Below are 72,089 nucleotides of genomic sequence, written 5' to 3'. Positions count from 1 at the left end.
TGTAATTCAACTTTCACGTGTATAGTTCAACCAAATCAAAATTTATGTATCAAATTATACCTTGAATCAAAGGTGACTTATAAATTTTAGATTTATCCTTAAGACTGTCCTATTTAGATTAATTTACTTGATTCACACTTGACAGAATATAATATTATGATATATTTTATTAAATTGTTATTTCTCTTAACTAAACTAAAGAAGAAAAATTAAAGTTTTGTTTAGATTCTCAAGATATTTATTATTATCATTTTTCAATTTTATTTTCAAAAATAGTTTCCATTTTTATTTTTAAAATTTAAAAACATGTTTTACTGCTTGGTAAATAGAAATGTTTTTTAATAATGAAAACATGTTTGGTAATTTTTTTTAAAAGTAAAATAAAAATATATATTCATATAGATTGGGACTAAGGTATCAAATTTAATATTAGAAGAACTGTTGAAAAATATTTTGTGTTTATATGGACTTGAACGAGAGTCAATTCGTCTAAAGTTAAAAACATTTCTTTTCACCATTTTCACTTTTACAAAATATTTTTAATAAAAGTAATTTTTTTATTATTTTCCAAAAATCATTTTAGAAATTTCGTGAAACAAGTTTTCATCAATGTTTTCCATTTTCCAAAAAAAAAACGGAAACGAAAATGGTATTTGTTCAGTGAAATCAAATGCAGCCTAAAACATTCACAACAACAACAACAAAATAATAATATAGAAATATTTTTTTTTCTAAATTAATAAATGATAAAATAATGTGGAAAGGAAACTTAAATAGAATAGTATTAATTAAAAATTATATCAAAATATTGAAGAATTTAATTAATTAGTATTTTTTGGGTACTTTTTACGTCCATCTTACAGTTGATATTCAAAGTTAGTGGCTACCCCTTATTAATATTATTATTTGATATAAAACCTAAAACCACTGAAAATCCTTCCCCAATCCTTAAATAAAAAGATAAATGAACCCATGTATTGACCTGATGGCTATGGTGTTCACCACCTCATATGTGGTTTGAATTTGAGTCGCGCTAGTCGCATTGCTGTTAGGACTTTGCCCTCCTCTTACAATTTACTAAAAGAAAAAAGATAAATATACTTTAACGTGCTCGTTTCAATTTCAATTTTCAAATTTAATATAAAGATATGGAAATGTTAACTTTAGCCTTTCATTTATAAAATTTAAAATAAATTTTAGTGGTCCATAAATTCAAATATATATATATATATAAATATATTTCTTTTCTGGACATTTTTAGTTGGTGCAGTAAGCTTTTACCTTATATCCAAACAGAAGTCATTCCTTTCCTGCTTCATCAGCAAAGGCAAAAACACCTTTCTATAACAAAGAAAAAAAATATAGACCCAATGAGTCACATTCTTTCTATCAATCCAAAGGTCCCTCAAAAACATTCAAAATCTTTTTTTTTAATATTCTTTTTATTTTTATTTATAGCAATTTAATATTACCTTTTGAATTTAAAAATATAAGTATAATTATTAATGCTATTAAATTTTTTTTTTGCTAAATACATATTCATTATAGTGTCGTTTTATTTTGTTTTTATTTTGTTACTTGACTATCAGGTGAGTATATTTTTTTATTATTTCAAAATGCCACACTAGCAAGTTTAATGTGAGAATTTTAACAATGTTAATAGTTAGACTAGAGAGGCTAAAACTTACATTTTGGTCACTCAATTTCAAAAAGTTACAAAATGGTTACTGAACTATTCAAAAGTTTTTTTATTCAAATCATTAACTATTAAAATCACCCCTATATACCATTCTCTGTTCGCACCACTTACGCCAATTGAAAGCTCTCCTTCATTTTCTTTTCTACATTTCAGGTTTTTTTTTCATGAAATAGCTTTGTACGTCATGTATCTACAAACCAAAACCCAAACATCTTTCTTCTCCAATTTCCGACATTGACAGTCAGATTGACTTAAATCTAAGGTATGTTCTTCTGCTTATCAACGGGTAATGATCCACCATAACGATCGTCGAATTTTTCCTTGGAGCTCGCTAGCCGAACTTTTTAAAATAGTTCAGTGACTTAAATGAAAATTTCTAATAGTTTAATGTCCATTTTGTAACTTTTTAAAGTTAAATAACTAAAACATAAACTTACTAATAGTTTAGTCCTCAAGTGTAATTTACCCAATTATAAATATATGAAATTGTCAAGACCACCGACTATAAGAATATAAAGAATTTTTCTTAAGAAAATGTCAAAAGAAAAAATTATATAAAATTGAGAATAATATTAAAATTAGCAATACCAACCCTTTTATTTCAAGTCTCTTTTAGTCTCAATCTCGAGAAAACATGAGTGATATGCCATTTTCAACTGTTCAAAAATTTCTTTTCCGTGAATCGACCAGAAATAATTCCATTCATTAGATAGGAATCCTAGAGATTGTCCATCATTGTTTGACGTTATAAGTATCCCTTTAGATAGATATTTATTTTCTCTACGTGCGTTTAACTGTTTTTTTATCTTATATTACAGTATCGTTATAGTATCTAACCGTAAATAAACGCGCCGTCTATCCAAAAGGACCCTAGATCAACTTATTAGCATCTATGTAATTATGAATCTCATCCCTCTTAATTAAAGTACAAAGATCGGGTTTTGATAAATTAAAGTAGAGAAATTATTAAGGGTGTAATCGAGTTGAGCAGAGCTCGATCAAATGTTTGTTTTTAAGCTTGAGCTACTCAAATTCGAGTTTGATTGAGCTCATTTGTCAATTTTTGTACTCAAGCTTAGCTTTGAGCTTGAGCTCGGGTCGATAATTAAGTTTAGGGTTAATAATATATAATAATGGCAATATAAAAAAGATGAGAAACTCGATAAAGTTTGCGAGCCTTTTAAGTCAAGTATTACTAAGCTTGAATTCGAATTTTTTTTTAGTCGAACTTAAATGACTCGTGAGCATCAATATCTCATTTACACCATTAATTCCAACAAAATTAACAACTAACTCGACTTTAACTAACTAATCCGAATTAATCTGAAAGAAAACTTATTCATTTACATAGAATAAAACTCAACCTCATATCTCGATCCCAAAATTGCAACCATTGAGTAAAAATCACATTCATCTCGATTTTTATAAAGTAGAGGATGACATTTATACATATTAAACATTCCATAAACAATTAATATAAAGTTTGCATGCCAGATTGTCTTTTAGCTTCTTCTTTTTTTTTTAGCCTTTACGTTTTAGCCCCACCAAAGCATAAATTTTAACCCCCTTTGTCGTCCCCAATAGCCTTTGATAGCTTTTTAGCTTTGGTTTGGCTAATGGCCGGCCTTATAGTCCCCTTCTGTTTCACTCTAAAATCAATAAAACACCAACACCATATTTACTTCCCCTGCACACTGACCCTCTGAATTTTCCATTGTTGTTTCACCATTATTACTCCTTTTTCAGTCTCTCTGTCCAATTTCAAATTTTACCCTTTCGGATTTTACTATATAAATCCTTTTCTTCTATAACCTTTTTCATCTCATAGCAATGGAGAGTTACGAAGAAAAACGGGAAGTTGAGGATGAAGAACAAGAAGAGGCTTTGTCACTCTGTGATTTGCCTGTGAATTTGATTGAAGAAAAGGAATTGAAAAATGAAGAAAATGGTGAACCATCACAAGAAGAAGATTTCAACTTCGGTTCATGGCCTGGCCATGGTGGTTCGTTTAGGTCCGAGCCAGAAATGTGTGTAGCTGATGAAGTGTTCTTCCAAGGCCAAATCTTACCTTTGCGTCACTCAGTGAGTTCCGACACCGGGTTCCGTCGTCATGACAGCCACAACATGTCCCGGTCCTTGTCGAGGTCAGAATCCATGGACCATGGTTCATTAAGTAGGTTCACAAGTGTTAGTAGCAGTAGCACTAGAAGCAGTAGCCATTACTCAACGAGTAGTACTAACTCGAAATCCGGTATGAAAATCCGAAACAACTTCAACACACACCCGAGCCCAAAACCTCAAATCCGATCAACCCGAACCGCCGTCAACAGTCGAATCCAACGATCATCGTCGATGTGGGATTTTTTCAAGATAGGTTTGGTTCGAGCACCGGAACTCGGGTTACAAGACTTGAAAATGAAACCTCGAAATAAAAATTCCGTCAGTAGAAACAGCAGTTGTAATAGCAGTAACAGCAGTTCAAGCACCAAGCTCGTTAACAATGGCAGCTCCACCGCCGAAGTTTCGAAGAACCAGCAAGAATCAAACAAAGGGTTAGTAGAAAAACGAATGGGGTTGTTCAGTGGGTGTACATGTTCAGTTAATGCAGTTGAAACAGTTCCATTGAACAACAACAACAACATCAAGAACAGTGACAAAGACAAAACAACATCGCATGCTGCTGCCGCCATTGAAGATAAAAAGAAGAAAAAACAAGCTTTGTCTCGTCATCGAACATTTGAATGGATAAAGGAACTTTCACATGCAACAAGTTATGTTGACGAAGCTTAAAGAAAAGAAACACCCTCGCATGCTTTTTTTCTTCTTTAGATTTATGAATTTGAAATAGTTTAAAGGATGAGGCTCTTGTACCTAGAAGAAAAAGAAAAAGAAAAAACCTTTCCATCACTGTTTCTAAAAGGGATTTGAAGTTGTTTAATTATTGATTTTCTTTTTTTGTTTGTTTGTTTTTCCAGTTCATGTTTGTGATATTATATGAATATTAATGATTGGATAAATAGTAGCCGCCGTGATGGGTGGAAATTAATCAAGTAATGTGGCGGTGGTAGTGGACCAGTGGTGGTGGAGGTGATTATAATGATTAAAGTGTTTTTACTTTAAAAAGGACAATCAAAACGGGAAATTCATTGACTGTCACTATAAAAGCTCACGAGAGGAGACATGAAACACAGGGAAAGCCATGGAAAGTAAAAGAAAAATGTTTCATGCAGTCAAAAATAAAAATTTTCATTTTACTAAAGGGTTAAAAAAAGTACGATTGAATTTAGATTATACAAAATACATTCAATTTAGTCAAAAATTATAAAATATAAAATAACAAGTGATGGGCATATTCAAATATTAGAAATAATATTATTTAAAAATATTTAAAAATTTAATTTTATAAATCATAAAATTTTGTAAAATAAAATTTGGATAATAACTCTTTCAATTTTCGTTCCCATTTTGTTCTTTTTGATGATTTTATGATAACAGAAGGGAAGAATAATAAATGGTTTTGTCTGTTTCTTGTACTGTCTTAATAATTCTACCTTGTATTGTGTCTGATTTTGCCCATTTTGTTGGAAGTTCTTTTATATTTTTTAATATAATTTTATTTGTAAATCTAGTGAATTAAAAATATTATTTTATTTTTAAAATAAATTATTTTCATATTTGAGATTAACATAATCTTTTTATAAAAAAATGCTTTCCATCAATTGGACATATCCCACGCATGTGAAAGTCTACTCCACCATTTTAGTGTTTTCTTTGGTTAAATTATAGTTTTGGTCCTCTTTTATGATCAAATTTAATGTTTAGGCTTTTATACTTAAATTTAACATAATTTGATCTTTCTGCTTTTATAATGTTATTAGTCAGTTTGCCTAGTTAGCAATTAACTATTTCGGTAAAAATATGGACATAGATTTTTCTTAAAATCATCTATTTCAACTCATCATGTTGACATGGATTTTTTTATGTTGGAAGATGTGTTTTTAAGAAAAAAAAATGCATGTCGATAGCTATTAACCATGTATGTCACAAAAGTTGTGGATTTAGTCCCTATATTTTGATTTGGTCATTTTTAGTCTTTATACTTTTCAAAATTTAAAATTCAATCATTACCAAATGATAACTATTAAATTCATTCAGTTAGGTTTTGCTATTTTCAAAATTTAATTCCACATATATTATTATATGTGAAATGTCATGTTAGCTTGTTATTTCTACATATTACTCAATACAAAATTTGTTAATGGATTAATGACTATCATTTGCGTCAAGACTGAAATTTCAAATTTTGAAAAGTGTAAGGACTTAGAATGATCCAATTGGTGAATATGAACTAAATCTACAATTGCACGTATAGTACAACATTTAACTGCTACTATTTGGGTCAAGACTAAAATTTCAAAATTCGAAAAGTACAGTGACTAAAATTAATCAAATTAAAGTACAATGACTAAATCCATAACTTCCGCAAAGTACAGGGACTAATAGTAGAATTTAGTCATTGAAATGTCAAAAAAAAGTATAGGGACTAATTGGTTAAACCACAAGTGGAGTGGCAAAAAACTTATGTTGGTCCCAGATTCTATCCCTGGATAGCCCCTTATTTAAACAAAAGAAAAACATAAGGACTAAATACAAAATTTAAGCATGAAAGAGGGATGAAAACCAAAATTTGACCTTTTTTGAGAGGAAAAAAAGCCCCTCTCATTTCTATGGCCAGTCTTTGCGTATGTCAGAATACGTTTGACAGATTCAATCAACTGAAGCATAAAACCATGTCTTAAGTTCACTTCCTCGTACAAAAAGCTCAAATAGTTGTCTAAGTTCACAAGACTTTTTTTTTTTACTACTTTCTTACATTTTCTGAACAAGGAAGGGCTGAAACTTCGGTGGGTTTTCAGCTTGGAATAATATAACATTTATTCTTTTAATTTAATATTCTTTTCACTTTAATCCCTGGATTTTTTGTGATATTAGTTTAAGACCTTTTGTTTTGGTCTATAAATTCAAATTCTCTTAATGTATGATAATGTTATATTTTTAATTTTAGCTCAATTTCCAAAACTCAAAAGGATTTAACTAAGAGATCAGTATCGGGCTAACATGTTATCGCTTGAATTTTTTTAAAATATTATAATTTTTTATAAAATTCTTTAAATTTTCGGATGTTGGTATGGCAAAATGCACATCATTCCAATTTAATGGATTCCAAATTCAGTGTTCAAAATGAGAAAAGTTATCAACTTAAATGACTAAATGTTGTTTTACCCCTTTTAGTTTTATTCCTCCATTCTTTCATCCGTAGTGGGGTGATAGTTTTTTTGAATTTTTTGAACTATCCATCATAATTCAATTTGGTTCGGTTCTCAATTTTTTTTTCATATTAATTTTCAGTTTTGAATTTTTAGACTTATTTTTATAAAACAAATTTTGTTTTATGACTTTTGAATATTACTTGACAATATTTTAAAGTATTTTTCACAAACATATCTAAAAACCAATAATTTTTAAGAACTTTTAAATTATTTTTACTGTTTTAAATATAAAATCTTTAATTTTATATCATAAAAGATTAAAATTAATTATAAATTAAATAAATAGAAAAATAAATTTAATTTTAAGTAACCATACTTAAACATCTCAATTCGAATTAATTTTTGATTTTTGATTTTATTTCTCTTACTAGCATTAATAGTGGCCTAAACAGCGACAACGTCTCGACGATTCATGGTGATTGCTGAGCCAAAGAATGCTTATCCACAATGATATTCATGTTTCGGGGGGTCGTTGGGGCCCTTGCTAATGCTAAGGTGCATGAAGAAAAACACAACACACTGGCTCTCAACTCAAGTGGGCAAGTATATTTTAGACATTAGTTTTTGTCTTTTCCCATCGAACACTTTGGACAATTTGCCCAAATAGGCCTATTTGGAAACTGATTAATAGAGTAGGAGTAAATAGTTAATTTGAAAAAAGAAAAGGGGTAAATTATAATAAAAGTAACTAAACTCTCCTTTTAAAGTTTAGCTAGTGAATTCTAAGCAATGATTCGACAATCAATACGGTAGATTAGTATCCATCGACGAGTAGAAGAACATGCCTTAGATTCAAGTCGATCTGATGGTCAGTGTCGGAGATAGGAGAAGAATACTATTTGGATTTTGGTTTGCAGATTTGTGACATTCAAAGCTATTTCATGGAGAAAAAATTGAATTGTAGAAGAGAAGAAGAAGGAAAACTTTCGATTGGTGCGGACAGTGCAAATAGAGAAGGCTATACAACAGAAATTTTAACAGTCTGATGACTTAAATGAAAATTTTCAAATAATTTAATGATCATTTTGTAACTTTTTTAATTTCATTTAACATGCTTATAAATTTTCAATAAATATATTTATTATATAATTTTTTTATTTTAGATTTTAAATATATCATAATATTAATGTAATTTAGTTTTTTTATCCTATCTAATGGTTTATGGAATAAAAGAAGGTGACATGTCACTGTCCACAGCCGATCATTTTGAAGTTTGTTTTCAACAAATTCGAGTCTAATCATGGTTTTCATATCCTAATCAAGTGGTGGTTATAAGGGACGAACTTGAATCAAATCATAAACTCATGTGATTTATCTTGTCAAACGTCTGATGAATTTGGTATGACTTTTTATGGAATGGATTTATTTTCTTTTGAAAAGAAATTATATATTCTACATGTAATAACAGCGGCGGAGTCAAAAAAAATTTTTTTGGGTCGGAATTAATATAAAATGTAATTTTATTATTTTAATAGCCTATATGTTTATGCTTTTTAAAGAGTTAAATCGAATTTTTATTATTTTTTAAGGGTTAAAATGTAATTTTATCATTATTAATTTAAAATTTTAAAAATTATAAAGGGTCTAAATTGAAAATTTACCCCTCTTAATCCCTCCGCCACTGTGTAATAATGATAAAAGTGAAATTAATTCCGAAGTACATGATTGTTAACAGGGGCGGTGCAAGCCTATAAAATGAGAAAATTGCAGTTTTTGCTCTTTAAAGTGTATAAAATCATAAATTAATACATGATGAAAATTACATTTTAACTTTCAAAAATGATAAATTTTTATTTAATCTTTTAAAAGTTTATAAAAATATTAACTGCAGTAATAAAATTGCAATTTAACTCTTAAATACCAAAAAGATTTTTGGGTTGGCCCTAATTGTTAATAAGAACAATGAAATTCTTGGAAAATAAATAAAAATGAGGCCTTCAAAATCAATCTATTTTTTTTATAATTATATGGTTTTTATTATATAAAATATGCTAATTATCTTATTTATAATTTTACAAAAGAATAGCACATAAAATTAATAAATATTAAATTTAAGACCCATTTTTTTAGGTTAAATTGGATTTGGGCAAACATAAAATATTTTAATATTATATATAGACTAGACTTGAACCCGATTAGACCTGACCCATGAACCCGTCTAAATTATAAGTAAAAAGACCTCTCCCATTCCTCTTAGTTTCAAAATTGAACAAATTGGTCCCTCTAAAAGATCAGAGCAATTTAATCCTTGTCAAGTTTGAAAGTGAGAAACTAAGTACAATTAATTACGACGTTAATGTTTTCCACCAATTGTACATGATTTTGATTGGTATAATAATAAATTTAGCCTTCAAAGTTTATACATTTTGTCAAATTTGGTCCTAATTTAACAAATTTATTCAATAAAATTAGTGTAAATGTAGAGGCTGAATTTGTTGATTTTTTTTTTAGAATTAAGTCCAGAATGACAAAATATGTAAAACTATAAAGGCTAAATTTATTATTATATCAATCAATATTATGTACAATTGATGAAAAACATTAACTCTGTGATTAGTTGTATTTAGTTGCTCACTTTCGAAATCAATAGGGTTAAATTGCTCTAAATTTTTTGAGAGGGGCTAAACTGTTTAATTTCAAAACTGAAAGGGATTGGGGAGATATTTTACCTAAATTACTGAGGAGAAGTTTTTGCACTTGGTGGAACGCTCAAAAGCCATATTAGGCCCAGCTTCAGTTGGTTCTGGTGTCATGTTGGGGCCATTACTAATGATGTTTTTACATGTGGCTCATCAATGGCAATACGCCACCGGAGTGTGTCTTCAATCAGATTAATAATGAGGTCGCGGAGGGGGGGGGGGGTTAAAATTTTTTTTAGAAGAGTCGAAATTAAATTTAATATTTTTTTATAATAGTAAAAATGTAAGTTTTTTATTGTAAACTTAAATTTCAATAATTTTTTAAAAGATTAAATATCAAATTTGTTATTTGGGTAAACTATCAAAATAGTCACTTTTGTTTACCGCAGGTTACATTTTAGTTACTTATGTTTGAAATGTTACATTTTAGTCACTTACGTTTTCGTGTTATAACATTTTAGTCACTAAGCTATTAATTTCCGTTAACGATGTAACGATGGTGATGTGGCACATTAAATCATCATTTCAAACAAAAATTTTAGGTTAAATTATAAAATTGGTCCCTATATTTTTCATTTTGAACAATTTAGTTCTTTTCTTTTATGTTCTTTTAACTTTCTTTTTTTCCTTAATTTTCCATTCTTTTCTACTTCTCCTCTATTTTCCTCCCTTCTCCATTTCTTTTAATGTAGTTTTTTTATATTTTCTATTTGTTAAAACTAGCCCCTATACTTTTATTTTTTTGAACAATTTAATTTTTTTTATTTTTGTTTCTTTATTTGTTACGAAAATTATCTTTGATTACATACTCGTGTGTAAATCCAAAGACCGTTTTGATTATTGCAAGATGAATAAAATTGATCTTATTGAATTAATCAATACCGATTCTTCTTCAATATATAATAGAACACCAAGCTAAATTCTACCAAAGACATTAATTTGTTTACCAAATTGGTTCCAAAACTAGAAATCAAGTTAACTCTAATGGGATCGAAGGGTTAACTAGTATCATGAGAATCATCATTGAAATATCATGTCCAAGCAATTCTATAAAATCACCATAATAATCCATTTTTGGATCCTTTGTGTAGCATCAACAATAAGTGTAGGATATCAAAACCCCAATTCACAATTGTTTACAATAAGCAAAAAAGATTAAAAAATCTTTATTCTAGGTTTTCATTGAAGATCAATACAAAATTGTCACCTTAAGTTGAAAATATATTAAAACTAATCAAAAGGAAGATTAAGCAGAACGTACAAGAAATACCCAATACCAAAATAAAAGTATAGAGACTAGTTTTAACAAACGGAAAATATAGAAAAACTATGTTAAAAGAAATAGAGAAGGAGGAAAACAGAGGAGAAATAGAAGAGAATGGAAAAAAAAAAAAAAAAAGAAAAGTTAAAATTTTTGTATTGATCTTCAATGAAAACCTGAATAAAGATTTTTAATCCTTTTTTGCTTATTATAGACAATTGTGAATAAAAATAAAAGGAAAAAATTAAATTGTTCAAAAAAAAGAAAAGTATAGGGACTAGTTTTAACAAATGGAAAATATAAAAAACTATGTTAAAAAATGAAAAGGGAGGAAAATAGAGGAGAAACAAAAGAGAATGGAAAATAAGGAAGAAAAAAGAAAGTTAAAAACATAAAAGAAAAAATTAAATTGCTCAAAATAAAAAATATAGGGATCAATTGTATAATTTAACCTAAAATTTTCATTAAAATGATGATTTAACATGCCACGTCACTCACTGTTATCGTTAACGGCAACTAACGACTCGATGACTAAAATGTTACAATACTATAACGTAAGTGACTAAAATGTAACATTTTAAACATAAGTGACTAAAATGTAACTTTGAGGTAAACAAAAGTGACTATTTTAGTAGTTTTCCCTTGTTATTTTAGGAGATTATAATGTAATTTTTTTGAATGAATGATGAAATTTATTAATTCAAAAAAGCGGTTAAATTGTTACAAAAGAATAAAATCACTGTATAGTAACTACATTTTAAGTTATACAAACAAATTAATTAATGATACCTCAAGAAGCACAGAGTGAAACATCTTCTTTCTAAATGAGCTTGCACAACTTCTTTAATCTGCACCAAGACAACATCTTTAGTTAAGAAAGATGCACCAAAATACCTCTTGTTCCTCTGTCTCCATATCACATACAAATATGCATTCTAAGCAAGCTTTAGTATGGCAAAAAGCAAGGATTTTCCTTTTTAAGTTTCAATATTGTTCAATCTTTAGGTATGCCAACTTTAGTAGGTGATATTTACAATATAAATATAAGAATTATAAGATAAATAGTTTGAGAAGGACTCACATTGTATGTATCTATTAGTTAACTCTAGGATGATTTGGTATTTGTTCTTTTAGGTGTCGAAGATTCATCAAATATATTTAAGTTAAAATATACTTTAAGTCTTTGTATTCTTATATATTTAAAATTTATATGTAACTCTTATTTTTTAGTTCATATTTTTCAAGACTTAATTTTTCAGTTTATCAAACATATCCTAAATAAATAAAAAATACTTGGGTAGGGAAAAAGGGCCTTTTTACTACTTCTATACCATTTCTTCATGGAAGTAAAATCCATGAGAAATTGAAGGATAAATTTTTTTATTTCAAGAGAAATATGAATATTAGGGTTTTTGGAAATGTTAATTTTTTTTTGGTGAATTACAATAACAGCACAAAGTCCGAACAATCAACACTATTAGCATGACTTGAACCCAAGTCACACCTAGGGCGATGAACACCCTTAACCATAAAACCATTAGATGGGATTCGAAATGTTTAAAATAATTTTTGAAAGAAGGAAGTGTTTAATTTTGGTTTGTGAAATTGGGGTTATTTCAATTTCTTTCATGTTAACAATTTTTTTTTTGTTTTAATTTACTTTTGGGGCTAAGATTTTTATTTATTTATTTTAATCAATATTCATTTTAGTTTCATTAAAATAAATAAATACCACATCATCACATTTAATATAATAAGTAATTATGCAAGTATTTATTTGACAACTAAATGCTTTTTCTTATGTGTGTTCATGACACGCGTTTGAATCAAATAAGCTTTTATTTGAGTATATAGATTCAAAAATATTAATCTTTCTTGGACCATTTTGAAATGTTGAATTCTTATGTGAGTAATTTTTAAAAGATTAGACATTTATTTGAATATTTAGTTTTTTTTAAATAATAAAATTTAGTTTTGGATTCTTTTTACGTGTATATTGATTAAAACCATATTCATTTAATAGTATAAAAACTAATTTTAACCATTCGCACAAAATTTAACCCCTTCACACCTTATTTAAGTGATTTGGACTAGATTTGCCCGTGGAACAGGTTAGGTTCAGGTGGGGCCCTAATAAAAAGTTTATATCCGATTGATAGGCCCGAGTCTGACCTAAATTTTTGCCTAAGTCCAACCTAAATTATAGATGCTAAACCCGTGCCTAGTCCGACCCGAGCCGTATTAAGTTTTAAAAAAAATTATTTTATTATATAAAATAAATTAAAAAATATAATATATCAAATACACTAAAAACATTAAAACAAGTGTTTCCCAACAAATTGAAAATACATTAAAAACATTGAAACAAATGTTTACCAACAAATTTTAAAAAGACATGTATCCGAGCCAGGCTAGGCTCGGGTTAAAAAAGTTTACCCGAGGCCCGATCCATTTAAAAAATGAGCTTTGTTTTTTGTCCAAACCCATATTTCAGACTTATATTTTTATCCAAACCCTCACATTTTCCAAATCACCCGACCATACAAAACTAGTTTAGACGTCCAATTCCTTTGAAAAGGCCACTAATGGCAGCTTGTGAGCTTATTTTGAAAAGTCCTATAAGACTACTTGCAAGGGTCCCGTCATCCAAATAGTTCCATGCAGTTAAGTCGTTTAAGTACTTTACAATTTGATAATGATTCCAATTTATCCTTCTTTCATAGGGAATTTGCAAAGCAATGGGTGAGAGCTGCAATTGACGAGGATCTTAAGAAAAAAGTGAAACCAGATAACGATGAGAAAATGATTGGAAATAGGATAGCAATAGGTTTATTTGGTCGGTTTGATTGATTGATTTTTTTCAAATTGATTTAATTGACTTTAATATGAGAAAATCGATCAAACCAAACTAATATTGATTCGGTCGGGCTTTTAGCTAATTAAATCAAAATTTTTGGGTTGAGTTTATATGGTAATATATTTATTATATTATAAAAATAAATATATTTTAAATAATTAAAAGTAATATAAAATAACTTGATTTTTTTCGGTTGGTTCAGTTTCGGGATTCAAAAATCTAGAATTGACTAACAAAACCAATGAAACTGAGGTCGAAATAGACTAATCCGTCTCACCCGACTAAACCGAAACCAAAATAACCGATTGTATCGATTTTTTTCAATTAAAACTGAGTATTGTTCCCCTAATTAGAAAAGGATTAAAGACTCCATTTCATAATGATTATATTAGATTCAATAAAAGTACAATGGAAGCTTCTTATTAAGAGTCGAATTGCATTTTACTTCCTTTACTAAAAAAAGGGTAAACTAGTCATTGTATATTAGATCAAAGAGCAAACTGATCTTTCTGCTAAAAATGGTCCTTGTACATCAACACGAGGTACTATGGCATGCCACGTATCACTGTTTGGTTAGTCCATCAGCCACGCTAGTTTTCAATAATACAAATTGATGAAATTTGTAACATATTTGATCAATTTGCTTTTTGATCTACCATATAGGGGCTAATTTACCTATTTTTTTTATTAGAATGGCAAACTACAATTTAACTTTTAGTACAGAAATCTCCATAGTACTTTTACATATTAGATTCAAGAATTTCGTTCATTATCAACTACGATAACGCTCACAATACGTCGATAACGTCTCTCTGGACGCCGATAAAACAAATTGCATATAGGATAAGGGGGTACTCTCTTTTGTCTTGTGAATGAAGGTCACACAACATATGAGCTGAGATGTCTAGATACATCTGGTCTCGTCAGATGTTATTCTTAGAAGGATCAATTGAGGTTTTGTGTACATGAATTTGGGACTTTCAGATGTGCCAAATGGAAGCTGATGGTAACTGCCCAACTTGGGTTTTTCTTGGTCTTTTTTAATAGTTCCCTCTTTTAAGGGGAATTTACCTATGAATATGCATGTACACTTTTTTGTTTTGTTGTATACCATATAATGAACGAGTAGGACCGGTACTTGTTTGTAAATAATTTGTTCTCTTTATGCCACCAATCATCCTTTTGATGGCAAAATACCTATTAGTTTAATTCGAGTTTGAATTTCACTTTATACAAAAGTTAAGACTCAATTGATTTACTTTTATCTTACTTAGAACCCTACGAATTTACATGTCATGAAGTATATCACACGAATCAAGTTCTGTTTTTTATCGAGGTTTCGTCTTCTCCTTCTAATGAACTCACAAAATATCGAATCAACCTTAACTAAACACAGACCCGAGTGGATTTTAGATGTAGTTGACTTATGGGAAGGCTAAGAACCGACAATTAAATAATTGATAATCGATGCACACCATATGGAAAGACATTTAAGAGTCTCAAGAAGCAAACTTCCTTTCGTGTCCATAAAATAATAAAAATCCACGACAATTATAGAGAGTCGTTGGCTTAAGAACTGTTGGAGTATCTATAAGGAATTAATATGTTTTTTTAAATTAAATTTATTATAAATTCTTATTATATATGTTTTTTATATAATGTCTAGTACTATTTATAATCTCTCTCTAACCCTTAAATTAGAGGATAATGTACTTCAGCGCACTCGAACCTATAATCTCCTATACCGATAATAATACCAATACCAATTGAGCTATAACTCAATCGACAATAATTCATGCACTTTAACTAATAAAAAAAAGTGAGAAAAAAAAAAGGGCATAAAAATGGTTTTTTTCATACGGAAAAGTGTTTTAAATTTGGGGACCAGATTCAGACAAGTTGATGATGTGTCGATAAAACAGTGAAGCTTTCAAAGTTTATTAAGAGATGGACGTTCCTCCAACCTGATATTCTATAGGATAAGGGTCAAAGAGATAAATATGCCAATGCCCATTGGACCCCTTTACCATGTAGCTATTAATAATTGTTTTGGGGGAGTAATTGCATAGGACGTCCTCAACTTTTGAGTTAATTTTTAAATTAATTTCTAAACTATAAAATATTTTAATGGAATTCTCAAAATAAAGTATCGTCACACGTTAAATACTAGCTTGATTTTATGTGGTTCATTTTTTAAACATGTTAACTTCAAGTTAATGTTTAACATTTAAGTTGAGTTTTTCTTTTTCTTTTGGTTTTTTTTTTCAATTATTTTTACAATGGTTTCATGGTGGCATAGATACGCCAGGTCCAATCGAGTGAAAGTTTATTTTTTATTCTAAAAGTCATGACGTTTATAGTTGAATTTCTTTTAAGATAAATTCATTGCTAGATTTATTAGGAACTATTATTGAAAGACATTGTCGTGATAGAGTACCATGATGATGATTGCATAATTGAACTCCGAGATGAAAAGGAGGACAAACCATTTAATACTTCTTATTTGCATTGCTGATGTGGTGGGTTTCTTTAAGGCTATTGATAGTGGTTAATTGGAGTTTGTCAACCGAGCAACCTAATGGCGACAAAGTTAGGATGCAGTTATTGGTTGTTGATCAATGTGATGTATTTATGGTTAATTTTTAAAACTTCAAGCGATGACACAGATGTCTTTGTGAAATAGTTTGTAGTGTTTTAATCAATCTCTACTATGTGCTACCGTTATGTATTAACTTTTGCATCTTTTAGATCTAACTGAAACGATATTTTAATGCGAGGATTCAATTGAAATTTTTAAAATTTCAAAGATGAATTTAAAATTTGATCAATGATTCAGGATTATTCCATGCATTGAGACCCCTTTTTTCTTTCTTTTGTTGTGGGATGGAATAGGGGGTTGACAGCTCCTAGCCATGGGGGCATATTCGATGGGACGTGCGTGCCTTTGCATGAATGAGGACAAAGAAATTATGGGTTTTTTGGTTAGTTGTTAGGTGTATTTAGAGAGGGAGGAATGAAATTTTTTTTAGCGAATATCGAAATTAATTACAAATTTTGAGAGATTAAAATATATTTATTATTTATTAAGTTATGATTTTATCACTTTTAAATATATTAAATAAATTTTATTTTATTTTTAAAGAATTTATTATTTTTAAAAGATAAATTTAATATTTTTTTTTATCTTTGGGACCAAGTCCCTGCCTCCCTCCTTAAATTTGCCTCTACATTTGAACAGACAAGGATATAATGTTGAGTTTCATGCTAAAAAGAAAAAGGCAATAAGAAAAAAAAGGAAAAAACAATCACCAAATTTAAACTAAAATTGTTCATATTATTTTTCAATGGATGTTTGAAATTGTTCAACCATGAAATACATGATTTATGCTTAATTTTCATTTCAACTTTACTCTTATAATAATATTATAGTTTCATAAGGTTTTGGTCTGATAGCAAAGTTGAGAACTTAAAACTTTAAAATTTAAGGTGGGTTTGGATGGACGGTGCGTTTACTTGCGGTTAGTGTAAAAACAACAGTAGCGGTGAGATTAGATACTGTAGCGATACTGTAGCGTGAAATAAAAAGTAAGCTAAACGCACCCAATCGCCCATCTAAACCCACTCTTAAGGTTTAAGTATGTATAATTTTTCGATCTATATTTATTCTAGTTTAAGGTTTACCATGTATGACCCTATCTAGATATATTTCGATTATCAATTCGTACGTTTGTGCATTTAATGATTGATTCTGGTAGTAGTTATACATTGTGTTAATTGTAATTATAATTCCATTTATGTATTGTGCTGATTGATCTTGGATCTAGTTATACAAACAAAAAAAATCGAATTAGATTAAATCAGAAACACGTGGATAGATTATAGCCCAGCCAAGGGACAAAAAAATCGAATTAGATTCAATCAGAAACACATGGATAGATTATAGCCTAGCTAAGGGACAAAAAAATCGAATTAGATTCGCTCAGAAACACGTGGATAGAATATAGCCTAGCCAAGGGGTAGACAAAGGCTTTGGTTCCAAAAATTGAGTTTAAGCCCCTCACGAAAACAAAAACATTTAATTTAAGCCTTTTTAACATTTGGTTAAATGAAAATTGACATCTTTGACACCTCTGAAAATTAACAATTCGTTTAAACATTTTGGCTTAATGATAAATTTGGCTACTGATGTTTGCATGTTTTTGTCAAAATGACCCTAATTGTATTTTTGAGCCTTTTTTGGCCATCAACCTTTGTTCTTGTTTTCAATTTGCTTCTCCTAACAATTTTAATGAAAGTACCATTAAAAAAGTTAACGGGAATGATGTGGAATTTTATATGTGGAATATTTTTAATGAGATGTAATTTATTACTTAGATAGCCCAATAAGATATTAAATTAAAAAATAACTCTTAATTTAAAGAAAAAACGTAATTATCTAAAAAAAATTAACTCAGTAAAAAAACTTCTCAATAAACAAACATGTGAAAGATTGAAACCTTGAAAGAAAAAAAAGATTGAAACCTTGAATTTATTTATTAAATCTTTTAGAAAATACAGTTTGAAAAAAAATCAAAAGTTGATGGCAAAAAAAGACTCAAATTTCAAACAAAAGAATTCCTGATTTCGTTTTTATAAACAAATCTAAATGTTATTATTTGGGTTCAATGTATAGGGCTCATGGGCCGGACCTAGAAAAAATTTTACCCCGCATCCTAGGCCCGGGCCCAGCCCGGCCCGATCCGGCCCATTTTTTAATAAAACACTAAAGATTTATTTTAAAAATAAAAAAATTTTTAAAAAGTATTTTAAAAATATTTTAAAATTAAAAAATAAGTAAATATATTTATTATATTCGGGACGGGCCGGGCCCGGGCCAAAAAAGTGGTGCCCGAGGCCCGGCTCGTTTTCTAAACGGGCCTCATTTTTTTGCCCAAGCCCATATTTCGGGCCTATATTTTTACCCAAACTCTCCCATATTTCGGGCGGGCCGTTTCAACTCTATTCAAAAGAACTTCAAATCGAATTAAGATAATAAAATGTAATTCGCCAACTTAACTAATTCAAAAAAAAAAAATATTCGATTCAATCCAACACCCAACTAAAAAAATGATTGTTGATATTTCTTGGTTTGGCCATTACAAGAGGCTAATTAAATATGATACTACAAAATGTATTTTATTTATTTAATCAGAACAATTAATCAAGTTGTTATTTATCTTAAATGATTAATTTATTTTGTAAATATTTTTAATACATAGTGGTCGGTAAAATACAAATTTATTGCGATATCAACATGCACCACCAACTCACACCTACTGGCTTATTACTACATATTATATGGCAATGGAATATTATGAACTCAGCCCATTTTATCATTAATGCTTTGTCTTAATTACTATATTGTAACAATATTTTAATTTAATTTTAAAGAATGTCATAGAAAAATATTATAATTACATGAGGTCGGATTTGGGACACTAGTTCGAAAATTTATATTTTTATAAATTGTAAAATGAATTTTAATAATAATTTTATTATCTACAAAATTAATTTGCTGCTTAAAGAGAGAGAATTTAAATAATATTTTTAATTAAATATTTAAAAGTATTTCCAAACAAACACGTATCACTTACAACTAAATTACAAATACACCGAAATAAATTATATGAAAATATATTTATAAAAAAATTTATTTAAAGTATTAATCTCCAAAGTTTAGGTCCTATAAAATTTTATAAAAAAGATGTAAAATGATGAAGACATGTTACAAGTATTTAAAGTAGTTTGTTAATGTTTAAAGTCGTGTTCAGTCATATTATTGATTAGACAGTGAAAGAGAAACGAAAAACAGAGAAATAATGAGAGCTTTTGCATGTAGCCGTTTGTTAACGCAGTTCAAAAACAATCATACTCTGCGAAGCTTCGCTCAGTAAATGGTTTCATTCCACGATTGATCCAACCACCTATTGGATGAAGCTCAATCTATCCTTACACAAAGAAGTAATTGCAGTACTAATAGCTAGTCCCAATTTGTTACAACCACTCACCAAAGTCTCGCATACAAATGTTCAATCTTTCACAAAGAAAGCCTGGCAATAGAGTTAAAAAATATAAGAGAAAGTAACAAAGATAACTTAATCAAATCAGCACGTCACTCCCTCAAATTGATGCATCTTCCATGCATATTGGCTGCATATATGATAGCTTATTTGATTATCATAGTCCAATATAAACTCTTCTTCTTCGATATTATCTTAAGATAAAATAGAAGTAATCTCCTTAAAATAAACCATGCTATATGCCTTTGAGATTGAGAAAATTTATTACCAAAAACCCTAGTCGAATTCAATCTATTCCACGTACTCAAATTCTTCATAAATACTAGAATGAGAACGTCTAAGAAACCCATTTGCTTATTAAAACAACATCCAATAAGGCTCACGTAAAAAAGGTCAACATATAAATATGTGGAGGTGTCTCGTGCCTTAACTAACCAAGTCTTTGACTGATCATGTAACTGAACAGATATTGTTGGACAACCTTGATTCTAAGAATGTGAGATTTGTTAAAGTTTTGCATTAAATTTGCACTTACAAATGACATACTCATATATTTGTATACGATTAGAAAAAAGAGAAAATAGATGTGAAACTAAAGTAGATTTAGATCATTTCGTATTCTTTTATGATTAATATTTTAACGATCCAACCATTAAATTTATCAATATAATTGTACTTGACATGCACGTAAATTTCGAGCCAATTCAACATCTCTAACATATCTATCTAAAATAATTATATACTAAAATTTATTGACGGCTGAATTTTTTTACATAAAACGGATAGCTTAAAAATTTTAGTTTACGTCAAATTTGACATACATAAATGATTGAATCATCAAAATATTAATTATACAAAAATATACGAAAAATATAAAATAACTCTAATAATTCCTCTTAATTATATAAAATTAAAATAAATATCTTTTATTTTTGAAAAATCATTGTTTAAAATGTAAAAATCACCTTCTAAAATCTTGTGATACTTTAAAAAATTAAATTTCTAAATATTTAATAATCAGACGAAATTAAATTTGATGACTACTTATCACGGAAAGAAAGGAAAAAAGTGAGAATGAGACATCCTTTTCTTCACCCCACTTGCAATTAGAACTTAGGACCCATTGTCACCTACAACCCCTCTGTGTGGGCCCCACATACAGTCAATTTATTAATTAAATAACTAAAACTGTTTAAATTATAATTAATTTTTTATGATGTAAAAAGATATTTTATTTTCCATGAAAACAAAGCCTTTTAAAATATATTTTGAAAAACCACAAAATGAAGGGGTATTTTACCAATAAAAGCCTTTTTTTTTTAAATTTACCGAAATGGGACAACTATTTAATTATTTACCGAAATGGTCCATTTTCCGCGAAATCGCGTCTACATCAGCACTATGTTAGGGTACGCACCAAGAAATCGCGTCCACATCAGCGCGACTTGCTGACGTGGACGGAAATCGCGCCCTAGAGGACGCGATTTGCTGACGTGGCATAAACAGTTTATGTTTTTTAGCTTGAAAAACTTTAAAAGGCCATAACTTTTAGCTCTGTTGTCTGATTGAGACGATTTTTTTATTTCAAATAAATTTTCGAGATATACGCACTGACAAACAGCCGATTAAACTAAAATCAATTGGATCAATTTTCTTATGTTAAAGTTCGTTAAGTCAATTTAAAAAAAAAAGACTGCTCCAACCGATTAAACTGATTACTCTCTCTTACTTTAAACTTAAAATTAATATAAAAAATTAAAACCGAACTAAACTAAATTATCAATCTCATCAAACCGAACCAAACTCACCATTGTATATTAGGCGCTACAGTTAATTTTCTATAATCAAGTGATTCTCCACCGTCTGATCTATCTTATCCAAAAAAGAAAAAGAAAATATCGCACATGTGCGGTCCATATGAACCATCTGCCTTGCGTCAAACCCTCTTCAAAGCCGTCACAGAGATCAATTTTCCACTAGCTTTCCAAATATAAATATAACCCACATCTGAAACCAAAAATATTCACTCTTTTTTTCTTCTGCTTTCTGTTTTCCTCAGTTTTGGTAGAAAAGAGACAATTAAATGGGGGTCGTCGAAGAAGCTCACAACCTGAAGGTACTGGGTTCAGGCGATCGAGTCATCGTTTTGGCTCATGGGTTCGGTACGGACCAATCGGTTTGGAAGCACTTGGTTCCTCACCTAGTAGACGATTTCCGTGTCGTATTGTACGATAACATGGGTGCCGGAACCACCAACCCCGAATACTTCGATTTCAATCGTTACGCTACTCTCGAAGGTTATGCTTATGATTTGCTTGCGATCCTTGAAGAAATCCACGTCGATTCATGTATTTTCGTCGGCCACTCCGTTTCCGCCATGGTTGGCGCCGTGGCTTCTATTTCCCGACCCGATTTTTTCTCTAAAATCATCATGATCTCTGGTTCCCCAAGGTAAAAAACAAAAAAGGTTGCTCTCAATGAGATCAGAGATTCCAAATGATTTTGTTTTTTTTATACCCTATTTTTAATTTATTGTTTTAGGTATCTTAATGACGTGGATTACTACGGTGGGTTCGAGCAAGAAGAGTTAGACCAACTCTTCGAAGCAATGGAAGCCAACTACAAAGCTTGGTGTTCCGGTTTCGCGCCGTTAGTGGTGGGCGGCGACTTGGAATCGGTGGCAGTTCAAGAATTTAGCCGTACCCTTTTCAATATGAGACCCGATATATCTCTCAGCGTAGCTCAAACCATATTTCAAAGCGATATGAGACAAATCCTCAACCTTGTGACGGTTCCTTGCCATATCCTTCAAAGTGTTAAAGACTTGGCCGTCCCCGTCGTCGTCTCCGAGTACTTACACCAAAATCTCGGCGGCGAATCCATCGTCGAAGTCATGTCGTCCGACGGTCATCTCCCGCAGCTTAGCTCACCGGATATCGTCATCCCGGTGCTTCTTAAGCATATTCGTTACGATATCAGTGTTGCATGAAATTAAAAGCACTTCTTCGATTCATTGTTGTTAAGCTTTTTAGTAATCTGAAAATCTTGATCTCTAAATTATTAAGAAGTTAATTGTGATTAGCGAAGCTGATTGTCATGGCGACTTTAAGGTAACGCCGGTCGGCTTTTTTTTTTTTTCGTTTTATTTAGAATCAGAATTTTTCAGATTATTTATTATGAAAATGTCGTGTATGTTCGTAATTATGTTGATGTGTTCGACTGTGTACCATGTAATAAAAAAGTGCTTTGATTAACACGTGTCAAAATGACGGTCCGATTTGGGGTTAAAATCTGAAAGCCCACTGCCTACCTTTTAAAAAAAACAGAGTAATTAATTATTCAAAACTTTTATACTTTAATTACTATAATTAGAAATTTACAAAGTCACCTTGAAAGTTGTTTACTTTTAGGCAATGGTTAAATTGCACACCATGTCTTTAATCTATTATCTATTAGCAAGTTTATGTTTTGAGCATTTAACTTCAAAAAGTTACAAAATGGTCATTAAACTATTCAAAAGTTTTCATTTAAGTCATTGGGTTATTAAAATAATTATTGTATGGTCTTTTTTTTATCGCATCACTTGCACTAATCGAAAATACTCATTCACTTTCTTTTCTACAATTCAATTTTTTTATAAAACAATTTTGAACATCATGAATGTACGAACAAAAATCTAACCAGTTTTTTTCCTCAATCTTGGACACTAACTATTAGATTGGCTTGGATCCAGAATATGATATTTTACTCATTGATGGGTATTGATTCATCGTACCGATTATCAAATTGTCACTTGAAGTTCACTAGCCGAACTTTAAAAAAAACTTAACAAATCAGTTACTTAAATAAAAACTTTCAAACAATTCAATGATGATTTTTTTTTTGCACTATGGATAAATGTGACATTTAGACTTATCATATATGGTTTTTTTTTTAATAGAAAGCTAAGAATTAGCCATAACTCCTCTTCAACCCTTAAATAAGAGGACAGTACGCTTCAACACACTAGAACTCACGACCTCCTACACTGACAACAATGCTGGTACCAAACGAGCTAACACTCAATCAACTAGGTTTCACGATTTTTTATTTAGTTTTAATCTCTTTACTTTTCAAATATTAAAATTTCAGTCGTGCTCCAAACAGGTAGCAGTTAAATATATTTGGTTAAACTTTGATATTAATCTTGCACTATACGTGAAGTTGCAGCTTCAATTCATATTCTCAAAATTGTCACTTTGTTCCCACCACGATCCTCAAAATTCAACTTTCATCATAGATTTGGCTCAAATTATGCAATTGAACAAATGCTTTTTCACACTTGTGATTGTTGACTATAAAATCGTTTAGGTCAGATGGTGCAAATTGTTGTTGAAAAATAATGTAAAAGTCAATTATGTATTAACATATTTTTCATCAATTGGGCTTTTTATAAAAATGACTCTCTTTTTTTAATTTTTATAAAATAATATAATTTTTTAATTAAATACGTAAATAACTTGAAATGAACACTAAAAATAACACCTTACCACATCAACCAATAATTAACTTAGTTATTTTTTTAGGTAATGCTAATGCATTTGACATCACCAGCATAAATACCCTCTCCGATGCCTATATTTGGCGTCATCGTTAAATATCATTGATATGACTTAATTGAATAATGGTCCGATGAAAGGCTTAATTGCTGCAAAATCAATTTGGTGAAGATTTAACCACTTCTGCTATTGTTAAAAACATTTTTTTAATAATTCTTATCATATTAATTCTTTTTGATACAATACCTAGAATTATTTATAGTCTTTCCCCAACCTTTAAATAAGAAGATAATATGCTTCAGCATACTGAAACTCACATCCACCTACATGGACAATAATACCGATACTAATTGAGTTAAGACTTAATTAACTCGACAAACAATTTTTAAATTAGGGCAAGAGATATATGCTATTGTAATGATGTTAGGGATTATTAAAATGATAGATTTTCAATTTCGCCCTTTATAATTTATAAAAATTTAAATTAGTAATGATAAAATTACACTTTGACCCCAAAATGATAAAAATTGATTTAATCTTTTAAAATGATAAAGATATTGGTGAAATTACATTTTACTATATTAAAATGTACAATTCAATTTCAACCTCCCAAAAGAATTTTCGGCTCAAATCCTTGCTAATAGTAATAATTTTATTTACATCTACTATTTATATTATTAAATTAAATTTCACATTTTATACTATTTATATTATTGAATTGTTTAATCATATTGAATATTTATATTAAAATTGAAATATTAATGACGCCATAAAATATTTGTGTTAAAAATTTATGTTGGTATCAATATCACATTTTATCTTTAAAATAATTTTATTAAAAATCACGTTTTACATTTAATAGATATTTTAATTTCAAAATACATAGTGACAAAAATCAGAAGATAATTGAAGCAATTAAGCAAGTAAAGAAGCTAACCTGTATATAAAAGATTAATAAATAAATTATGAGGTGATGAAGGTTAATAACAAATTTGATTACGGTGGGCGACAGTGGTTACAAAGACCCAAAATTATTTTTTAAAATTTAACTTGAACAATTATATTCGATTCGATTTGAATTCCATCTCACTCAACTCGATTCGAGAAAATTTCCAATCAAGTTAGGATGATAAAATGTGATTCGTCAACTCAATTAACTTGAAATTTTTTCATTCAATTTGATTCGATCGAATACTCACCCATACTTGTGCCGGCTTAAACTCCATGTTTTTTTCTATGTTTCGAAAATCGGTCGCACTGTGAATCGATCAGATTAATAGCAAAAACTCCTTTGAATTGGAAACCGAAAAACCGCATTTGAATTGAAAATCGTGAAACAAAAAAACTGGAAAAAGATCCTTCTCCTTTTGTACAAGACTTGTATGGGAGTTAGTGAAGCTGCCTGAGGCATAATCACTCAATGTTGATGATTAGTTGAGTTTGGTGTCCTCGTTTGGCAATGGTTGTCTCGTCCTTTTATACCTTACCGCTATCTCTTTGGTACACCATTAAAGGCCATTTCTGGTCTTAACGGGGATTTGCTAAAGCTGCTATTGTTCCTAGAGTTTGAGAAAAAAATATAGGAAAAATTGAAAATTGACTTGAATCGATGTGTTTGAGCAATTTACGGAAGGTAACTCAAAATTGAACTCAATTTTATTTTTTATTTAATTTTAAATTTTTATGATATAAAAATAAATATTTTATTAATATTTATAAAAAAAATTTGAAATTTTGTCAAAAATATTTAAAGGTTATAAAACAGAACTCATTTCATCAAAACAAATCTAAAAATCCAAAACAATAAAAAATTAATATAAAAAAATCGAGAACCGAATCGAATTATGATGAACTGTTTAAAAAAATCGAATCGAACCGATATCACCTTTATCTGTTCCTCTTCTTCTATAGGCTTTATCTTTTATTCTTTGAGCTCATACTGTATGATATAATAATATACCAGTGAAGTTTTAAGAGCAGTTATAAAGCGATGGACTGTAAACTTAATAATATATTTACTGCTTGTTTGGTTCACCGTGTTGGGTATGCGATTACGCCTCTATTACGCGCGCCCCACCCATTCCTGCGTTTGGTTCACTGTAAAGCCCTATTACGGGCTTATGCGGTTACGGATGTAAACGCAATATTCACCGCTTCCTGGCCGATTTGCATTCCCTTCCAAAAACTCTGATTAGCCTATTACGGACGCATTCCCGAAAACCTTCTCTGTTTTACCCTCGCCAAAATCGACCTGCAGCCTCTCCCTCTCCCTCCCTTTCGAAATCGCTGAAATCGACCAACATCAACAGAAGCTGTTTCTGCAAAATCACCTCCACCCTCTCCCTCTCCGTCCCTCCCGAAATAGCCGCTCCCGTTTCACTCCATCGTCTCAGATCTCCAGCCCAACTGTTTCGGTAAGTTGTTCTTCTCTTTTTTTCATCTCGGATTTTTATTTTCTTCCTCATGATTTTCTTTTTTATTTGTTTATTCCCACCGATTATTCCCACCGGCCGAATGTTTTTTATTTTTAGAACTGATTTGGTTTACTGGATTTTGCCCAATTTTCGCTTTAGAGCATTTACTATCATCATCTGTTTTTCAATTCTTTCTCCTTTTCCTCTTCCTCACCATCTGTTTCTCTATCCTTTCTGGTTCCTGTCGATAACTCTCTCCTCTTTCCTTGTTTTCTTTCTCTATTCTTTCTATCTATAATTATATTTATCTTCTTATTGACACGGATATAGCTATGAGATCTGAGGGCTTTGTTGAACATTTTGATTGAAGGATTATCATTCTGTTTTTTTTCTCATGTGATTTGCATCTTGATTATACTCATGCGTACCCTTAGCTGAATGCATTGTTATTAGCGGTTTTCTGCAATGGGATTGTATTTTTGGCTGTTAATTGGCCCTTAGTAACTCCAGTGCAGTATGGAGTTGTAATGCTATTGAATAGTTGTATGATCTCAACCAAATTGTGTATTGGTCTTTAGTTTCATTTATCTTATGAACTATGTCAATCTCACTGGCAATGTCAACCAAGTTGCTTTCTATTTTGGTGCACGATTTTCATTTGGCAAGAATGAGAGGTATGTTTGCTTTTTCTTTGTCTGCTATTGGAGCATTGAGTTTCTGTTTGAAAGCTCAATTGCTGCAGTATCATGATTCACTTTTAAAAGCTCAATTGGCATCAAAGGTTTCTTGTGTTATGCTTGAATTCTAGCTTTCTTTTCAGTGTTTTCTGTTTGTTTTCAAAGAAAACGGAGGAAAAAACAATGAGAAATATATGTTTACTAATTTCCAACTCCATGCTTGTCAAAGTGGAAATATTTCCTTTATTTTAAATAAAATTTGACCTTTTTTTAAATAGATTTTTTATCCTTAAAATTTAGTTATTTTCCATTTGGTTTCTGAGAAAGTTAATGAGCCAGGTTTTTTTCTGAGAAAGTTAATAAACTGTTCAGTTTGTGTGGTTTCTATAGGTGAACTTAATTCTTTCATAAGAAGATGATTAGATTGTTCTTTTTTAGTTTTAGATGCAACAATTGGATTCTGTTGCTTCCTTATGTCTATGTATATGTGCATGTAGTTGATGATAAATATTCTCCGCATCCGATTTCTAAACTTAGAGGGTATAATATATTTTGGTTATAGGTCTTGGTGGTTTGAAATGTTATAGGAATCTTCTTCCTTTCATGGTCTATTTGCATTTTAATTTGAAGTGAGACAAAATAACTTGTCCTTTAGTGCAACAAATGACCAACGCTTAAATTATTAGCTTTGATTAGGTCAAGTTTTCGCTCTCTAATTATGAATATAATTAAAGTGTATTTCTTGCATGTGATTCTTTAGTTCTACTTGATATCTTGAACAAATATTTACATGCCATTTTGATGATTGCGTTTAAGTCGCTTTAGTGTGGTTATTTTGGTGCGAGAATGGTGACAACGAATGTTCGAGCTTCTAACATTTCTTTCCTTCTTGTTAACTATGAATTTACTAATATGAATTATGTACTACAATTGAGACAGACTAGCATATATAGTTTTAAATGCCATACTATAGTAATAGTTGATTCAATCTAATACCGATGTGAGATAATAATTAATAACATCCTTAAAATGTAGGAAGATCTTCCTTCAAATAATTATTGCTAGCGTGGTTTCGGCAGGAGTCATATGAAAAGAAAATGGAGTCCATTTATTCTCTCAAACTCACTCGAACTTCCTTTCTTAATTATTTTATTCTGCTTGTGGCTTGGTATATATCAATGTGCTTTGGCGTTGTCTATGTTATGAAATCCATGTATTACCTTCATCAATTTCTATTTAGTTGTAAAACTGTACTTAAAATTCGTTCCATGTAAAAATTGGACCTCATATTGTTGAATGAATTGCATGCTTATGCCCTTGTTATTTGTTATTTATTTTCTTTTGCTCGTGCTTTGGCTCGTTCTTTTGCTTAAAATGCGGCTGTCTGTTACTAGGTGGATTGGCTGATTGACTGTGATTCCTTTGTAGGTATTGGACTGTTACCTACCGATTTGCTCGAGACATAAATCGTTGGCAAGCTGAATCTCTAGTTGCATTTCAAGAGGTATTTTATAGTTGCAATTCCAGTAAATTGGACTGTTTTTTTATGGTTTACTCCATAGTAATGTTTTGTGAAAAAAGTGATGTATTTCTTTTAATGAGAGGTTTTGCGTAACTTCCTTTCTTAATAATAAAACTCCTCTTCTTCTTCTTCTTGTGTTACCTATTTATACATAAATATAAACAAATGATAACATTTATTTGCAATAATTTCCTTATTAAAAATAAGATTCTATATTTGCTTAATTAAGTAAGGTCAACAAGCTTTTATATTCCATAAAAATTTATAACTTAAATTATTGAATTGTTTTTTAGGAAATTATTAAAAATAAAAAGAATTTTACAAAATGAATATACTTTAATAAATTATTTACTAAAAAAATTTAAATTAGTATAAAAGTATTATTATTTATATCAAGTAAAAATGAAATAATCTTTTTTATAGAATTAATACAAATAAATAATTTCTAATTATTTATAAATTTTAAAATTAATTTAATTATAATATAAATTATTATTTATTTTTATTCGTATTTATTTATCCAACACCCAAATGTGGTAATAGAGTTTTAGTTTTCGAGTAATCTACATTTGAAACAATTCCCAATCTCTCGTGTCGAAAACATGGCCGTTGGTTCAGAAGGTCCAATATGATTCCCATTTATATACTCTCATTGGAAAATCTTTTCTCAACTCTCAATATTTCACAACAATGACATATATTTGAGTTAACATCATATCATTGGACATACCTGCATGTTTCTCGTCTATATCTTTGAAATAAGATATTTCATTAATTAAGTTCTATGTGTTAAATGAAAGAATTTTTTATTTTGGATAATTTTATAGGTATTTAATAGAGAGTAAATTCCATTTCTTTATTATATTTCATTTAAGATTATATTATCTTATCAAATAATCTAATTATATTCACTATGTAGTTTTAATTAATATACTAAACAAAATTTATAACTTAAATTATAACTTTTTCTGAAAATCTAATTACGTTAATTAATCCATAATTTTAAACTATTACCAACTTAAAGGTGAATCCGTTAAAATCGTAATTAAATGAAGGGTTGAATGCTTGAAAGTGCTTCTAAAAATTATGATTGAAAGAAAACAAATATTCATTGTTATTATGATTAAAGATTGCTTCTAAAAATTCTTTAAAGAAAAATGTGGTTTGTTAATATTAAATTTGTAACATTGTTGTCAAAAATACGGTTAAGATTCTAAACTAGTATTGTTCATTTTCTTTGATAGTGTGATATTGCTTTCTATTGAAGCGGCTTGTTTGATTGCTTCCTCCACCCACAGTTGAGCGTCTTCTTTTCACGCAATCACTGTAAGTTCTTTGGCAATTAAATTATTTAATTTTAGTTTTTGTTATTGAAATTATGATTGGAGAAATGTGACCCTTTTAAATAAATTTGACAATATGGAACACATTAATATCTTGCGATAATGGCTCAAATGCGCCTTTAATTGCACAAACTGTGAGGCGTAAAAGAATTGGAATTGCAGTGACAATATGGTTGGAAATTTGTAACATTGTCAGTTGGTTTATACTTACATTAGGTGCCATCGATAGCCTTCATACTTATAGACCAAGGATTAGGTCCTATATTTTAGATTTTTATGCACAACGGGATTATGTGAAAAGGCTTGTACATGCTAGTGACGAGACCTGTATTTCACAAGTTAGGATGAATAGATTTGCCTTTTTCAAACTATGTGAGATGTTACAAACGTTAGGGGGATTGAAGTCGTCAAGGCACATGCTTGTTGATGAGCAAGTTGCAATGTTTTTACATATCATTTCCCATCACCTTAAAAATCGAGTTATCAAGCATCACTTCAATAGGTCCGGGGAAACTGTTAGCAGATCATTTCATAGTGTTTTAAATGCTGTCATACGCTTACAAGATGTGTTATTTAAAAATCCAGAGTCAATTACAGCAGATTCTTCAGACACAAGGTGGAAATGGTTTAAGGTATTGGAATAAGTTTTATATATAGCTTGTACATAATTTAGTTTATTTAGATTTAAATTTAGTATCCTAACTTAAGGTTTTATAACATGTGATATAGAATTGCTTAGGTGCTCTTGATGGAACCCACATAAAGATTAGGGTTCAGCAGGTTGATAAACCTAGATATCGAAGCGAAAAGGTGACATAGCAACAAATATGCTAGGTGTTTGTACACCGAAATGCAATTTGTTTATGTTCTTCCCGGTTGGGAAGGTTCATTGGCGATGGACGAGTTCTTGAGATGCCATTAGTAGGAGGCATGGACTAAAAGTTCCTCACGGTAAAGTGGATAGTTAGAGGACTTTGAATTATTCATTAAGATTAAACTTTCTTGGGAATTAATAATTAAGAATTTTTTTATAGGTTGTTATTATCTAGTTGATCTTGGATACACAAATTGTGAGGATTTCTTGCACCTTTTAGAGGACAACGTTATCATTTGAATGATTGGCGTCAGGGTTATCAGCCAAGTACTCCGCAAGAATTTTTAATATGAAACATGCCTCAAGACGTAATGTTATTGAAAGATGCTTTGGGTTATTAAAATGAGATGGGGAATACTTAGAGTCCATCATTCTATCTGTGAGGGTGCACAATAGGATAATTATTGCATGTTGTTTGCTCCATAATTTTATTCGAACCCATATGAGTATTGATCCTATTGAAGCGGAGATAGGAGAAGGATTACCTACTAATGTGGTAGATGACGATGAACCGAATATCGTCAATATTCATCCATCGGATGCTTGGGCTACTTGGAGGATGGAGCTAGCCAACCAAATGTTCGATGAATGGCAAGCATCTAGAAACTAGTTAGGTTTAGGGAGAAAATTAGTTTGAGTTCATTTGTTTATGTTATTTTATGTATCTAGTTTGTGAAACTTTGGTGGTGTTTTGAGTTTTTGTATTGTACCAAACTTGTTGAAATATAATTTGATTTCTTTTCATTCATCATGTGTTATAATTTTATACGGTGTTGAGTTTTTATTCATGATATTGAACTCAATTTTAATTTTATAAAGTGTTCACCTTTTTATTCATGATATTAAACTTAATTTTAATTTGTTTTTTTCTTAAGATAATTATGTCGTGTTTCAAATCAAATGTTCCTTCCCAATCATCTCGAGGATCCAAAAGGAAATGGGTTCGAAGAAGATGCAGACCTTGGTTTCTGCATGGTGGACTTACACAATGTTGGGACATTTAACGATCTGGGTTCAAAGCGGTTATTTAAACGAGTTAGAAAAATGTTAGAGAAGGCTTTACCCAATGCGATGTTGAAGGCAAGACCTAATATCGAGTCAAGGATTAGGTTCTTGAAAAGAGATTGGTCAATAGTGTATGACATGCTTAATGGCCAAAACAATAGCGGTTTTGGTTGGGACGACCATAGGCAGGTCGTTGTTGCTGAAGATGCGGTTTGGGACTCTTATTTAAAGGTAAGAATGAGTTCAACTCTTGATTATCCTATTCTTACCAAACTTATAACTAATATGATTTCCTCGTTTTTATAGAGTCATAAAGAAGCCGGTCAGTTCAGACATCGTAGTTTCCCCTACTACGACCAACTTACTGCCATATACGCAAAAGATCGAGCGACTGGGAAAGACGCTCAAATAGCCGCTGACGTTCTTGAAGAAATAAATGCTGAGGATGTACCTTCTGCAGATATTAATGAAGACAGAAATGAATACTATGATTGCGATGCTAATGTCTCTTTGGATGACATGGATGTTTCTGCCACGGAGCCGCAAACAGACAAAAACCAAGAGGGTTCCTCATCTTCAAAGAGGAAAAAAAAGAATTCTGATGCAACTGGTCATTTTTCTTCTTCAGTTACTGATGCTGCCACTTTATTGGCTGAAAACATGCGGGCCATTGGCGAACAAATTAGTAGGAGTATTGCCTCCGATGTGGTAGTTCACCAGGGCATCCAAGAAAAAGCGGCAAATTTATATCCAACCTTATGTGAAATAGAAGGTTTAACTGTGGATGAACGGTTTCAAGCATTGACTAAAATTCCAGATCATCCAACTCAAATGGTAGTTTTCTTTAGTTTACCTTCTGATGTACGGTTGGAATGGGTCAGAAGATTTCTTGCTAACCATTAAAATTTATGGTTTTGTTGATGACATTTTCGTAACTTTTTCTGTTTGTAATATTTGGGATGGTATGTCATATAACTTTTTGATGTGGCAAAACTGTATAACATTTGGATTGTGACATAGAATTTCATGAATCTCATTTAACCTTTTGTTAATATTCATTGTTATTATGTTTATGCAAAATACAATTCTAAAGTTATTTATTACTGCTAATATTTTTTTATTGTAGAATAATTAACTTATTTGTTCCACAAATGATATTTTAGCACATTAAATATGTATTGCAGTTTAATAATAATAAAGTATATTATAAATTATATTTAATAATAATTATTTAAATTATATTTTATAGTATTATATATTATGATTTTAGTAAATTCATATAAGAATAAGAATTTTATTTAATTATTTATTATTATTAAATTATATTTAATAATAATTATTTTAAATTATATTTTAGTATTATATATTATGATTTTATTAGTAAATTTATATAAGAATATTTATTAACAATTTTATTAAATTATATATTTTATTAAATTATATTTTATAACAATTATGTTAAAATATGATTAAATTATTTATTATTTATATTAATAATCTTATTAAAATTTAATAACAATAACAATAATCATCTACTTTAAAAAAATTCTGCTAAGGGTATTCTAGTCATTTTAACTTTTTTCCTTATGCTATTACACCTCTATTCCATTCAACCAAACACAAGAATACCATTACGCCTCTATTCCATTACATTCAACCAAACAAAAGAATTACCTATTACGCCTCTATTCCATTACGCCTCTATTCCATTACAGCGAACCAAACGCACTGTTATAGTTTCAAACGTTAAAGGTTAAGCGGGAAGACATTACTTTGGTAGCGTAGAAAACTGTAAGGATGGAAGGAAAGAGTGTTTTTGATAGGGAAAAAGAGTGATCGAACCTGTATGTTAGTTAAAAATTATGTAATTTTCAGATGTTTTATTTTCATTACTTTTATTTTTCAACTCTACCAAGTAATGGATGGAAAGAAAGTCGCTTTATCTTTCAAAATTTTCATATTTCCTACTAAACGTCTATTATTAAGGGGATAAATGCTGACTACGAGTTTTAAAGTTGCTCTATACCCAGTGTGAGGATGAGTACTTGAAATAGAGAATGCCCGTGTCAAAAAAATTATAATGTAAGCCTGAAAAATGTTCTGATAGTTGAGTGACTACTAATATCGTTTACCCTTTATTCAAATTGAATACAAATGCTTGAAATAAAGAGTATCATGGAAGTGGCCATGACCTTTTCTCCTCAGCTGATACTTACAAGAATATGATTTGTCATAGTAATGTCAATTTAACTGTTAATTGCAAGTTGATTTGGAATGGTAAGGCTCCACAGAGAGTTCGTGTATTCCTATAGCTATTGTGGCAAGATAGGATTTTGACTAATGGGGAGCGAGCTCAACGACATATGTCTAATAAAGGCTATTGTGTTCGATGTGGATATCAGATGGAGACTAATTTACATGCTTTACGGGATTGTGGGTTTTCAAAAGGGATGTGGAAGGCGATGATTCTTAGCTCAGTAAGGAATAGTTTCTTCTCCACAAACTTAAATTTGTGGTTAAACAAGAACTTGTCATCACAAGAAGTGTTGAAAGTGAAAGAAGAAAATTGGTCGACTCAATTTGTAATCCTATGTTGGTTGTTATGAAAATGCCGAAACAATTTCATCTTAAATAATAGTCACAGTAATGTTGATGTTGTTGTAGATACAAGTTTAGCTTGGACCGAGAGCTTTGTAAACTCAAGATCATGTGAACTACATCGCATTCAAGTGACATCAGGTGATCATTGGAGGAAGCCAAAGAAAGGATGGGTTAAGTTGAACACAGATGGTGTATTTTCAGAAAGTATTAACACTGTTGCGATATGAGGTGTGTTTAGAGATCATGATGGCATTTGGAAGTGCGGGTTTACAATGCAAATTGTGAAAGATTTTGTCTTCAAAAATTGAAGTAAGAGCTATCCTAGAAGGTCTAAACTTAGCATGGATGTTTGGTTTTAGGCAACTGGAATCGGAGTGTGATAATGCTTTAGTTGTGGAAACTATTTTAGCTTATGGTGCAGGAGCTAATATGTTATCTAAGTTGCGTCGTGATTGGAAGGTTCGTTTTCAACACATCTCCAGATAACATAATAAAGTAGCTGATTGGATAGCTAAATTTGACAAAGAAAATTAGGATGAGATGCAAATATTTGAGGATAGCCCATCCTTACTAAAGGAGCTACACAAGGGTGATCTCTATCCTGTGATTTATTACTTCGGCTTTATAGCTACTTCTTGTTACCAAAAAGAAATTGTAACGTGAATATTATTTCTTTATATAGTCAAAACCCTGATTTATATAGCCACTTTTTTATTATTTAAACAGTAAAAAAGGTACTTGGACGGGCTGAGTGGAATCAGGCTCGAACCCAAAATAGAAAAATGTTTTAAAAGTGGATTTGATTGACCCAATTTTAGGTAGTACAAGACAAAGCCTCGTGTAAATCATGTGGGAATTAATTAATCAATTAAAGCACCATTGTTATTTTTTAATTCAGCTGAGAGTGAAATATTTGTCGGAAATGGACCTACAACAGTTGAAATATCATAAAGTAAAATATCATAAGTAGGCCAAATGCTACTTGACAAAAACCTATGAACCAATTTGATTATAATATTATGATATAAACAGAAGCAAAGCCAACAGCAGCAAGTTAATGGATGATAAGCTTTTATCCTTAATTACATTGTGTTTTCTGAGACGTCACTTCACTTATTATTACACAGTCAATAGTTGTCTTGTATTAAAAACTTTACTGAATTCGATTTTATGTCATTACTGTTGCAGCAGCTGTTGACTGCAAAATAAAACACGACAGCAAACCTGGAGAACAAAAAAAGCTTCATTTCCATCATGGATGTTTCCGGTTTACTAAATTGGTAATTTGGGTACCCTTTTTCTTCCTTAATTCTTTTTTTTTTTCGACATGTTTGATTATATGTTTCTGAGAACATGCAGTTATGGAGTTGACCTGTAAAAGAAAACATTGATCTTAGGAATTTGTAGATATTTGAAAGGAATGATAGTACAAAGTGGTGTTTTGAATTTAGAGGAAAATTGGGTCTTTATTAACTTTTAAGGAATGTCATTCATAGGGTGTAATTCAGGTGAAAAATGTTGAACTCTATGAGCTTGTTAGAATTTGACATAACGGTGGTTTTGTCAGTAGAAAGATTTTCCATTTCGAACCAACTCGATCTGGTTACCATATGGTATGAATGAGAGACGTTGACTTTTCAAGTCAAAAACCCATTTTTCTTGCTTTGATGAGACTTTCATAAACCCTGTTTTCTTGATATATGACATTTTGGGAACAAAATTGTGGGTTGTTTCATGGGAATTTCAGATTCTGTTTAGAGCTTAACTGATTCCCTTATTGTTTGTTTATTTTTTGTTGCTAGTTATCTCGATTCTTGTAAGAGGCACGAGGTTTGTCCGAATTCTGCGGTTTTATCATGGTTTTCCGAGGTCAAATCTTTGAACATTCTTGCTGGTTTCATATGAGCTTTCTTTTTCATTGCATTTTAATGGATTGTTTTTGTTATATCATTCAGGCCAAGGTTCAAAAGTCTTGTCAAGAGAAGTGTAACATTGTGGTTTCTCTAAACCGGTTGAAAAACGATGATATTCCTCCGCTAATTGATGTATTTCTAGCACTTGACTTGTCTGATATTGATTCCGTTGATGTCCTCGATCACGGTTCAACTTGTGTCTTGAGTGAAGAACACATACTTTCATTGATGAATGCAACGAAACTAAAGCTCCGATTAATCGATCTTAGTAGCACGTCTCTAAAGAAGGATTTTCTCCGGTATGTAATACTTCTTTCCCTTACAGCATGTTTGAGGTGTTTCCGAGGTTAACGACATGTTATCTTCCTTTAGAATGATGTGTTAGGCTATTATATAATCGTAACTGATAAAAATTGCCTAATGTCTGATGACTATCCTGTTGAATATCTTTTTGTCCTCTTCTCTTTAGTATCGCATATTGACATTGAGAAACTTCTGTGTTTAGTGTTAAGATCTTTACCATTTGGACAGTAACTAAACTTTGTTATTATTGTGTTCTGTTCAGGGATCTCTGCCATGTCGGCTTGCCTTGTCGTATTTTGAAGTTGAGGTCTAATAATATTCAAAAACTCAACATGGTCGGAAGGTTCATGCGATTACACACTCTGAATTTGGATTTTTGTACTTTGCTCACTAGTTTGCAAAAAGACTGCTTTTCTTGCATGCCAAATTTGATGTGTCTATCAATGTGCGAGACGAGAGTCGCCAATCTCTGGACAACAACTGAAGTTCTAGCGGAACTTCCTTCTTTGTTGGAACTACGGTTCCAAAATTGTTTGTGTTGCAAGGATACCGGGCCGTGCAATTTGTCATCTCGTGAGAAAGGTAGCTTGAATGTGATCAATACCTGTTCGTACAGTGCTGGTGAGACAACTATAGGATTCCTTTCTCTCCAAGAATCGTTTATGGCACCTGAAGTTCACAGAAAAACTGATATTTCATCAAAAGTTGATGAACGGAAGTTTTCGGGTTATCTCCAAGACCGATCAGAAGGATCACCTAGTCCGCTTCATAATTTGCGTGTGAGCCTGAAACCGCAAAATGAGGCAAGAAGACAATTTGCTTGTATGATTTGTCTATAGTGGTTAGAAAAAGTTCGAATTTCTTCATATTTGTTGTATATCTAACAGATTTCTCTGCCAGCAGGTACAATATGAGTCGAAGAATGTTTCGGGTACATCAAATAAAGATATTTGGCATCATCCTTCGCCCATATGCTTCGAGAAACATTATAGAGCATACATGGTTGCTTCCTTACCTCGTTTAGCGGTGTTAGACAATCTGCCAATCACAAAGAAAGAGAAGGAAACTTCGAAGACTATTGTTTCTGAATTCTATGAGTACTTGCCATACAAACATAACCGCAAAAAGAATGTTGTCAACATTCTGCAGAAGCGTGAAACGGGAACAAGCGGTGTTCACTATAGAAACTCTTCGAAACTAAAGCAAACTTATTGTTATGGAAAGAGTCAATGTTTCTTCTCAAGGTCGCTTAGTGCTAATAGGTTTGGGTCTTCAATGTGGCCCTCCTTACATCCAGTGTCCAGCTTTAGTCATATATATAAGGAAGAAAATAAGCGGCTTCGTCCGAGGCAATTCGAGTACCATCCTTCCAACTCGAGCCTTATGGCTTTTGGAACTTTAGATGGTGAAATAGTTGTTGTCAATCACGAGACCGGGAATCTTGTTGGCTATAATTCATCTATAGGAATGATTAACAGTGTTCTTGGACTCTGCTGGCTCAAGAAATATCCATCCAAGGTACGGATTCACTTCAAATGAGTTAAATTAGTTAGCAGTTAATCGCTTTGACTATCATTGATGATTTTTCCGTGTTGAACAATCAGCTCGTAGCTGGATTCGATAATGGTTGCTTGAAGTTGTTTGATGTTAATCATATGCCGGCCAAACTAGGAGACAGATCTTGTGGTTCCGGTGCAGTTCATTTCGAAGATTTCGAACAATTAACTTCAGTTCATGTCAACTCAACGGATGATCAATTCCTTGCCAGTGGCTACTCGAAAGGTGTTGCTCTATATGACATTAGTACCGGGAAACGGTTACAAGTGTTTACTAATATGCATCGAGAACCTATTAATGTCGCTAAGTTCGCCCACTACTCTCCTTGTATGTTTGCTACATCTTCATTTGACAAAGATGTGAAGATGTGGGATCTGAGGGAGAAACCCGAGAACCCTTGCTATACTACTTCAAGCTCCCGAGGAAATGTTATGGTTTGCTTTTCTCCCGATGATCTCTATCTCCTCGTTTCAGCCATTGATAATGAGGTACATAGTTCCATCTCAACTGTGGTTATACACTATAGATTACGCCTATTTGAGAGAATTTATAATATTTCTTTGGTGATGTATGGTATTTCGTTATTGATCTCTTAATGGTCTTATTCAGGTTAAGCAACTTTTGGCAGTCGATGGGAGGCTCCATACGAATTTCAACATAACTTCAACCGGAAGTGCTCATAATTATACTCGTTCGTATTATATGAATGGAAGGGACTATATCATCAGTGGCAGTTGCGACGAACATGCTGTTCGCATATGTTGCGCTCAAACAGGAAGGCGGCTTAGGGATGTCTATATCGAGGTACAATGTCAATATATGCCAACATAAACCCTTAAACCACTTATTAACATGCATAATTTTAATGAAATTCCGTATCTAACTTTCGGTTTTTGGACCGCTGTTCTTGTGTAGGGTACAGAGTCGGGAAAATCTATCTTCGTGCAGTCCTTAAGAGGTGATCCTTTCAGGGTAAGTTTTTCTTGAACATTTTGCATGGGTCGAATACGTTTGTCCAAAAGTTACACAGATATGTTAACATTATCAAGTCAGAAACACAAAACGGACCACAATTGAAATAAACCTGAACCTTTTCTCCTTTTCCCGAGCAGCCTTTTAACTTCAGCGTCTTGACGAGCACGATGCGTCCAACAGCAAAGCAGGAAATCATCAAGGTATACATTTCGCATCACTTTTGCTTTTTCCAGTCGTTTATTATACTATAGTTCATCAGGGGTCGGGTCATGCTAATTGTTCCGATTGTCTTTTGTAGGTCAATTTGCTCGCCTCGAGTCATGACGCGGCTCGTGATCAAGGTATTTATCCTTACTGTGGTCTTTAAGGTTAAAATTTTGGATCTCCATCAAGTTGTCTATGCATATGTACATCATGTATATCTAAAGTTACTGTATATGCAGGGGGTAAAAAGACTTTTTTTCACTCCTTTGCTTTGTAAATATGTGCTTTACTGTATATTTTCATCACTGTAGAGTGTTAATCTGGTTTGAGAGTTCTAAGTCCATTTGAAAACACATTTTTATTTTGGTTTGTCACATTGAAGATAAAGTGGAGAATTTTGATGTTATTTGAATTTTCTATAAATGTTAGGATAATTACCATCACTTTGGGCCGGATCCTAATGAGCTCGTTGGATGAGCTTGCAGGTCGAGTTCACTCTCCTGCGAGTGCATAAGACCGTGTTGAGTCTAGAGTAGGATATGTGTCTATATGCATGAAGCCTTCTTAGCATGTCAATGAACAATACCCATATAAAGAGAGAGAGAAAAACACTCAACAATATATATATTTAGATAAAGGTATTAGATATATCTTGGATAAAATTGACATATATTCATATTTCGAGTAACATCAAGATTGTATGAAAATTTTGGGATTATAATACTATGACGGGTAAGTATAACATGATGTCAATATCCTAGCAAAGGTATATGCCTGAAGATATAAAGACATGTGTCTTCTAAGTGTCGTTTGTTTGAAGTGGATGGAATCCTTAACATGTTAGTATTATCTCCGGTCAAAGTTTTATATTCCACTTTTGTGAAGAATTTGAGTGCCTGATATAATAGGTTCAATAGAGTGGGAGCGTCTTGTCGAGACCAAAGTTTTTAGAATTGAATTTGTGATCGAATTGGTCAAACCACTGATTTATCGATTCAACTAGTCTATTAGTTTGATTTATTCGATACAATTAAATAAATCATTAAAAAATTATAAAAATAAAAAAAATTCCCAATCTTTGCTAACCCGGGAGAAATTTTGCTGCATTAGGCACTGAAGTGTGTTAAAATTTGTTCTTTGGTTGAATTGAGGAAGCTTCTGGATTTATCAAGTCAATGAAGTCAGAAATTATTTTTCTAATAACCATAAATGTGCTCATTTGCTTTGTAGTTTGAGTTAGTGATCGCAAGAGGGTGAAGTGGATTTTTACCCCCACTTCGACTCGACCCTAAAAAAAGTTTAATTTGTTTTGAACCCGAACTTGAAAATTAATTGTATACTTAATTTAATCTGACTCGAGTTCAAATTTTTTTATTTAAAATTGTGATTAATTAGATTCAAAATTATTAAAAAAATCATATTTCGGATGACTAAGTAAATATATATATTAATCGTAGAAATAAGGAGACTTGGAAAAATAAATTAAAATGAGAGAGGGAAAGAAACTAGTGTGAAATTGGACGAAAGATGATAAAATGATGTCGTAGTGATAAAGTTTAAAATTTTTTAATCTAATTAATATTAAAAAAATATAATGTTAATTTTGTAAATATCTCGAGGTGGGATAGCTTTATGCTAAATTTGACCTAACCTAACTCGACCGAAAACCCAGTTTTAAGGAAAAAAAACCCTGACCCTATCAGGTTGGATCGGCTCAAAACTCGTCAATTTCTGTTTTTTTTTTGCCATCTCTAGTTTGAGTGCAGTCCTATTTAAGTCGAAGTGATATTCAAGTAAAATTCTCTTAACAATGTTCATTTCAGGATTCAAACTTGATCTAAATGCTTAGGAAAAAAAAGCCTACCTCCACTTCTTTCGACTACTTATTGATTTAACAAGATAAACTTTGTAGGAATAGAAACTTGGGTTGAAAAAAAAAAGTTTAAATGTAAAATTGATACTCAAATTCTATCATATTTTTCATTTAAATATATGAAAATTTTTTAATAAAAATAATATTTAAATTATTAATTTCGTCTTATTTTACTTAAAACACGATATCAACCATAAAAACATGACACTTGACATATTTTTGTTGGACATCGTACATTTTTTAATAAAATGAGACAAAAATAATAATTTAAAGTACTACAATTGATAAAAGAAAATTTGAAGTACCTATAAAAGTCAAAAATCAATTCTTGTAATTAAGAGCCTTCTAGATATTTCCTCCTCGGATCCCAACGAAAGAGAGAGTTGCAAACTGGGGCAGATACCGAAAGTCGAACAGCCTGGATTCCTCGAACAACACATTCGTGTTAACGGGATCTATTGAGGGTCAAATTGCATATAAAGTCACTATAATATGCAATTTTTCATAATACAAGGACCATCTATAAATTTTACCCAAATTTATGTTTCATGATGAAATATTTGGAATTTTCCTAGTGAATTTGCTCCCAAACATTTTTGTCTGAAACTCTTGACTCTTTGGTAATCATATTAAGCAGCAATTATTTTTGGAGGTAAACCGAATTCCTAAGCAGCAATTATTTTTGGAGGTAAACCGAATTCCTAAGTAAAGGCAAAACTCTCTTTAATTCCGAAATAAAAGTTAAATTGTTTAAAAATAAATAAAAGTATAGGGACTAGTTTTAACAAACGACAAACATAAAAAAACTACGTTAAAAGAAATATAGAGGAGGAAAATAGAGTGAAAAGTAGAAGAGAATGAAAAAAAAAGTTAAAAGAACATAAAAGAAAAAAATTAAATAGTTTAAAATGAAAAAATATAGGGACCGATTGTATAAATTAACTTAATTTTTTTTGTTTGAAATGATGATTTAATGTCTTACGTCAGCTTACCGTTACACCGTTAACGTCAATTAATGGCTCAGTAACTAAAATGTTACAAGGCAATAACGTAAGTGGCTAAAACATAACATTTCAAATATAAGTAACTAAAATGTAACCTGAGATAAATAAAAATGATTATTTTAGTAGTTTACCCTTTTGAAATTAAGTTAGAATATAATAAAATTGCTCTTTTTAACTTCTTCAAAATGATAAAATTTTGATTTAATCCTTTGAAAAGTTAAAAATATATAAACTATTAAAATAGTAAATTTATATTTTGACCCTCATAAAAATATACAATTTAATTGCTACTCCCTAATTTATTTTTAACTTTGATAGCAAGTCAATTAACTTAGGTTTTTGGATTAAACAACTTTCTAAATATTCGAAAAGGAAGAACCTGTCCTAGATTAACTGAATTTTGAATCTTTTTATTTTAAGTGATCCGAGAATAAAGCTGACCTTAATGAAGTCTTCAAACGTTGCATTTAATGAACATATTTTAGTATAAATCACATTGCTAACTATAAATACCTTTGCAAAATCACACAAATCCATCAGCAACCAGAAGCCCTCACAGAGCCACCCTTCACTCAACCTTCGGCCACTGGCCTCTCATTTCGGTCGAGAGAGTAATTAGCCACAATATTACACACACACATATTGTTGTTCTACTCTATCCTTGCTATACTTACAGTCTCTCTCAAAAAAACAATATGAAGCTCTTATTTGCAACTTTGTTGTTTATGTTTCTGGTTTTGGGTTCATCATTTGTTCGGCTCTCCTTCGCTGAACCCGTTGCACCACATCCCAGACCAGCTGCCCCTACCACCATCCCTCCGCCGTCTCCTGCTGCTCATCCTCCTCCAAGTAATCTTCTTTATTAATCAATTACTAGTTTGTTAACCATGCATGCATTTGACTTTCACATTGCTACATTAACTAAAAACTAATACAAAACTCATCGTTTTTGGGTTCTAATGAGATTTTTTTTGGGGAGGACTTGCTAATAGGTTTCTGTGATAAAAAGTGTGGGGAAAGATGTAAGAAGGCAGGAGTGAAAGACCGGTGCTTGAAGTACTGTGGGATTTGCTGCCAGGATTGTAAGTGTGTTCCTTCAGGTACCTATGGCAACAAATCCGAATGCCGTTGCTATAGAGACAAGTTGAACTCCAAGGGCAAGCCTAAGTGCCCTTGATCTATCGGAATTAGATCTGACTTCTCCCGGTGTCATGGCCTGCCTGAAAGAGATCCCAGAGCAGTTTCCGTGCACACAAATGGAGTAGCAGCTAGCTTCCGCTTGTGACACCTGCATCTATCTCTAATAGTTCTAAAAGTTCCAGTGCAGTTTATGTTTTGGGTTTTCCATTTCATTCACATATACCACTTCCTAGGAAGCCAAATATATGTAAAACAACAACAGCAACAGCAACAATAATAATAGTATGCGTGTATGAAATAAAATATTTACTCATTGCTCTATAGGTGTTTACTTAAATAAAACAAATTGCATTTCATCTTTATTTCCCAACTACAATGAAAGTTCTTCACTATTCTAAATGTGAAATTCCAATTGTTAAGACATAACAACAAATTGATTCGAGACTTGGGATTAATACATAACCGGAAAACAGAATGTCAAACTTTGAATACAGCTTGGCGTCTAAACAGCATGAGTATGTCCCCATAGGGATGAGAAGGGCATGTACAGGTTGCCCTTGAAACAAAAGGATAAAGAGAATACACACTTAGCATGTACATACAGATATAATTAAGGTTGGAAAAGTTTTACCAATGCTTTTCCAGAGGTTTTCTTTGAACATGTACAGATACAGTAATCCCAACTTTAAAAGATTTTGCTAACCTGAGGATCTCCGACTCCACCAGCTGGTGCCTGATTTACGTTTACCCCTCTTCCCCCTTTTCCTTTTGTTATTCGGGACTTTAGACTTGGAAGCCAAAGATAAATTCACGTTTGGTTGAACAGATGGTTCCGTAGGGAGGTCATTTCTAGGCGCAGGAACAGTAGAAATAGTCTTTGGTGGTTCAGCTGGCATCGGCGGCTCCTCTGATTGTTGAGTTAAACCACTTTGAAAATTACGCAACTCTTCCTTGGCAGCGGGATTGTGTATCAAAATATCATCCTCGGTCTGCAAATATAATGAAGATCAGTTGCATTATAAACAAAAACAAGATGGTCGAAATGCTTATTTGGAATATATAACACTAATTAATATTCACATCAATCATAAAACAATTAAAACCAAAACCTGATTACAAAAAACAGGGATCATCATATGTTAGTGTGATGTGTTAATTGAACAAATAAAGTGGGAATTACAGGAGGAAGGGGAAAGCAACAAAGATTTTTCCGAGTCAACAGTATTAGCAGAAGCAAAGAATGAAATCTAAAATCAAATTACAAGCACAATCCTTTGTTATCCTCAGCTGAGGCCCTATGCAAAGCAAATGATAGAAATGTAAAAATTAAAAGAGAATTTAATGTTACAGAAATGATGGAAGAGAAAAACATGAATGATCAAGAAGAATGCATCGAAAGAGAACTCACATTGTCATAAGAAACCGCAGGAAGATGCTGACCGGTTCCATCAATCGCATCGGGAAAAGGTGTAACCTCTCCATGACTAGAAACTGCACTATTTCCAGGCATAAGAAGATCTCCCATGTTACCCCCAGAACGACGCTGAGATGTAACAGGGGTTCTCTCTCCGCTACCAGGTGGAGAAGAGTGACTTCTAGAACCAGTTAATGTGTTGCATGGTGTAACTGAACTCAATACATTAACGGAAGTGAACTTTCGAGGACTTTCATTAACCACATTGTCAACTCGGGTCTTTAACTTGTGAACTTGTGATTGCATCAGATCAATCTTTCTAAGGATCTGTTGTAACCAAATATCACCGTCTTTTAATTCGAGACTTGACAATCCATCATCAACCTCTTCAGTACTGTTGATCATTTTGTTTCCTGTAGAAATAATGAACTAAGAAAACGGACCAAGATCTCCAGTAGAGAGTGTCAATTTTCGGAAACACACAATCACAAAGGCTATTTGTCGGAACTTGTTCTATTACCTATAAGCTCAGTCAAATATATTTCTTACCTAAATTACCATTATCATCCTCATGAGTAGCAGAAGCAGTAGCAGCAACAGATTTCTTACTATCTGGGAGCAAAAGAGAATACACTTATCAGATTTGTACTTGCAAATACATATTCCACGAAGAATGATCATGAAATTTATAGTTTCATACCATAATATGAGAAGAGGTTATGATTCGACATATAAGATGCTAAATCAGCAGTATCTTCAACTCGCTTTCTTTTCCTCCTCTTCATTAATTTCTTTCTTTGAATTTGACACGGAAAAGGTTGTGACTTAACATTAAGTCCTTCAAATGTGAACTTTTCATATTCAAAACTCTTTCTCTGATCATATTCTGCAAGTTCTTTATCATACTTCAGTGCCCGAGACTTAAACTCCCTAAGTTGCAACTCTAACCATTTACATCGCCACATAAGGGGACGAATAAACCTCCTCCAATGATCTGTCAACTTTCTCTTCCTGGAAAATTTAGGAAAAAGAAAACGAACTGAATAATGCAACATGTAATTGACATCAAACTTGGTATATACTTCACAAATGATAACAGTTTATATTTTTATTTTACCATTTGCCAGCCAAAACAGTGGAAACAATAATTGTATTGTTAATAGTCGATATAATTTTAAGTACATTTATGGTGAATTCTTAGAAACCAACAAATTAAATAAGGTTTCACTAAAAATCAATAAACTAACACAAAAGCAAAATAGTTCAAGATACAAAAAAAGAAGAAAGAAAGTACCTCAATAGGAACAATCCATCAAACACTGATCCCAACGGACTTCCACTACATAATGCTGATTCAACTTCAACATCACTTACTGCCGAATCATTCTCAACCCCAGACACCGTACCACCAAAAGAACTCGAATTCTCAGTGTCATCCTCACATTCAACAACAGCCAACCTATCCATGCCAGAATTTGAGCATTCAGTGATGTTAATCTCCACATTCTCAGTTCCTTTGGCTATCTTCCCTTCCCCAACACCACACAGGGTTCCCCCGCCAAAGTCTCGGTTCTCACAATTACTCGCACAATGCATAAACTTATCTTTCGAATCTTGGGGCAAGCTTCCATTTCCATTACCATTTGCAACCATTTCCATCATTGTATTACACTTGTCTTTTGGCTCCAATTCAGAGCCTATACTATAAAAGACTAGTTAAATTCACTAATAAGTCAATTAATTACAAACTCCTGCAAAGTTCACAACAAATTCAAACATCATCATTTCAGCTAAGCAAAGCTCCTTTTTGAAAAGGACTAAAGTAAATAGCTCATATCCTTATAATTATATACACATTCATCAAAGCTGCAGAACATAAAAAAAGCTAAAATAAACAAAAAAAAAATTCAAATTTTCCAACAAATAACAAGTTAGAACAAAACCAAAAGAAAAATGTACACACACACACACACACACACACACACAAAAGTTCAATTAGAGAGGGTCAAGTAAAAATAAAACAACGGAGAAAAATGAAAACATTTATCGTAAAAGAGAAGAAATTTACACATTGAAATAAACATAGCTTGAAAAACCCTAAACCCCAAAACAGGGAACAGAGAAGAGTAAAAGAAGAACCTAGCATTCGAGTCTATATTTCAATGAATGTGATTGGCGGACGACATACCCGAGGTCACCGGAGGAGAGTGTAGCGCCACCGTTAACAAATTTTTTTTGAATTATTTGATTGTAAAGAAAAATAATTGAAGTTCTAAAAGAAAAAGTTCAAAATAAAGGAGAAATTGCAAGGTGTCAATGGACTGTAGCAATGTTGGCTGGAGATTCTTCTTTCTCGTCAGTCGAAAGGAATAAAAGCAGATATTATAATAAAGGATAAATCAACCTTTAGTCCCTGAATTTGACAGCCTTTTACAATTTAGTCTCTTAGTCCTGGAACTTGGTAACTTTTTCCAATTTGACCCTTAAATTTGGATTCAATTAAGATACGATGATATGAACTCTGAGGTTATACCACATCACCACCTAAAATTTTAAAAAAAATACTAAGATTTATTAAATATTTTTTTACAAAATTTTCAGTTGATGACGTAGAATAATCTCAAAGTGTTAATAATCAACCTTAATAGAATCCATGTTTAAGGACAAAATTGAAAAAATCTGCCAAGTTTAAAGGTTAATAAGGACCAAAAAAGGTTCAAGGACCAAGTTGGAAAAGTTGTTAAAATAGGGATTAAATATTGTTTTATCCCTTATAAATTTATAATAATTTAAAAGGAAAGGATTGATTCGTTTATTTATGAGCGTAGTCCCTACCTAATTCGTTTTTGTTCTTGAGTCCCTACCTAATTCATCTGTCTTATATACAACTTTTAAAATGATATAACTACTATGAAAATTTTAAAATATAATACGATTATAATATATATTAAAAATGAATGTTAATTTCATCACACGTGTTTGGAATTTTAAATTTATCTACATTTTAATTAAGTATATAAAAGTAATAAATCTTTGCATAAACGTTGGATGAATCGACGTGAAACATATTTAAAATATATATGTATATACTAAATGAATATTTATAATATAATGTGTTAAAAAATAGATAATATTATTAAAATTTTGAAACTTTTTTTTAACACGATCAGCGATAGAACAAGATTTATTTTGCATCATATGTAAGAGATTCTCTAGTTCGAACCGAAGAAGCAATGTCACTCGATCATTATCAAACTGACCGCAATCTTTTTTTTGTCCGTGAGAATCCCACCAGAGCGCCTTCTACTTCTAATAGGCCATTTACTAGATCAGACTCATTCTCAACGAAACCATAAGAAGTGATCTCATTTTTTTCATTAGGTACGGATAGAGACCTATCTGGTTTATATTGGTAATATGGACTTGATAGGTATACATAGTGGTTATGTGTTTTAAATAAATTTCATGTCAAATTCGAGCTAACACTTAATACTGAAATAGATGCTTAAGTTAATGAAATGGTCATTGATCCGATATTATTATTTTGAGGACTTAGAATCTGAGCTATACTTTAGCGGCGCCAAATGGGAATTAACCCGAAAGATGAACATGTAATAATCTCTTAAACGTCGTTTTGATTTGAAAAGATAAGAGTTTTTCGCTAAATATCAGTATATATATATACATAGAATGGATTTTGACACATGATAAGTAACTTAAACAAATATATTTATAAAAAAACTAGTATTAATTAAACAAATATATTATATAAAAAAGGGTAAACTACGCACAAAGTCACTAAACTATTAGTAAGTTTATGCTTTAGTTACTCAATTTTTAAAAAGTTACAAAATGGTCACTGAATTATTTTGAAAGTTTTTATTTATATCACTGAACTATTCAAAAGTTTTTATTTAAATCATTGGATTGCTATTTTTTTTAACAAAAAAAGTCTTGACTAGCAATCTCTAAGTGACGGTTCGACGATTAGTACGGTGGATTAGTACCCATCGACGAGTAGAAGAACATATCTTAGATCCAAATCAATCTAACAGTCAGCGTCAAAGATTGGAGAAGAAAGTTATTTAGGTTTTGGCTCACAGATTTGTGATGTTCAAATTTGATTCATGGAGAAAATTTGAATTGTAGAAGAGAAGAGAAATAATGACTTTTGTAGGCAATGCGAACAGAAAAAGTCATACAATAATGACTTTAACAACCCAATGACTTAAAATAAAACATTCGCATAATTTATGACTATTTTGTAACCTTTTAAAATTAAATAATGAAGACATAAATTTATTAATAATTTAGTAACTTTGAACGTTGTTTACTCAAAAAATAAATATCAAACTCATATAATACTTTGATTGAAAGGGTAAAATTATATATGTTAAAAGATTACGGTGTTTGACCTTATCTTTTATATATATATATATATATATATATAGTTTTCTAAATTATATATAAAAATATGCAAAGACCAAAATACCCTCGTAATAATATTTGTTATAAATTTTTGGTAATTTTTCAATTAAGTTCGTAGAACTTGTTTGCCTGTAAAGAAACTAAGCAATAGCTTACATACAAATCAATCTGAATATTCGATAGTGTATGAAAAACATAGTCAAAAGATATATAATCAATGGAACAGAGATTATTCACTCCCCAAAGGTCACTGCAAATTGCAAAACACCAGACAGATACAGATTCACATGTAATGAAAACCCCTTTTCCCAACAACATTCACAATTTCTACAACAAACCCTGTCAAGCAGCAAAGCTTCACATGCATTATTTGCAAACATCAAATGTGCAACAAACCGTATAGATGGAGGTTGTTTTTCTGACTTTCAGCCTCTTCCAGCATTTCCATGTCGTTGGCTTCGAAAGTAGCCCAGAAGTGCCTATGCCTGTAAGGACCAGAAGCTTTATGATACATATATAAATTTTTGGAGTTAAAGGAGGTGATGTAGAAAAGAGAGAAAACCCGGCAGAAGCGGTATGTACCTTCTCTTTGGCTCTCGGGGTGCCGGACTGGGACAATGCCACTAGTGGTGGAACAGCTCCTCCTTGCAGCACCATAATGCAAAACCTACTACTGTTTGTGCAGAGCTGTAAAAGAGCGGCGGCGGCATATTCCTTTCCTCTTGCTGAACCCAATTCAACAACCTCAACCAGCACAGGAATCCCACCTTCCTGCCCAATTGTGGTCCTCCCTTCAGGAATCGTAGCAAGGTTTGCCAAAACAGCTACTGCCTTATCAACCATTCCAGCTGCTGGGTCCATCAAATCGACAAGGTATCTTACAGCATCGTCTTCTACAATTTGGGCCTTGTTTTTATGAAATATTGATAGGTTAAACAAGGCTGTCGCTGCATCTTTCTTTCCTCGAGGAGTACCATTCCCCAGCAAATCAACAAGAGGCCTGATTGCCCCAGACCTTCCGGTCCTGACTTTGTTATCCTCAATGACTCTAAGACTGAAGAGAGTAGCAGCCGAGTTTTCTTTAGCTTCAGGACTTCCTGTCTTGAGCACACGAATCAAAGGCTCAATAGCATTTGCATTAGCAATAGCTGTTTTGTTGTTATCATTAATAGATAAGAAGTGCCGTGACGGCATTTTCTTGAGTCTTTGCATCTGGTGAATGAAGTAAATCAACTAACAAGCTAATTGCCCCACAGTTTGCTATTATAATTCGATTATCCATATTGTGCTTGGCAAGTAACCTGAGCTGAGATGCAGCCTCCCTTTGAGCATCGACTGATGTACTCTTCAAGTCCTCTACCAACTTCTTAACCTGGGTTTCAATGCCAGAAAGCTCAGCCCTGTTCTGAGTAGCTGGAGAAGAAACTATCCTTGGAAGAAGCCTTTCTGTCGGCCGGCGCCACATTGTTTGGCTTCGAGATCGTGCATCCATCAATCACAGAAATAGGCTATTTTACCAAAATAGTCTAAAAAAAATTATATTTACAATAATAATTTAGGTTTAAAAATAATCACCAAAATAACTTGAAATGAACAGTGAAATAGAGTTATGGCCTATTAATGGCCGGAATCACATTGTATTTTGAACCCATGATTGTCTAATAATTGTGTCAGACTTAAAAAAAATAATTTTTTGGTTACGGCACATCAATGGCGGAACAAGTATTTTTTTAAATTGTATATCTTGGTATCTGAAAAAAAAAAAAATTTGGTCTTTGGCTCATCAATGGCGGCCTCCTATACAAAAAAAAATATTTTTTTGAGTATTGGTTTGTCAATAATCGATACCAGAATACGAAAAAAGTAAAAAAAAAAATTAGTGGTGGCCTGCCAATGGCCGGCACCACCTTTTTTCAAAACTTTTTTTTTTACTTTTGGTCTGTCAATGGACGGCACTAGTATACGAAAAAAGTAAAAAATAATAATTTTGGTGGTGGCCTGCCAATGGCCAGCACCACCTTTATTGGAAAATAATAATTTTTTTTACATTTTTCGTGTCAATGGAAGGCACCAGTATACGAAAAAAGTAAAAAAAATGGTCTGCCAATGGCCGACACCACCTTTATTGGAATTTTTTTTACTTTTTTCGTGTCAATGGCCGGCACCAATATACGAAAAAAGTAAAAAAAAATTGGTGGTGGCCTACCAATGGCCGGCACCACCTTTTTCTATTTTTTTTTTTTACTTTTGGTCTGTCAATGGCTGGCATTAAACTTTATATATAGTGAGTGGCTTGGGTTATGATAGTGTAAATTGAATGAAAAAAAATTTGAGAGAGCTATCAAAATGATAGTGTTTTGTAGTATATCATGAAATAAGTTTTTTTGGATCGGATAGTGTATGGAGTTTTTCGTAGTGTACAACAAAATTTCGGGGTTGAATTATGTGCTGTTATATTTTAATGGAGTTGAATTATATACTGTCATGTCCAACCTAAAGGTTATGATGTTAAGGGTTGGATGATTATTTGCACTATAGATGGCTAATCGGGTTGTCCAACGCAGATGGACATTATCTATGGTGCAATAGTGTTAATTCCGCAACTAGATTTTGATTGGAACCGGTTGGTAGAGTCTCCATGCAAAGTTATCTCATGGGATCTCATGGGACAATGGAGGAAGAAAAAGTCTAGAGCAGAAGACAATTAATTGTGAAGAAACTATTATTAAAAATAATTCTATTGTTTCTTAAGAATGTTTGTATTTTTTATATCTGTAAATTTAATATAGTTGTTTAGGATTTAAGGTTTCATTTTTATATTTTCGTGTAATAATTTTTTAGAATGTTTGTATTTTTATATGTAAATTTAATTTAATCTGTAATATATAAAGTTTGAAAATTAAATTTTGTGTATTAATTTTACCTATCTGTTTGTAGTTTATTGGATGTTTGAATTTAATATCGTGCATATTATTTTTGTTTGAAATTTATATTTTTGTATTAATATTGTATAATGATTGTATTTTATTGTGTATGCAAATTTAATTTTGTCGTGTCGTATTACTTATTTGAATTATTATTTTCTAAATATTACGAAGTCATTTATTCAAACAAATAATTATTTTAGATCTATTAAATTAATATTAAAAAAAGTAAACTGTAAAAATAAAAGAAATATTTACAGAATAATTTAAAAAAAGAAAAAATTAACAGAAAAAATTAAAATTGTCGCGATCCTGGGACGTCCCCGGCGCTGGTGTGTAACGATCTAGATGCCTCCGTCGGCGATGTCGTGCACCTTGCTAAGGCGTTTGAGAATTGCTCGGTCCGGCGTCCCGTGTCCCGTCCGGTGTAGTTAGAAAGGTGGAATAATCATATACACCATAATCGGGACTAATTTGTATTGTGTGACCGGAGGTGCCGATGGAAAAATATCCTCAGTTGTGGGTGTACGTGCTTCAGGATGGAACTCCAGGTGGTATGAGGATGATGATCCGGATCGTGTCGAATGTTAAGGGTGGAGGTTGTCACCAAAAATATCTTCAAATGATGGAGGAAATTCACGCACCGGATCCGGATCCATGTACTATGATGATGAGCCGGATGCTTCATTTTGGGCCGGCTATTGACACGAAAAAAGTAAAAAAAAAAATTTACTGGTGCCGACCATTGGTAGGCCACCACCAAATTTTTTTTTTACTTTTTTTGTATACTGGTGCCTGCCATTGACACGAAAAAAGTAAAAAAAAATTCCAATAAAGGTGGTGCCGGCAATTGGCAGGCCACCACAAAATTTTTTTTTTTTACTTTTTTCGTATACTGGTGCTGGACATTGACAAACCAAAAGTAAAAAAAAATATATATTTTTTGGAAAAAGGTGGTGCCGGCCATTGGCAGGCCACCACCAAATTTTTTTTTTACTTTTTTCGTATTCTGGTACCAGTCATTGATAGACCAATACCCGAAAAAATATTTTTTTTCGTATACAGGGGGTGTCGGCCATTGACAAGTCAGCACCTCAAAAAAAAAATTTCCATTTTTTTCTCTTTTCTGCATACCAGTATTATACAATTTAAAAAAAATACACTGGTTTCGGCCATTGACAGGCCAGAACCAAAAAAATCATTTTTTTAAGTCTGACACAATTATAAGGCAATCATGGGTCCAAAATACAAGGTGGTTCCGGTCATTGACAGGCCACAACCCCATTTCACTGTTCATTTTAGGTTATTTTGGTGATTGTTTTTAAACCTGGGTTATTTTTGTAAACATAATATTTTTTGGACTATTTTGGTAAAATAGCCCCAGAAATATCATTGCTAGAGGCTGCGACATGAGTTGACCTCTCAGAAGTTTCACTGTTATCTCCAACATCTCCTCTAGGAAAACCTAAATTAGAGAGTGAACTCGAGGTTGAATCTGATCTTGTATGGTTCTGAGAGGAATGTCCAGTATTATGAAATTCTTTACGAGAAGGTGACATTGGAGGTTGGCCAACTAATTCGCTACCCCTTTATCCCACATTTGACATGTCTTCAGTAACACCTGCCAAGGAACCCTCTGAGGTAGAACGAGGATGAATCTGGGAGGTTGCCTCCCGATGAAGTCCACTAAATGTGATTAAGTTCTTACTAGATTGACTTGGAGACCATGACTGAGGTGACATAGATTGACTGTTTCTAGAATGTAGAAAACTGTTTGAATCTTTTCGCAAGCCAGACTCAGCAGATTTAGATTCATGGACAAGAAGCAGATGAGACTGATTTAGATTTATGGACTTCATGGGATCAGGCAACTTCACATTGTTTGATTCACACCAGTTTGTAATTAGTGCTTTCTCTGTGTAATTAGGTATAAGATTGATATGAGCCAAAGTTTGTCATGTCTTGGGGCACACGGTAAGACCAAGATCAATCCAGTTCTTGATGAAAGCTCACTCATAGGTTTGTCCTGATGCCACGATTACCAGATCAGTCATCAGCTCTAGGGAAAGGGGGCAACAGAAATCAGCAGGTATGAGAACTGGGCTACTGGTGTGAGATTGTTTTATTAAGACAAGGCGATGATGCATGTGAGATACAAGAGCAATAAGTTGATCAATAAACACAACTTCTGCAGTTTTTTCAGCTTGTTCAGCATTCTCCTTCAACTTTTCAAGGGCCATAGCCTACCAGAATCTCCTGGTTTGAGTTCAAGCTCAAGCTCTCGAAAATTTTCATTAATATTTCTGAGCTTAGTCCAACACTATCCACTTGATCCCTAACGGCTTCCCTAATTAGAGATGATATTTGTTAATATTCTACATGTTTAATTTTCTGCAAGCAATGCTGCGATCAATCATACCAATTGTCAGACCTCCTGAAATGCGGATACCTCTTTAGCATTACTCGGAGATAGAATCAAAATGACATGTATTTATTTTCTCCCTTCTCAAAGCTTTATAGGTTAGATGCCATTCCAATATATGATTTCTCATCTTAGTAAAAACCTTTGGTAATCATGAGAGAATATGATAATTAAGATCTACTTATAAACCTAAAAACAAAAGTACAAGCTTCAACAATTTTGGGTCATAGATTACCTCAAGAGATGTTGAACTCAATTCATCAGGAAGATGCTGATCGGAAGACTTCAAGTACTGGAATATGTCCAAGCAAGAATTTTGAATCCTTGATATTAATGCCTCAACTTGCAGAACCTAAACATCAAACGGAAGAGAAGGTGGTTATCCATGGCATTAACTAATACTTATGATAAAATTCAATTCTTCTATGATATTATTATCTAAACCACACCTGTCAAAGCAATTCTCCACTTGAATATGATCAAATATCCAAGAATCAGATCTTAGGGGCTAAACTTCCGAAAGCTACAGATTCTAATAATTATTCTTACAGTTGCATACTATTAAGTATAAAATGACAACAATAATCTTCAAGAGCATCACGGAAGGAAATATTAGTGCTGACACAAGTAACTGATCAAAGCTTCATCATATCAACTGTATGCTGATGCCATAAAGGTCAGTTTAGGTACTTCTCTCAGCTACAACTACAATAAAATTGCGAAGTAAAGAACTAAATATATAACTTGTAACTTACAAAGTAAACTTTACCCGAAAGGGGTTGGCAGCTTTCAAATTGCTCTCGCAATTCTTCAACAAAGAGACCCAATTCTTCAAATGCCTTGTCAAGCACTTCATCAGAAATAATTTCTGAATCAACTATTGCATTAAGAATTATTGGCTTCAACAACTTTAGTATCTCTTCTGCTCTCTGGTAGTATTTCTGAACTGGTTCAGAGTTAATGTTCTTAAATGATGACAAATTTAAAAATGAGGAAGTGTTACTAAGAAGTGTTTTTAACAAAGACATCCCCATATGATCTGTTTCAAGGAAAAAAAAAAGAACAAGAGAGACCATAAGTAGGAGGAGCAGAGGGTGAAAGTGAAATAATTATAGGCAACTACCATGCATAGCATGAAAACAATAACATATTAGTATATGTTTTACTTGTTGAAATGATTATAATCAATTCATCAGGTTTGAGTCCCACCTGAGATATAAAACAAATAAACTTATGTTATTGCATTAAGATGACAAGATTTAGGCAAACATTTCATAAGGTATAAAGTTTTAAATACTTTTTAGAACCATTATGGTGACATGAAAATCAGCCTATCACCATAGTTCTATCGGTGCAAAACTAATTCACGGGCAAAATGATAAATTCATTAGCAAAGTTTGAAGGAAATTAGTGAAACATGAAAGTAAGGACATAGTACATACCTTCTCTTGTAAAATTCTAATAGCAAATTTCGTTCTCAATCAGTGATATTTGGCAAACCATATTGTTCCATAAGAACTGAAGAAAACCTTTTTCAACATCCGTATCATAGCTTATGTAGTTAAATCATCTTGATAACAAGAACCATACAGATTCTTGAAATCTCAATTTCGCTAAATCAAAATCCCTATAGAGAAGCAAAACATTAAATCAAAATTTGATGAATATAACATATAAAAATGATATATATAACTAACTTAAGTTTCGTTGTTTTCCCAATTAGGTTATGACTCTTTTCTCTATTTAAATTTAGTTGTTTAGTTAATAAAATACAGAACAATTTTATTAAATGCTCTCTTGAAAACTTTCATGGCATCTGAACTAAGTTATCTCTAGTAGCATCATGGTTAAAACATCCTTCATTAGACATTAGAGGTCCAGCAATCAAACAGAGGAAGAAGGTTTTACCGTTGAAACAACTAATGAAAATTATGAGGGCTTAAGTTCTCTAGAATGGTCTCCGTTCACTAAGAAACAACTAGAGCATCTACACAAGCTTTTTCAATCACCACAATTTCGGATGAATTCTTATCTTCCTAGCTCATCCAATAATCCTTCTTCCTCCTTTGCCCAATTAGGTACTGATTTTTCTGTTCTTTTCAGTGCCAAGCCTTGTAAAACAAACACGTGGATCGTTGATTCTGGAGCTAGTGATCACATGACTAGTAGTCATTTTCTTTTTTCAACTTACACACCTTGTGCAAGAAACAAAAAAATCAAAGTAGCAGAAGGGTCGTTCTCAGCAATAGCCTGGAAATGCGCTATTAAAATTTTGCCTTGGTTTTACATGATGTTTTACATGTGCCAAATCTAGCTTGGAATCTCATACCGGTCAGTAAATTATCCATGTCCTCGAATTGTCATGTTATATTTGACTTCTCTATGTGTAAATTTCAGGACATTGTCTAGGGGAGGATGATTGGCAATGCTAAAGAATCTGGTGGAATTTACTTTCTTGACGACAACCATCTAAGTCAACCAACAATTACTTTATGTTTAAATTCTGCTTCTAGTTTTGGTAAGGTTATGATTTGGCATTATAGGCTTGGGCATCCTAATTTTTACTATTTAAGATATTTGTTACCTAATCTATTTAAAAATAAAAGTCTTTCTTCATATCACTATGAATTTTGTGAATTGACTAAACATCATCGATCATTCTTCCCACCTCAAAAATATAAAGCTTCCAAACCTTTTTCGTTAATTCATAGTAATGTTTGGGGACCTTCAAGAGTCTCAACTTTTTCAGGAAAACGTTGGTTTGTCACATTTATTGATGATCATACTCACCTTTGTTGGGTGTTTTTATTAAAAGATAAGTCTGAAGTTAAAAATGTGTTTCAGTTTTTTTATGCTATGGTGAAAACACAAGTTGGTGTGAGAATAGAAGTACTTCGGAGTGACAATGGTGGGGAATTTTTTAGTAACCAATTAGGTGTTTTCTTAACCAAACATGGTATAGTCTACCAAAGTTCTTGTACAAATACACCAAAACATGGGGTTGCAGAAAGAAAAAACCGACATCTTTTGGAAGTAACTAGAGTCTTAATGTTTACTAGTCAAGTACCACATTATCTTTGGGGCGAAGCCTTATTAACAGCTACATATCTTATTAATAGAATGCCTAGTAAAACTCTAAACTATAAAACTCCTTTCAGTCTCTTTAAAGATAACTTTCCTAACTTTAAATTGATCACAGATTTATCCCTCTGAGTTTTTGGGTGTAGTGTTTTTGTTCATCTTCACAACCAAGGTAAACTAGATCCTAGAGCGAAAAAATGCGTCTTTATTGGCTATGCTTCTAATAAAAAGGGTTACAAATGTTACGATCCAATCGATTGGAAGATTATTGTTACTATGGATGTCACATTTGTTGAAATGCAATCTTACTTTGATTCTAATCTTCAAGGAAGGAATTATAGTAAGGAAGATTCTATAATTGATCAATAAATCACTAGGAATATACAACATAGGGATTCTAATAATGGGGAAGGTCAATTTATGATTAACATAGAAATTAACGATGTTAATGTTGTTAATGAAAAGGAGTATGAAGGTGTAGAGTATGATGATGAGAATAAAGAACAAACAAAAGAGTTAATTGTTTACTCAAGAAGGAATCGAAATCAAGAAAGTGGAAACCAATAGATTCATCACCAAGAATCTGACCCGCAAGGTCTTGTCAAAAGTCCAGGTAAAGCTCATAATCCAACCAATGAATTTTCTAATTTAGATATTCCAATTACTAAAAGAAAATGTGTTAGAAATGTTGTCAAATATCCCATGTCTAACTTTGTGTCTTATAAATTCTTGTCTTCGACATTTTCAACCTTTGTTTTATGTCTTGATACTGTGAAAATACCCAAAAATGTGAAAAATGCTTTACAAGTTCCTGAGTGAAAGGAGACTATTTTAAAGGAGATGCGCGCTCTTGAAAAAACAGGTACATGGGAAACAGTGAAATTACTTGTAGGAAAAAAATTTGTGGGCTGTAAATGGGTGTTCACAACCAAATTCAAACAGGATGGATCTTTAGATAGATACAAAGCCCGACTGGTGGCTAAAGAGTACACTCAAACATACGGGATAGATTATATTGAAACATTTGCTCTAGTAGCCAAATTAAATTCTGTTAGAGTTCTTTTATCAATTGTTGTTAATCTTGATTGGTCCTTACAGCAACTAGATGTGAAGAATGTTTTCCTAAATGGGAAACTTGAAGAAGAAGTTTACATGGATCCTCCTCCAGGTTTTGAAGAAAAATTTGGAACTCGAGTATGTAAGCTCAGGAAATCTTTATATGGTCTAAAGCAGTCTCCTCGATCTTGGTTTGAACGATTCACTCAAGCTGTTAAAAAAAACAAGGTTACTCACAAGGGCAAGTTGATCATACAATGTTCTATCGACACTCACAAAGAGGTAGAATAGTAGTTATTATAGTTTATATCGATGATATCATTCTTACAGGAGATGATGTGGATGAAATAAGGCGTCTCAAGGAGCATCTAGCATTGGAGTTTGAGATCAAAGACTTGGGTCCTTTGAAATACTTTCTTGGAATGGAAGTTGCTCAATCAAAGAAGGGTCTTGTGGTCTCTTAAAAGAGGCTAGGATGAGTGGTTGCCGCCCAACTGGCACACCAATTTATCCAAATGTAAAATTCAGAAATAAATAAGGTCGATTAGTTGATAAAGTACAGTACCAAAGATTAGTCGGTAAGTTAATTTACTTATCACATACAAGGCTAGACATAGCCTTTGTAGTGAGCTTAATAAGTCAATTTATGCACTCCCCAATAGAGGAACATGAAGAAGCAATGTTTCGGATTCTGAGATACTTGAAGAGTTCACCTGGAAAAGGCTTATTCTTCAAGAAATTCGAACAAAGAGAAATTGAAGCTTATACAGATGCAGACTGGGCAGACTCAATAACAGATAGAAGATCTACATGAGGATATTGTACATTTGTTTGGAAAAACCTTATGACTTGGCGAAGTAAAAAACAAAATGTTGTAGCAAGAAGTAGTGCATATGCTAAGTTTAGATCAATGGCTCAAGGAATTTGTGAAATGATGTGGTTAAAAAGAATTATTGAAGAGTTGAGGAAACGAATAACTTCACCAATGAAGTTGTCCTGTGATAGCAAAGCTGCCATTAGTATTGCTCACAACCCAGTCCAGCATGACAGAACTAAACATGTTGAGATTGATAGACACTTTATCAAGGAGAAGATTGAAGAAGGCTAAGTGTGCATGACGTTTGTTCCTTCAAAACAACAGATTGTTGACATACTCACCATTGAAGAAGGACAAGCTTTGATTTTCTTGTAAGCAAGTTGGGCATGATTGATATATATGCACCAACTTGAGGGAGGGTGTTGAAATATGTGAAACCCATATATTTTGGGATATATTTTAAAGTTATTTAGGTAGATAAATTTTATTTAGGTAGATAAAATCTTAGAACAAATCATTTGAGATATTCTAGGAATATTTTTTTTTTATCTTTTAGTAGTTTATTAGAATAAGAGAATTATTTTCGCAACTAGGTTATTACTCTCTTCTCTATTTAAATTCAATCGTTTAATTAATAAAATACATAACAGTTTTACTAAATGCTCTCTTAAAAACTTTCAAATTATGCTATACTTATAAACACAAAAACAGAAGTACAAGCTTTAACTTCAAAGGTTTTGGGTCGTAATTACCTCAAGAGATGTGAACTCAATTCATATGGAAGATGCTCAGTGGAAGAACTTAAGAACCGGAATATGTCCAACTCTTTGAAATCAAAGACTCAACTTGCAGAAGAACCTAGACATAAAATGGAAGAGAAGGTGGTTATCCAAGGGACTGACTAATAGTTGCTTATTTTATCTTCGAAATTCTCCACCTGAATAAGGACACAGGGGTTAAACTTGTTCCAAAAGCTACAGATTTTAGTATTTACTCTTATGAGAAACATGACCAAATGGGCAGAACATATGTCTGATTTGTTATTGCCCAAAAATTAAGTAAAAAGTGACAACAGTAATCATGAACGGAAATATTAACACTGCCAAGAGTAGCTGATCGAAGCTTCATATCATATCAGGAGTATGCCAATGCAGAAAAGGTTTGTTTAAGTACTTCTCCCAAGCTGCAACTACAATAAAATTGCGAAGTAAAGAACTGAATATATAACTTGTAACTTACAAAGTAAACTTTACTCAAAATGAGTTGCCAGCTTTCAAATTGCTGTAGCAATTCTTCCACAGAGAGACCCAATTCTTCAAATGCCTTGCTAAGCACTTCATCAGAAGTAATTCCTGAATCGAAGATTGCATCAGCTCTCTGGTAGTACTTTTGAACTGGTTCTGAGTTAATGGCCTCAAAAGACAATAAATTTACAAACGAGGAAATGTTTCTAAGTGTTTCTAACAAATGATCTGTTTCAAAAAGAAAGAAAGAAAGAGGAGAGGAGGGTGAAAAACTGAAATACTTATAGGTAACTGCCATGCACAGCATGGAAACAATAACATATATGAATATATATTTTATTCCTCCAAATGATTATAATCAATTCATCAAGTTTTAGTCCTACCTTGAGATATAAAAGCAAATAAACCAAACAGGGCTAGTCCGAAATTAAATTGTAAATTTTAAAATGGTAAAAAAGTAATTTTATCATTTTAATAGCCTATATTTTTATATTTTTTAAAAGATTAAATCAAACTTTTATCATTTTTAGGTGGTCAAAGTGTAATTTTATTTTTACTAATTTAAAATTTTAAAAATTTTAAAAGGCTTAAATGAAAAAAAATTCATTTTAAGGGAGGCCGATGCCTCTGCCAGCCCTCCAAACTAAGCCCCTGAAACCAAAGTTATTGAATTGGGAGTTAGGCAAACTTTGTTGTAACATTTTCAAAATATTTATAATGTTCTAAAATTTGCAAATGAAAAAGTTACAAGTGACTCAAAAGTTATGTCATTTGGTTATTAACCAAGAATTGTTACTATTTATAGTGATGAGTTATGTCTCTTGGTACTAATAGTGATCTCAATTAATTATTAATGAAGAGTAATTATTATTCAAGTAGGCATGTATTCACAATACTTATGTTTATTGTTAAAAGATGTGAGTAACGTGACTATCCATTGGATAATTATTAACAAATATATTATATAAAAATAAGGTTAAACTATACTCAAAATCACTAAACTATTAATAAGTTTACACTTTAGTCATTCACTTTCAAAAAGTTACAAATTGATTACTAAATTATTTTGAAAGTTTTCATTTAGATCAATGAACTATTCAAAAGTTTATATTTAAATCCCTGGGTAGTTAATTTTTTTTTAAAGTCTGTCTAGTAAGCTCCAAGTGATGATTCGACAATTAGTACCCATTAACGAGTAAAAAAACATACCTTAGATCCACGTTAATCCGACAGTTAACATCAAAGATTGGAAAAGAAAGTTATTTAAATTTTAGTTTCCAGATTCACGATGTTCAAATTTGATTGATGGAGAAAAACTAAATTATAGAATAGAAGGGAAATGAGGGCTTTTGATTAGTATAAGCAGTGCGAACAAGAAAAGACATATAACAATGACTTTAACAATCCAATAACTTAAAAAAAAACTTTCGAATAATTTGGTGACCATTTTGTAACTTTTTGAAGTTGAGTAATCAAAACATAAATTTATTAATAATTTAGTAACATTGAATGTAATTTACTCAAACTATAAATATCAAACTCAAATAATGCTTTGATTGAAAGGTTAAAATTAAATATGTTAAAAGATTATGGTGTTGACCTTATCCTATATATGTATTTTCTAAATTATATATAAAAATATGCAAATGCCAAAAACACTCGTAATAATATTTGTTACAAAGTTTTGATAAATTTCCAAATAATTGATAACAAAATAAAGAGAAATAAATAGATCATAAATTTTCAGAACTTGTTTGCCTGCAAAGAAACTAAGCAATAGCTTACATTCAAATCAATCAGAATATTCGATAGTGCCTTCGGAAGTAGCTCAGAAGTGCCTGTGCCTGTAAGGACCAGAAGCTTTATGAGAGATATATATAAATTTCCGGAGTTAAAGAAAGGAGGTGATTAAGAAAAGAGAGGAAACCCGGCAGAAGCGGTATATACCTTCTCTTTGGCTCTCTGGGTGCCGGACTGGGACAATGCCACTAGTGGTGGAACAGCTCCTTCTTGCAGCACCATAATGCAAAACCTACTACTGTTTGTGCAGAGCTGTAAAAGAGCAGCAGTAGCATTTGCCTTTCCTCTTGCTGAACCCAATTCAACAACCTCAACCAGTAAGGGAATTCCACCCTCCTGCCCAATTGCAGTCCTCCCTTCAAAAGTTGTAGCAAGACTTGCCAAAACAGCTACTGCCTTATCAACCATTCCAGCTGCTGGGTCCAGTAACTTGACAAGGTATCTGACAGCATCAGCTTGCACAATTTGGGCCTTATTTTCATGAAATAGTGACAGATTAAACAAGGCTGCTGCTGCATCTTTCTTTCCCCTAGGAGTACCATTCCCCAGCAAATCAACAAGAGGCCTGATTGCCCCAGACCTTCCAATCCTAGCTTTGTTAATTTCAAAGATTGAAAGGCTGAAGAGAGTGGCAGCCGAGTTTTCTTTAGCTACTGGACTTCCTGTCTGAAGCACATGAATCAAAGGCTCAATTGCATTTGCATCAACAATTGCTTCTTTGTTGTTATCAATATTTGATAGGTTGAGAAGTGCTGTAACAGCATTTTCCTGAGTCTTTGTATCTGGTGAATGAAGTAAATCAACTAACAAGCTAATCGCCCCACAGTTTGCTATTATAATCTGATTATCCCTATTCTGCTTGGCAAGTAACCGGAGTTGAGCTGTGGCCACCCTTTGAGTATAAGTTGATGTACTCTTCAAGTCCTCAACCAACTTCTTAACCTTAGTTGCACGAGGCGGATAGACCTGATTTAAAGTGGACTCCACAAGATCAGGCAACTTCACATTGTTTGATGTACTCTTCAAGTCCTCAACCAACTTCTTAACCTTAGTTGCACAAGGCGGATAGACCTGATTTAAAGTGGACTCCACGAGATCAGGCAACTTCACATTGTTTGACTCGCACCAGTTTGCAATCAGTGCCTTCGTTGTGTAATTAGGTATAAGAAAGGTATGAACCAAAGTCTGCCGTGTCTTGGGGCACACGGTGAGCCCAAGATCAAAAAAGCCCGCTCATAGTTTTGTCCTGATGCCACGATCACCGGATCAGTCATTAGCTCTAGGGAAAGGGGGCAGATGAAATCAAGAGGTATGGGAACTGAGCTACAGGTCTGAGATTGTTTTATTAAGAAAAGGCAATGATGCATGTGAGTTATAAGAGCAATAAGTTGATCAATACACTCAACTTCTGCAACTTTTTTAGCTTGTGCAGTGTTCTCCTTCAACTTTTCAAGGGCAACAGCCTCTATCAGAATCTCCATGTTTGAATTCAAGCTCAAGCTCTCAGCAATTCTCAATAGTATTTCTGAGCTTGGTCCAAAATCACCCACTTGATCCCTTTTTGCTTCCTTAATGACAGATGACGTTTGTTCATATCCTACATGCTTAATTTTCTGCAAGTGGAGCTGTAATCAATCATACCAATTGTTAGACCTCTGGCATGATTCTTTAAACCCAGAAATCAAATAAAAAGGATATCTATTTATTTTCTCACATCCTAAAACTTTACGGATTAGATGCCATTCACCATCCAATAGATGACCTCTCATCTTGGTAAAAACCTTTGGTAATCATTGAGAGAATATGATAATTACCCTCTACTTATAAAAACAAAAACAAAATACAAGCTTTAACTTCAATAACTTGGGTTTGTAAATTACCTCAAGAGATGCTGAACTCAATTCATAAGGAAGATGCTGATGGGAAGACTTTAAGACCCGGAATATGTCCAAGCAAGAATTTCGAATCTCGGATATCAATGACTCAACTTGCAGAACCTAGACATAAAATGGAAGAGAAGGTGGTCATCCGAGGCAATTCTTCCCCTTTCCTCAAACATTCAAGAATCAGGACTTAGGGGCTAAACTTATTCTGAAAACTACAGGTTCCAGTAACTACTCTTACGAGACACATGATAAAGTTCTATGTTTGACCAAATGGGCAGAACATATGTCTGATTAGCTATTGCACAAAAATTAAGCGTATGACAGCATTAATCTACAATAAGCATCATGAAAGGAAATCTTATTGCTGCCAAGAGTAACTGATCAAATCTTCATCATATCAAGGAGTATGTCAATGGAAAAAAGGTAAGTTTAGGTACTTCTCCCAGCTGCAACTACAAGAAAATTTCGAAGTAGTGAACTGAAAATATAACTTGTAACATACAAAGTAAGCTTTACTCGAAAGGGGTTGCCATCTTTCAAATTGCTGTAGCAATTCTTCTACAGAGACACCTAATTCTTCAAATGCCTTGCTAAGCACTTCATCAGAGGTAATTTCTGAATCAAAGATTGCATTAAGAATTATGGGCTTCAACACCTTTAGTATCTCTTCTGCTCCCTGGTAGTATTTCCGAACTGGCTCTGAGTTAATGTTCTCCGAAGATGAAAAATTTAGGAAAGAGGAAATGTCTCTAAGAAGTGTTTCTAACAAAGACATCTCCATATAATCTGTTTCATAAAAAAAGAGTCAAGAGAGACCAAAAGTAAGAAAGAGGACAAGATTATAATAAATTCATCAGGTTTTAGACATTTAGTCCCACCTGAGATGCCAAAACAAATAAACTAATGTTATTGAATTGACATGACAAGATTTAGGCAAACACATAATGAAGTATACGGGGTTTAAAAACTTTTTGGAACCATTACGGTTTGACCATGCCTAGCTTGTCAGTAACTTTAAAGTAATAATACACTCTTAATTCAAGCAAAAAGTAATACACTGTCACATTCACGGTGTGGGTGAAAAACATAATTATGTAACAAATATATTTATAAAAACTTAGTATAAATAACAAATAAGGCTTTGGTTGCATGGTAAAATACAAATGTTGAAAACTTATAAAACCTAGGTTCAAAATGCTATTGTGTATGTTTTTCTATTTTACTATAAAATTGATAAAACACCTTCAAAATAATCCATAAAGTAAGAATATTTTCGTTACTTACCAATTGAATTGGACATAATTGGTGTCCAATTGACTTGTGACACCAACTCAATAGAAAGTATATAGATATATGGAGTAATTTAGTTTTTCCATTCTTGATTTTGTTTCAGAATTTCAGATATTTGTGTGTCAGGTGTATAGTGGTATACACAACAAAGGAGAAAGGAATAAAAATCAGACATGAACCTAAATGCATATATCAAAATTAAAAGTGAAATGAACTCAGTAGTAAACAAATATTCCACAGTAAAGCAAAAATGAAAAAGTAAACATAAAGAAAAAGAAGAAAGGGTACCTGAATGCAGCTTTGAATTCTGGGATTTTGGATGTTTTCCTTTTTGGTCTCTTACTCTAAATAAGAAGAAAAACAAATAAATAAATAATAACCAGTGTTGACTATTCTGATGCTGGGACTTCAGTCTTTTTCTTCGAGTGTTCCTTCTTTTTTTCTTAGTTTTTTATTTGACTACTCTGATGCTGGGTCCCTTTTTTTTTTTTTTTTTAGGATTAAATATTTGGGGGTTTAGTTAAATAAATTTGTTATTTTATTGTTTGCTGAGGATGTTGCTTAGTAGGAGAGCGGAAATTTCTCGTCATCTTGGAATTTGTTCTACAGAAGTAAATGTCTATACATTTTCATTTATCCACTAAAAAATTCAATAAAAATATTCAAAGACAAATTTCATTTGAACATAATATAACACTAAACCGCTTATAACAATGCATTTAACAACTATAAGTTTATAAATAATAAACAATATTCAGAAAAATATATATGAATTTAAAGCAAAATTGGCTAAAACTTTTAACTTAAAAGTACCCAAATTTCATTTTTAACTATAACCAAGACGATAATTACTGAATGGGGAGTTTTTTTTTTGTTCACTTTGCATGTTAGAATATTATTAACATGCGATTCAATGCAGAACTTCCCTTTAATCGAACAAAACTTCAGACCAATGGATTGTGTTGCTGCAGAACCCAGAGCTTAAACCTGTCTGGAAAAAAAAATCTTATTTCAGAATAAAAACCAAGCAAAAATGGGTTTTCAAGACTCTAGTGGCTGGAGTTCTTGCTCTGGAACAGCTACATGAACAGGTTTATATGAATTGATATTTCGTTGTCTGTGTCTCCAGATAACCCATGCTGCAGAAGCTGATAATCCGACAATTATTACGATGATAATAGATAATATAACCGTTGAATAATGTTTCTGCCGCCATGGTCTGTATCTTTCAGACGAAAAAATCACGTTAGAGCTTATAACATGTCATGAAATGCTAAGTTTTTTAATAAAAGTTCACCAAAGACAGCACAGTAAAATGAAATTCTCAACAAATACGACATTTGAGGTAGCCGCAGGCCGTGGCTATGACTGTAGTAACTCAAAAGAGAGATTGGATCATGAAGCGGATTAGACGTTCGTATTTAGTCTTTATTTATGTATCTTGCATGCATATACTGTAACAAAGTGTTCTTAGAGAACGGCATTCTCAGTTCAACAATGTTAGAATAGGCCATTTTTATGAGTAACATTTTGTTACAAAAGACTCTTCATTTTTTCAATGATATTTATGCTTATCTTATACCACGAGACAAAGTAAGAACCAGGCCTCTAGAAAACGTAAACTTACTGTTGGGAAATTATACTCTGTAAGCAGAAACTCGTCAGGAAAACAACTATACTTTTGTATGTTAGAAGGAATTGCAGTTATCTAAACAAACACTTACGATTGCAGTAACCTTAGAAATGTAGGTTGATGATTCTGAAGGGACTATGGCCCATCTGACGAGAGAACTGTTTCCTTCTGATGTAAAATTCAATAAACGAACCTGAAATCATCCAAAACATTTCCTTAAGTCCATGAAGGAAGAAAACTTAAAAATTCTTTCAGTAATTAACATGTAATTCTGCATTAATAGTTCACCAATGACTGCCATCAAATGCTTCTGAATTTTGAGTCGGCATTAGTTTTAACCTGTGAAGCATTAATTTCTAGCTCTACAGCAATGAAGTCAGTAAGTTCGTTGATGCGAGGCTTTAGATATGAATTGTTGATGCTCAGTGACATATCCAATCTAATTTCACCAATTTGAATTTCCCCTGTTCAATAATAAGGAAATGTCATCAGAAATACATGATAAATCCTGATTTTACACCAGAATGTCGATTAGAAAGCACAATTAATAAAAGCATTGATCATTCGTGTTATTTTTTCAGTAAAATAAACAGAGGAATGGAGTCGTAATCCTATAATGAGTTCAAATACACTGAGACCAAATAAGGTCCTCTGATAACCATGGTTACTGTACCTGGAAGAGCATAGCGTGATGATCCACCAGCAGCTGATGTAGTTGGCGATTCTACAGTTGAATTATCCTTCCCACTAGAAGAAGAAGATGGGGATTGTCCACCGGTTCTGTGAAGCCTTTCCCATAGCTCAGAACAATTAGTCTTCCAAAAACCAATCTTTGAATGCTCACGGTCGTATGTAACAAGAGTATTACGAACAATGATTCCTATTAGAGAACCAATTACAAACAAGAAAATAACAAAATCAATCCCACAATTTTCATAGCATCACACTGAAACTTTTGAATTGAAATCGGAGATATCTGCCAATGTTTGCCAATGAGTCAAGTTAAAGCTTAAAAGGAATGACATCAAAACACAAGTTATCTGAAACTTAAGCTTAACATACCTCCCAGAAGGGTAGTCGGGTCCTTTTCATTTTGGAAGATCCCAAGGCAATATGAGCCACGAACCTTTGAATGCTTTATCAATATAACATGTAGAAAATTGCTACTCACATAGTGAACATTGAGGACAGAACAAAATTCCTAAACTAACTTCAAGTACAACCTTAAGAAGGAGCTGTTTAGAAATAAAGTTGTTCAATCAACAGAAAAGCAATCACAGAGTGAAAAGCTTACCCGAAATAAATAATTCTCAGGCGATAGCAATAACTTTTCCGATCGCCAAATACCAATTCAACCGTTGGAAATATTTTTGAGAGCTCTGACACATTGACATTACTGAAAGCAGAAGACAGGTTCTAACAGTTAAAAGTTAATAGCATTGCAAAGATAACCAATCAATTTTCACAATAAGTTACCTAAAAACTGCTCAATTTTTGTGTTGTGGAATTTAGTACATATAATACCTGCTACCACTGGAAAAGCATATATCAATGTAATTTGGATCAGGGCCACGGATCTGCTTTAAGCTATCGAGTTCCTTTATAATCTGAAGAAAAAAAGGATGCACATATGAGATACAAGGCAAGAAGAACCAACACAATAAAATGCCAAGTTTTAAGGTTTGACTGTTAAAAGGTCAACCGGTAAGCATTTTCACGCCTTTAAAACCATGCATTTCAGTTGAATATGTAGAATTGTTAGAATAAAACTCCAAAGATTCCCCATAAATTAATGCAAGGAGATAAAGAGGGTCCAGTAAGAACACACATAGGCCGAGCTACAACTTTAACAACTATAATTATTTATGGGAGTTGAATCTTACAGCATTCTTGAATGCCACAAATGCAGCTTCCGGTAGATATGCATATGTTGTACCACTATCCAAAACAGTTCCGTGTTTTTCATCAAAGATGCTAGGGTCCAGAGGTAGCTGCTTCCCAGCAACATGTATCTCTTTCAAATCAATGTTGTAATATGGACTGTTGCCATCCCGAAACTAGAGTAAATGTGTCAGACATATCGAATGTATATGTTAGGAAGTTGATGACGTATTCTATCTCTAAGATAAATTGTTTACAAGAACATACCTACGTACAGAATCTGAATGAATAAAGACCATGTCCGACGGGGCAGACATACCACCAAGAACCATGGCACCCCCGCCAATATCCATCCCACCATAACATAATGAGAACGAATCACTAATCACACCTTTTCAACAAGTTGATCAACTACACTGAGATCGCCACGGCCCAATCCCATAATGCCATCAGCACGTTGACTGTAAAGGTCACCGGTTTCCTCATTTTCACAACCAAAAACAGCACGCTGTGGCACAAGTTCACTTTGATTCCCAAATGACAAGATATCCTCCCCAAGGACACCTCTACTGCTACTCATTTCAGCATACTGTCTCTCGTATATGCATTGCACCCTGCTCTTGTCACAATTGCAATCCGAATTGCACTTTACAGATTGGTAAGTACTGGACGACTCGGGCTGGAACTTTGGATCCTGATTAAAAGAAATCCGCGAACCTATTAGCTTAATCACCTATAAGTTTTTACAGAATCAACATAATGAAAAACCATTCCACTGAAAACTGCTATGAGTATCCTGAAAAAGGCTGCATAGCTACTTGCTTCTTGTATCCTAAAACAAAATTGCTATAAAACAAATAGTATAATATTTAACTAAAAAGCAAACAGCTAACTAACATGTAAAGCAAATTCAAAAGGTAATTATTATATAACTGAAAATAAATCCATGCAATGTTCCATCATATCAGTGAAGTAACTTTTTACATTTAAATTCTTTTAAATGCATCGTTTGCTTTTTACATCTTAACAAAACTTTCAATTTTGCTACTGAAAGCAGAAGCAACCACCGGGTAAAGCCTAAACTATTTCAAAGAGTAGAGTAATGCTTAAGAAACCAAAGAGGAGCATTCTAGTAAGATCTAATCTAGTATGCTTCGAATATGCTAAAAAGCACATAAAATGTTGAAAAAAGAGAAGCAACATCCATTAATGTAATTCGAATGGGAAGAAGAGGCAAAGCGAATGAAATGATCACATCACATCACAAGAGATCACCTGGTGTCTACCACATTGTTCGCACGTAGCACAAGGAACGTAAGTAACAGTACTTCCAGTATCCACTATAAGCGCAAATCTCTGCGGAGGTGTCCCGATCAATAGCCGAGTAGTGTAATACCTTTCGGAATTTCAGTCCTCGAAAATCTCGGTTAAAAAGAAAAGAGGAAACAAAACGATTTAAAATGAAATGCTAGTATTGATGATAATCATAACATTATATAATAATACTAGTACCCGTTGAGGAGGAGATCATCGTAGAGTTGCATGCGAGCGTTTGGATTGGAAGACTTAGAGTCGGATTTCAAGAGGTGGCGACGAGTGTTCTGAAATGATCTAGAGGGATTCTTGGGAGAAGGAAATAGGGTGAGGATCATGGAAGGACGGGCGCCGCGGTGAGGAGGAGGGAGGAGGAGAGGTGGTGGTGGTGAAGTGGGAGGATTCGATTGGGAGAGAAGAAAGAGGAGGGAGAAAGCGACGGTGGCGGCGGTGAGGTTAACAAGCGCCCGTTCCATGACAGCGAGTACAGTGGCTCGGGGCTGAGGAGAAAGGATTTGAATTTGAAGGAAGCTCGAGAGCGGAAAAGAGAAGACGGGAAGAGTCAGTGTGGTTCGTACCAAAAATAAAGTTTGTAACTTCGCTCCAAACTGATAAAGTAGCCAAAAAGAAAATGTTAAAATGTTCAATAAGTCCTTAATACTTTTCATAAATTAAAATTTAGTTTTTATACTTTTATTTTTAAGAATTTAATTTCTATACTTTTCAAAAATGTTGTAATGAATTTAAATCTAAAAAAATAAATTTAACATTGCTAAAAATTTAATCTTAATTTTGAAATTTGAAAAATAATACTAAATTACTACAAATAAAAGTATAGAGAATAATTCCTACAGCACAGGGACTCATAGCATATTTTAACCAAAAGAAAATGTGTGTATAGGTCATAATAACGATGTCGTTTATTTATTTGGTTTAAAAAAGTGAAGTTCAATTCTGATCCCATTCTGGATCCGGGTCCATTTATTATGTAAATATTGGACTCTAACTTTTCCTAAACTCCTAAGCGTATTTTTCATTTTCTTTGTTCCTTTTCACTTTATTATTTATTTATTTATTTAAGTTCTTGTGTTACATGCTAGAACTTTAGTCT

The 72,089-nt window shown here is 32.3% G+C and overlaps 5 protein-coding genes and 3 pseudogenes across 8 annotated transcripts; 4 read left to right on the top strand and 4 right to left on the bottom strand.

Moving 5' to 3' along the window:
* Positions 1 to 3,529: 3,529 nt before the first annotated feature.
* Positions 3,530 to 4,489, top strand: LOC105787660 (probable membrane-associated kinase regulator 1). The gene has a single exon (XM_012614145.2). It carries the CDS (start codon positions 3,530 to 3,532, stop codon positions 4,487 to 4,489), a length of 960 nt encoding a protein of 319 aa, XP_012469599.1.
* A 17,367-nt stretch (positions 4,490 to 21,856) lies between these two features.
* Positions 21,857 to 23,099, top strand: LOC105787659 (probable esterase KAI2). The gene is made up of 2 exons (XM_012614143.2): positions 21,857 to 22,296; positions 22,387 to 23,099. Exons 1-2 carry the CDS (start codon positions 21,929 to 21,931, stop codon positions 22,832 to 22,834), a joined length of 816 nt encoding a protein of 271 aa, XP_012469597.1. The 5' UTR covers positions 21,857 to 21,928; the 3' UTR covers positions 22,835 to 23,099.
* Positions 23,100 to 35,866: 12,767 nt separating this feature from the next.
* Positions 35,867 to 40,177, top strand: LOC105787658 (hypothetical protein). Of its 2 annotated transcripts, none has more exons than XM_052624722.1 (10): positions 35,867 to 36,099; positions 36,622 to 36,688; positions 36,775 to 37,031; positions 37,298 to 37,838; positions 37,936 to 38,553; positions 38,640 to 39,080; positions 39,202 to 39,396; positions 39,508 to 39,564; positions 39,705 to 39,767; positions 39,866 to 40,177. In XM_052624722.1, exons 1-10 carry the CDS (start codon positions 36,074 to 36,076, stop codon positions 39,932 to 39,934), a joined length of 2,334 nt encoding a protein of 777 aa, XP_052480682.1. In that variant the 5' UTR covers positions 35,867 to 36,073; the 3' UTR covers positions 39,935 to 40,177. The 2 variants fall into 2 exon arrangements, with proteins under 2 accessions (XP_052480682.1, XP_012469595.1); XM_012614141.2 differs by having other exon boundaries at positions 35,868 to 36,099; positions 37,939 to 38,553.
* A 2,908-nt stretch (positions 40,178 to 43,085) lies between these two features.
* On the top strand, positions 43,086 to 44,150 carry LOC128035316 (peamaclein-like). The gene is made up of 2 exons (XM_052624720.1): positions 43,086 to 43,497; positions 43,641 to 44,150. The coding sequence occupies exons 1-2, from the start codon at positions 43,344 to 43,346 to the stop codon at positions 43,823 to 43,825; spliced, it is 339 nt and encodes a 112-aa protein (XP_052480680.1). The 5' UTR covers positions 43,086 to 43,343; the 3' UTR covers positions 43,826 to 44,150.
* On the bottom strand, positions 44,116 to 47,545 carry LOC105787657 (uncharacterized). 3 transcript variants are annotated; one of them, XM_012614139.2, is made up of 6 exons: positions 47,391 to 47,545; positions 46,497 to 46,953; positions 45,903 to 46,213; positions 45,752 to 45,814; positions 45,197 to 45,615; positions 44,116 to 44,777 (listed from the first exon to the last, which is right to left on the bottom strand). In XM_012614139.2, exons 2-6 carry the CDS (start codon positions 46,862 to 46,864, stop codon positions 44,487 to 44,489), a joined length of 1,452 nt encoding a protein of 483 aa, XP_012469593.2. In that variant the 5' UTR covers positions 46,865 to 46,953; positions 47,391 to 47,545; the 3' UTR covers positions 44,116 to 44,486. The 3 variants fall into 3 exon arrangements, with proteins under 3 accessions (XP_012469593.2, XP_012469594.2, XP_012469592.2); XM_012614140.2 differs by having other exon boundaries at positions 46,497 to 46,899; XM_012614138.2 differs by having other exon boundaries at positions 47,342 to 47,543.
* Positions 47,546 to 49,762: 2,217 nt separating this feature from the next.
* On the bottom strand, positions 49,763 to 56,598 carry LOC105789454 (U-box domain-containing protein 4-like; annotated as a pseudogene).
* Positions 56,599 to 62,813: 6,215 nt separating this feature from the next.
* On the bottom strand, positions 62,814 to 66,803 carry LOC105787655 (U-box domain-containing protein 4-like; annotated as a pseudogene).
* A 119-nt stretch (positions 66,804 to 66,922) lies between these two features.
* Positions 66,923 to 71,544, bottom strand: LOC105789453 (aspartic proteinase 36-like; annotated as a pseudogene).
* Between the last annotated feature and the right edge of the window lie 545 nt (positions 71,545 to 72,089).

The sequence above is a fragment of the Gossypium raimondii genome, chromosome 2 (genome assembly GCF_025698545.1).
Source record: "Gossypium raimondii isolate GPD5lz chromosome 2, ASM2569854v1, whole genome shotgun sequence".
NCBI classification, from domain to species: Eukaryota; Viridiplantae; Streptophyta; class Magnoliopsida; order Malvales; family Malvaceae; genus Gossypium; species Gossypium raimondii.
Note: the sequence above shows the minus strand (reverse complement) of the source record. Positions and strands in the feature narration are given on the sequence as shown.

Excerpts from the sequence above, each read along its gene's own strand:
- LOC105787659 (XM_012614143.2), top strand. The coding sequence starts at position 21,929 with ATGGGGGTCGTCGAAGAAGCTCACAACCTGAAGGTACTGGGTTCAGGC. Across the intron at positions 22,297-22,386 it reads ATGATCTCTGGTTCCCCAAG|GTATCTTAATGACGTGGATT; the intron begins GTAAAAAACAAA and ends TTATTGTTTTAG.
- LOC105787658 (XM_052624722.1), top strand. The coding sequence starts at position 36,074 with ATGGATGTTTCCGGTTTACTAAATTG. Across the intron at positions 38,554-38,639 it reads TCAAGAAATATCCATCCAAG|CTCGTAGCTGGATTCGATAA; the intron begins GTACGGATTCAC and ends TTGAACAATCAG. Across the intron at positions 39,565-39,704 it reads TAAGAGGTGATCCTTTCAGG|CCTTTTAACTTCAGCGTCTT; the intron begins GTAAGTTTTTCT and ends TTTCCCGAGCAG.
- LOC105787657 (XM_012614139.2), bottom strand. The coding sequence starts at position 46,864 with ATGATGGAAATGGTTGCAAATGGTAATGGAAATGGAAGCTTGCCCCAA. Across the intron at positions 46,214-46,496 it reads GATGGATTGTTCCTATTGAG|GAAGAGAAAGTTGACAGATC; the intron begins GTACTTTCTTTC and ends TAAATTTTCCAG. Across the intron at positions 45,815-45,902 it reads TAACCTCTTCTCATATTATG|ATAGTAAGAAATCTGTTGCT; the intron begins GTATGAAACTAT and ends TTTTGCTCCCAG.
- LOC128035316 (XM_052624720.1), top strand. The coding sequence starts at position 43,344 with ATGAAGCTCTTATTTGCAACTTTGTTGTTTATGTTTCTGGTTTTGGGT. Across the intron at positions 43,498-43,640 it reads TGCTGCTCATCCTCCTCCAA|GTTTCTGTGATAAAAAGTGT; the intron begins GTAATCTTCTTT and ends ACTTGCTAATAG.
- LOC105787660 (XM_012614145.2), top strand. The coding sequence starts at position 3,530 with ATGGAGAGTTACGAAGAAAAACGGGAAGTTGAGGATGAAGAACAAGAA.